This window comes from Primulina tabacum, chromosome 1 (genome assembly GCF_025594145.1).
Source record: "Primulina tabacum isolate GXHZ01 chromosome 1, ASM2559414v2, whole genome shotgun sequence".
Lineage (NCBI taxonomy): Eukaryota > Viridiplantae > Streptophyta > Magnoliopsida > Lamiales > Gesneriaceae > Primulina > Primulina tabacum.
In genome coordinates this window covers 56424553-56495139 of record NC_134550.1, presented here as the reverse complement: position 1 = coordinate 56495139, position 70587 = coordinate 56424553, and the positions used below count along the sequence as shown (strand labels likewise).

At 34.8% G+C, this 70587-nt stretch overlaps 7 protein-coding genes and 2 pseudogenes across 12 annotated transcripts; 5 read left to right on the top strand and 4 right to left on the bottom strand.

The window, feature by feature from the left end:
* The window catches only part of LOC142513873 (gibberellin 20 oxidase 1-D-like), a 2290-nt pseudogene extending 978 nt beyond the window's left edge, over nt 1–1312 (top strand).
* A 2808-nt stretch (nt 1313–4120) lies between these two features.
* Nucleotides 4121–5984, bottom strand: LOC142552677 (glyoxylate/hydroxypyruvate reductase HPR3-like). The gene is made up of 3 exons (XM_075662442.1): nt 5452–5984; nt 4687–5231; nt 4121–4448 (listed from the first exon to the last, which is right to left on the bottom strand). Exons 1-2 carry the CDS (start codon nt 5908–5910, stop codon nt 4710–4712), a joined length of 981 nt encoding a protein of 326 aa, XP_075518557.1. The 5' UTR covers nt 5911–5984; the 3' UTR covers nt 4121–4448; nt 4687–4709.
* A 1496-nt stretch (nt 5985–7480) lies between these two features.
* Nucleotides 7481–9096, bottom strand: LOC142552668 (putative carboxylesterase 8). Its single transcript, XM_075662431.1, has one exon. The coding sequence runs from the start codon at nt 8556–8558 to the stop codon at nt 7572–7574; it is 987 nt and encodes a 328-aa protein (XP_075518546.1). The 5' UTR covers nt 8559–9096; the 3' UTR covers nt 7481–7571.
* Nucleotides 9097–18604: 9508 nt separating this feature from the next.
* LOC142552659 (cytochrome P450 76T24-like) lies at nt 18605–20781 on the bottom strand. The gene is made up of 2 exons (XM_075662420.1): nt 19845–20781; nt 18605–19427 (listed from the first exon to the last, which is right to left on the bottom strand). The coding sequence occupies exons 1-2, from the start codon at nt 20778–20780 to the stop codon at nt 18813–18815; spliced, it is 1551 nt and encodes a 516-aa protein (XP_075518535.1). The 5' UTR covers nt 20781; the 3' UTR covers nt 18605–18812.
* A 2216-nt stretch (nt 20782–22997) lies between these two features.
* LOC142552647 (BEACH domain-containing protein C2-like) lies at nt 22998–47070 on the top strand. Of its 2 annotated transcripts, none has more exons than XM_075662399.1 (32): nt 22998–23138; nt 23847–25926; nt 26420–27207; nt 28529–29215; nt 30108–30242; nt 30653–30757; nt 30858–30971; nt 31799–31875; nt 32198–32279; nt 33197–33520; nt 33968–34581; nt 35072–35156; nt 35741–35935; nt 36954–37499; nt 37584–37727; nt 37809–38267; nt 39050–39195; nt 40210–40279; nt 40365–40448; nt 40720–40776; nt 40880–40948; nt 41038–41124; nt 41199–41315; nt 42001–42150; nt 42311–42395; nt 42485–42605; nt 42704–42800; nt 42889–43002; nt 43765–44134; nt 45037–45812; nt 45985–46107; nt 46585–47070. In XM_075662399.1, exons 2-32 carry the CDS (start codon nt 23913–23915, stop codon nt 46657–46659), a joined length of 8910 nt encoding a protein of 2969 aa, XP_075518514.1. In that variant the 5' UTR covers nt 22998–23138; nt 23847–23912; the 3' UTR covers nt 46660–47070. The 2 variants fall into 2 exon arrangements, with proteins under 2 accessions (XP_075518514.1, XP_075518522.1); XM_075662407.1 differs by having other exon boundaries at nt 22999–23138; nt 23907–25926.
* Nucleotides 47071–47632: 562 nt separating this feature from the next.
* LOC142552639 (uncharacterized) lies at nt 47633–54623 on the top strand. Of its 2 annotated transcripts, XM_075662373.1 has the most exons (14): nt 47633–48095; nt 49965–50056; nt 50184–50203; nt 50530–50586; nt 50623–50770; nt 50858–50953; nt 51040–51155; nt 51280–51360; nt 51749–51872; nt 52391–52440; nt 52986–53076; nt 53194–53229; nt 53356–53453; nt 54437–54623. In XM_075662373.1, exons 1-14 carry the CDS (start codon nt 47791–47793, stop codon nt 54551–54553), a joined length of 1431 nt encoding a protein of 476 aa, XP_075518488.1. In that variant the 5' UTR covers nt 47633–47790; the 3' UTR covers nt 54554–54623. The 2 variants fall into 2 exon arrangements, with proteins under 2 accessions (XP_075518488.1, XP_075518477.1); XM_075662362.1 differs by having other exon boundaries at nt 50530–50770.
* Nucleotides 54624–54679: 56 nt separating this feature from the next.
* On the top strand, nt 54680–57952 carry LOC142552642 (peptidyl-prolyl cis-trans isomerase CYP18-1-like; annotated as a pseudogene).
* Nucleotides 57953–59167: 1215 nt separating this feature from the next.
* LOC142552615 (uncharacterized) lies at nt 59168–65352 on the top strand. Of its 4 annotated transcripts, none has more exons than XM_075662327.1 (13): nt 59168–59505; nt 60332–60513; nt 60591–60694; nt 60915–60992; nt 61190–61293; nt 61416–61502; nt 62195–62397; nt 62652–62853; nt 62926–62976; nt 63050–63148; nt 63250–63309; nt 63456–63580; nt 63871–65352. In XM_075662327.1, exons 1-13 carry the CDS (start codon nt 59269–59271, stop codon nt 65075–65077), a joined length of 2739 nt encoding a protein of 912 aa, XP_075518442.1. In that variant the 5' UTR covers nt 59168–59268; the 3' UTR covers nt 65078–65352. The 4 variants fall into 4 exon arrangements, with proteins under 4 accessions (XP_075518442.1, XP_075518458.1, XP_075518451.1 ...); XM_075662336.1 differs by having other exon boundaries at nt 59169–59505; nt 63459–63580; XM_075662350.1 differs by having other exon boundaries at nt 59404–59505; nt 60263–60513.
* A 1549-nt stretch (nt 65353–66901) lies between these two features.
* Nucleotides 66902–69298, bottom strand: LOC142552605 (AT-hook motif nuclear-localized protein 22-like). The gene has a single exon (XM_075662315.1). The coding sequence runs from the start codon at nt 68879–68881 to the stop codon at nt 67970–67972; it is 912 nt and encodes a 303-aa protein (XP_075518430.1). The 5' UTR covers nt 68882–69298; the 3' UTR covers nt 66902–67969.
* Between the last annotated feature and the right edge of the window lie 1289 nt (nt 69299–70587).

Below are 70587 nucleotides of genomic sequence, written 5' to 3'. Positions count from 1 at the left end.
TTGACGTGCCGCCCATAGATTTGGGAGGATTTCTGTCCGGTGATCCAGAGGCTGTATCTAATGCTGCTAGACTAGTCGATCAAGCCTGCCGAAAGCATGGCTTCTTTCTTGTCATAAATCATGGCATTGATTTGAAGCTCATAGAAGAAGCTCATAAAGGCATAGATTTCTTTTTTGGAAACCCTCTAGAGGAGAAACAAAAAGCTCTGAGAAAACCAGCTGGGGACCATTGTGGCTATGCTAGTAGCTTCGCCAACAGATTCTCATCCAAACTTCCATGGAAAGAGACGCTATCTTTTCATTGTAGTGTGGATTCTCATCTCCCCAACATCGTTCAAAGCTATTTCTTGAAGTTGATGGGTGAAGATTACATGACATTTGGGTACTCATCCAACCAATATAAATATATAACAGCTTCTGTAGTTTGTTGTGTGTAAAATATATATTGATGCATGTTTGATTATTGTTTCTGAGGAGGGTGAGCCAAAGGTATTGTGAAGCCATGAGTAATCTTACTCTAGATGTTATGGAGCTTCTTGGAACGAGCCTTGGAGTTGGACGAACTTATTTTCGAGAATTCTTTGAAGGAAATGATTAGATATTGAGAATGGACTATTATCCTCCTTGTCAACAACCTGATCTTGCACTCGGGACAGGGGCCCCATTGAGATCCTACTTCTCTCACTATTCTTCATCAGGATGAAGTTGGTGGACTTGAAGTGTTTGTTGACGAAATATGGCATTCCATACCTCGAAATCCACAAGCTTTTTTCGTCAACATTGGAGACACATTCATAGTGAGTTAAAAAATTCATTACATGTTCGAAAAACTTTCTTCGTTTAATCATTGTGATGGACTCCATGTTGATAACATAAGAAGGCGGGTTGAAACATTTTATATCTTCGATTTTGATCAAACTCTTTTTTAATAGTTCGATGCGATTTAAACATGAGGAGTATATTTTATGGTTTTGTTGGGAAAAAAAATACATTAAACCAACGAATGAAATCTTGCAGGCTATCTCAAATGGGATCTACAAAAGCTGCTTGCAGTAGAGCTGTGGTAAACAGTAGAAATCCAAGAAAATCTCTCGCATTCTTCCTCTGCCCAAGAATGAACAAAATCGTGAGCCCTCCAGACCAACTGGTGGGTGAAGAAATCCCAAGAAACTATCCAGATTTCACATGGCAACTTCTCCTCGAATTTACTCAGAAATATTACCGAGCTGACATGAAAACTCTCCAAGCTTTTGTGAAATGGTTAAGCATTAATATAATATATATATATATATATATATATATATATTTTTGAACAAAAAAGTTGTTTTGGTAGATAATAATGTGAAATGCGTAGACACTGTAACTAAAATTGAAAAGTTTTAAAAATATTTTTTTATGATAATTTTTGTATGTTACGAGTTATATGATAATATAAAATCCAAAAATATAGATAGAAATAAGAATTTTTTTTTATTTGTAGTAGTTATGGTTAAACTACGTGTTTGATAAATTATGTTTTTATGATATTTTAAATTCTAATTAAATTAAGATTAAGTATTTTCGTAATGTTCTAGGAGTATTTTTTTGCTTATAAAAAGCACATTATAATCCTGAAAACAGTTAATATAGGCTCCTCGTGTCATATAATATATTTGAATTTAAAAACAATACTTCCTTTCTCAATTGGGCATGGAACTAACTATATGATAAGTAAATAATATAAAGTGTGTATTTTTAAATTTTATTTTTTTGTATACTTATGAATTATGTGAATGAACATTTAAATATTAATAAATTTTTTAAAAAATTAAATCCATCAATTAAAGAAAATTCAGGAAGTTAGAGATTACGACAATCACTTTTCTTCGTTAAAGATTTGACAGCGAACCCTTGCTTAATTTTACAAAAAAAAAAAAGATGTCAAGATGACAGAATATATATATATATATATACACTTTAATCTTGTAATTGAAGTATAAAGTGTTTGATAAAATTGAGAATTTTCGAAAAGTGGGCATCTAATTAGCGACAGATTGATGCTAATTTTCATCCTAGATATTTTAGATTAGTAAGAAATACGCCGCAATTAGTTGCATATTTGGATGTTTTAGGATGGGCTAATTGAAAAGGGAATATCATTTTGAGCTTGAACTTTTTTGGGGAGAGCAGTTCAAGTTAGCGTAAAATTAAATGTTAGGTCCAATGATAAACGTTCGTTTAAATGAAATCAATGTAAACTAATCCTAATTAAATAATGATTAGTATATTTAATGATGGATTTTTTGAAGATTTCATCGTGAAATGCGAACAAGATGCCAATCAAATCAAGCTGTATCAAAAATTAAACAAGAATCAGCTAGCTTTGTTGAGAAATAATTGAGATGTTTTTATAAACAGTATGTCTATTGTGAAACGGTCTTACGAATCTTTATTTGTGAGACGGGTCAACCCTATTGATATTCACAATAAAAAGTAATACTCTTAGCATAAAAAGTAATATTTTTTCATGGATGACTCAAATAAGAGATCTGTCTCACAAAATACGACACGTAAGACCATCTCACACAAGTTTTTGTCTTTTATAAATTTCCATATCACAATATATATATGTTGATTTTGATACAATTAAAATTTTAAAAAATGTAGGTTTCACACAATTTTTATTTGGTAATTATTCTTAAATTAGAATAGGACATAATTAAAACCGGGGGTAGGCCTTATTGATTTTTTTTAATGATAATGAAACTCACAACCGTTCATTTTCGATCTGTATTGCGTAAAACAATGTTCTAAAAAAAGGTACGATGTAGGCGGATGACCACCCACCTCCAACTTCCTAGGTGCTTAGATAGCCGCTTAGACGATTTTTTTTACTTAAATATCTAATATATCTTCAATAATTTTTCTATGTCATATTCAAACTCAAAATCAATTACATATTTTTCTTCTTTATATAATATAAATTGATTTAAAAATATGTTTAAAAAACATTAAGTGGCTTCTAAAAATTAAGACAGTGAGTGACCGCCCAACGCCTAAGAAGACGTCTTTTAGAACACTGACATAACGTATTAGTCTGCAAATAATACTGGATAAACTATAATATGCAAACCCTATGTAGAAACTCATCCGAAAAATATCGATAATGGAAATAAAAGTATCTTTTTCGAAAAAGAGGTATCATTTACTCAGAACTTACATCGTACAGCCATCGGGTCGGGCTTCTAATGAATACTTCATAGGGCCAGTAAAGATGGGTTCGCTAAATCTGGGCTCACTTTTTTTCCCAGATTGTTGTTTTGGACTTTGGACCAATTCCAAAATTATGAATCTACTACATTCATTTTCTTTCTCGACTGGTTTTAAACTTTTAAATTATAATTGCATTCTAAATTTAAAAAAATTGGTTGACTTTCAATATAAAAAAATTAATGGGTCACCGAAAAATTCAAAGCTACCAACTTATTAGCCAAGAATATCCTATTATAATAATAAACCAGAAAATAAATATTTGGTGAGATGTTCTCATGGATCTTTACTTGTGAGACATATCAATTCTACCGATATTCACAATAAAAAATATTACTGTTAGCATAAAAAATAATAGTTTTTCATGAATTATCTAAATAAGATATCTAGTCTCACAAAATACGACGTGCGAGACCGTTTCATACAAGTTTTTGCATAAACAAGAATTGCACCAAATCAGTTGGAATGTATTAGATACACCGGTATTTTTTAAGGCGTTATGAATACTTTTCTTTCATTATACTTCGCTTAAAACTAAACCCACAATTACTTCAAATCCTACAAATACGTGCCCGCTCTTGTTTAATTATAGTAGTCATTTGTTTCAAGACAGGTTACTAGTCAAGTTCTTGCAAAAAAATCATGTTTTTTTTTAATATACGATTAAATTTATATATTATGAAGAAATGAAAAACAATTAAAGTATTTGAAATAAAAGTGAAAAACCGAAAATCAGTAGCGAGTGGTGTTTGATAAATAAGTTAATTCTAATATTTATTTTTTATCGGAACCACTTTTGTAAAAACATGATCAACATGCAACGACAGTTTTTGGATTTCAATTAAATTAAGCTGAAGCTAATGCAGAATCTAGATCACAAATTGATTTTTTCAAGCCAAAATACAATAATAATTTTTATTATTGATTACAAACACTTCCGTACAAACATGCTTATTTTTTTCAATGTGGAAACGAAGTTTTATACGCCAAACTCGACAATATAGTTACAATAGGAAGCAGAAAGAATTATGCAGCACAGAGCAAGAATAAGTTCAAACTTACCGAGTGAAGCAGAAAGTATTATGCTACTCCAACGAAACCAGAGAACACAAAGGTTTATTCGAGAAGAAGGCCTCTAGATTCCAAGACATGAGTTCGTACAGATCTTTAAAAGACTCCTTTGTCAACATTGGATGCACCTAAATCGAGTCGAAATCATATAGATGGATTTGATATAGGATAAAAAAAATTGTCTTTAATCTCAGAAAACCAAGGTCTATAAAACCACCAATAATCCCAAGTTCCAAATTCGATAGATCTATCGGGAATTTGGGATCATGGGTTTTACTAAAGAAAAAACTCACACACACATTCGGTTGAAGTCAAGAACAAAGCGAAAAGAATAGTAAAACGATCAAGAACATATCTCAAACATACCACTAGTAGACATGATAGCTCTACTAGAATGTAGCCGGAGAAAGCAACGGTTTATTGGAGAAGAATGCCTCCAAATTCCCAGTAACGAGTTCATATGAATCTCGAAAAGATTCCTCAGTGAACACGGCAAAATGTGGGGACAATACAACATTGTCGAGTTCAAAAAGCTCTGTAGGAACACGAGGTTCGTTTTCAAATACGTCCAGCCCTGCACCAGCAATTTCCCTTTGCTGCAAACATCGCACCAATTCTTTTTCATCTATCACAGAACCACGAGCAATGTTAATAATCAACCCTTCCTTTCCTAATGCCAACAAAACATCCCGGTTGATCATATGACGTGTCTGCTCAGTTAATGGACAACATATGACCAGAACATCAGATGCAGCTGCCAATTCCAGGATATTAGAATGAAATATATACGAAACTGACGAGTTTTTCTTCCTCGAGTGGTACAATAGTGAACACCCAAATGCTTCAAGCCTCTTAGCTACCTCTAAGCCAATGCTCCCGAGTCCCACAATCCCAACTTTCTTGCCTCCCAACTACAACAAGACACCAATATTAAATCAGTGACTCGGCAAGGAAAAAACTACAGGCCCTTGTCGGGATAACGCAGTGTAGATCGTGCAGATAACACAGTGTAGATCGTGCCATGGATACTAACCCGTGTTAAATCTATGCCAGGTTCCTACAATTGGATCCTAAATAGGACATAGCAAACATGCACTGGAGTAAATATTTTAGTGCTAAAATTTGGTGTACCTTGAATCCAAGGGGGTAAATTCCTTGTTCACGCCAAAGCCCATTTCTCACATATCGATTCCCAGCGCTGATTTTCCTCGAGACATCGATGAGTAACCCGACAGCAAGGTCCGCAACGTCGACAGAGAATACAGTTGCCCCGTTTACGACAGCGATACCGCGGCGGCGGCATTCCATAAGATCGATGTGGTTCATCCCAGCGCTGGTGCTTACTACAAGGCTGAGAGATGGGAGTTGGGCGATGACGGTGGCTGGAAGCGGACAAATACCCGAGCATAAGGCGACTCGCGTGTTCTGGGCGTGCTCAGCCAGGTACTGGGGCAGCGGCAACGGCGATTCCCAGGGCTTCAGCATCTTGAATTTCGAGGAGAATTGGAGGGAGTAAATTTTGAAGACGGAAGGGGGGCCGAAGACGATGACTTCCGGGAGGTGGAGGTTCTTTTGATCTACTTCCGCCATGGAATCACTGGGGAGAAAATGCTAATTTCTATGTGATAGGTGAGAAGTTTTAATGTTTGATAAATCACACGAACTTTAGTTTCGTCGAATAATCAAAAATAATATTTTTAACATGAAAATTAATATATTTTTTCGATTACTTCAAATAAGATATATATCTCACAAAATACGTTCAATGAGACCGTCTCATACAAGTTTTTGTCATTCTTGTTTCCGATTCATTTTAATCTCGATGAAATCATATTTTTGAACAATTTGGTCTTTTTCATTTTATTTTTTCAAAATAATCATAAAAAAACGAAAACCAAATTAAACAATGATTGGAATTTAATAATTTATATTTGCAAATTCGTTGGTAAAAAAAAAATCTTTTTTTTCCACTGTATCCTGAACAACGAGCACGTGATATCTGGCCGACAAGATGTGTCTACGTTGCTCTCCCCATTATCATATATGATTCCTTTATATTTTACATGAAATTCACACCACATTTAAAGAAGTTCGGGTGAGTTTCGTGTATACAAAAATCCTTTGTTATGATCCATCTAGCTCTTTGACATTTTTAGCTATTGGATCAACAAAATAAAGAGTGGCTTTTATAAAGTATTAGTGTCATTTGACACGTAATGTGTGCATGTATGTATATTATTTTTTTGATTTTATTTGTTTTTTTTTTCGAAAATTTTAATAATGTATTAAAATTTATAAACTTTAAAATGATTTTTATATTATTTTTTATGTTAGAAATTATTAATATGATAAAAGTATAGATAAAAATAGACAACCACCTAATGTGAGGTTCCTTCATACGGAGGCCCTATGTGGTCCATGTTTGATTGCTACCTTAAACCGTTACCTTCACCAATTCGCACACGGGATTGAAGGAACACACATGTGTTTTTCGTTTTTTTTTTATTTTTTTATTTTTTTTTGTTTTCATCTAATGATTACATTACAGTAGCATTCTAGGGCACCTGTTATTTACATTTAAATTTTATTTTAATTTGTTAAATTTACATGTAAATATATATAAATAGTTCTGTATAATATTCTGATTTTAACCAATAAAATCTAATTTTAGTCAAAATAAAACATACGAACATTGCTTTCAAAACTGAACAAAGAGGGAATAAGATAGCATTTGACTAAATTTGTTCAAAACAATAAATAGAAAGAAATAATAATAAAAAGAATATTGTTCGCAAAAGCCGTATTACGGTATCAGTAAATTTCTTAATATATTTGTATATCGTTTTTACGTCCAAATAGTTCAAACAATTTCTACAACAATTATAGATAAGTAATACATAAAATTGGTAACGTAACTTTAAAACATGACAAAATAATTTCTTATTCTAAAAAATATATATCAAAATAATTAAAAAAAACTAAATAAAACACAATACATATTGCAGTCAATCTAAAATAACATAAAAGAAACATAAACCCATTAAATTTTGGCATTTAGCTGAAAGGCAAAAATTTGTGTGAGACGATTTCACGAGTCGTATTTCGTGAGGCAGATCTCTTATTTAGATTATCCATGAAAAAGTAATATATTTTCAAATGATGCACCAAAACACCCTCGGCTTGATAACCTTTATTGGTTGACCATACAAAATGTCTAATACATGTATAATCAGCAGTGCATTCGAAACAGTCTAAGAGAGGGAGCAGATAAAAGCTTTGATATCATCGTAAAGGGCTTGAGCAAATTTGGGATCAAACACCTCCACGCCATGGTGCCCTCCATCAATCCACTGACCTATCACGTGCACGCCGCGTGACTCCAGCATCTTCGCAAATTCCTTCTGTTTATCGATCAATGGGTCTCCTCCGTACCCCCTCACCACACTCACCGGCAGCCGTCCGATATCACTGTCGTGGCACCCTTTCACTGTCGGATCGCAGTACTCGTGCCCTCGATCTGCATTCTCCGGCAATGCCAGTGACCATAAGAGATCCGATGCGTGCAGAGGAATGACGTGATTGTCCTTGAATTTGAGCTCTGATTCAGTCCTCAGCACCGCACCGAAGAAGGGTTGATTCATGATCAGACCCAAGATTTTGATCGTTGGCTGCAGATCGAGGTCCAGTGAGCGGAGACACGCGTGGTACATCATGTTCCCCCCTGCGCTGCTGCCCATCAGGAAAACCCGAGAAAAATCTGCGTACTCTTTCATCCAAGGGTCGCAAGGATTGCTCTGGACAGTTAGTGCTTGGTTTTTAACCCACATGATGGCTTCAACGGCGTCGTCGTACGCCGCGGGGAGGCGGTGTTCCGGCGCGATACGGTACTCAACGGAGGCGATCAGGGCAGGGATCTGAGCCGCCATTTTAGCACACGAATCGTGAAAGATGGTGGATGTGGCGCTGAAGAACACAAACCCGCCTCCATGATAGTAGATGACTATGGGTATTTTTGATGTTGGAGGAAGGTCCGAGGGGCGAAAGAGTCGTATAAAGGTGTTGTTGGTTGGGTTGAGAGGAATGTCTTTGTAGAGGGCCTGATCCGGAGATGGAGGGACGGTGGGGATTGGCTTGAGCCTGGTGAGTGAGCCGTCGGGATTCTGGACGAGATTGAGGAATTCGTATGCGTTTTCCATGGATGGAATCGGTGAATTGCTACTATGTTGCTCGGCGGACATCGTGATTTACCGATTATTGGGAGCACCAAGAGAATCTGTGAAGATTTTTTGTGCGCCGTGGGGTGTCGACTGATGAGAATTTAATCAGTGGATCAAGTTGACTGACGTTCATCCATCTGCTGTTCGTGCATTTACTGCCTAACTAATTATACCATTTGACTTCGTCGTCCAGTTTTCTTCCACATAATCCAACGATATACACAACCATATCAAATAAGAGGGCCTCCCCTCCCAATTCCCATAAATAAGTTAGTTGATGGCCGTGCATAATAGCATTGAAGGGCGAGAGCGGGAAAATAAATGCACTCCCACTCACTTTCCAAAGTCCTAACCACTCTGTGACCGACACTAGGTTATCAAGTCGATGCTTATTTTTTCAGAACGTCCGGAGATTTCATTCAATTCACAGAGAAGTTACACCTCGCAAAACCTGATGTTGCCGAAGCTCTTGTCCAAGTGCTGAACTTTTCTCAGTACACTTTGATACGTGTGCCACGTCCATCCAGAGTCACCCACAAACAGCACGTATTTCAGGGTGAGGCCACATATTTAATCGATTATAAATATTTTAAGAATATCAAGTGTACATTGTCATATACATATCCAAATGTATGTCTTTGTAGAGTGTCTGGTCCGGAAATGGAGGGACGCCTGGGATATTGGCAGTTTTGGACTAGATTGAGAAATTTGTTGGCGTCTTCCATGAATGGCAGTGGCGGCGCACTCTGTTGCTCAGAGGACATTGTTGTTTGCTTGAAATTTGGAGTCAAAGGAGACAGATTGAAGGGGGAAATTTGTTGCAATGGTAAGACTTGGTACGTGTGGTCATCATCATCATATAGAGAAGCGACTAGTCCCAGCGAGGTGATTGGCAGCAATCGGCCCAATTTTTTCATTACACATTTATATCTAGTTATTATAAGACAGAATATATAATATATTAAAGCATAGTTTGGTACATGATAAGATAAATATATGATGTATAACATAAAGATAAGTTAATGATAAATAAGATGTAAGATATTATATTTAATGTTTGGTATGATTTTAACAAGAGTGATTAAATTTATATATTAAATTGTAATGACAAAATTAACTTTATCGTAATAAATTTTATAATTTCAAATTTGTTGCTTGAGTTATATTTTTTATCTATTCATGCGCCGAGAGTGCTTGCATGATTTATTTATTTTTACCTAATTTTATATATTATATAATATGATAATTGAGCCCTTAATTTTGTGAGTCAAGTCAAATATAAATTTTTAAGGTTGATCGAGTGATACTAATAATTTTATGGAGTCGAGTTCATTTATATAATTATGATATTATATAATATATAAAAATAAATAAAAATATTTATTTGATTTTAATTTTTACCTACAAGTAAAATGCGAGAACAATAGGATTTATGATTTTTATATATCGAGGGCAATTAAATCATTTGTTGTGTTTTTTATCATTATATTAAAATTATCACATCTCATAAAAGAGATATTTTATCCATATATAAAATTATTTATCACGGGTTCATGATATTATCATGGGCTTTCTAAAAAGATAACAAACGTTGGATAAGAGAAGATTATTTATCAATCACTCTTTTGTCTCATGTACCAAACTATAGCTGAGTATATTAAATAAACAATACTCAGATACAGTGATATCTAATAAAATTTTAAACAAATTACATCAAGAATGTGAAAAGCGGCTAGTTATTGTTGATCTCACTAGAAGTCGGAAATTAATGTACAAAGAAGGGAACTTTGAAACGTATTGTTTTGGTTGTACTATAGATTTCGGAGAATGTTAAGGAAAAAAGTCAACGATATTTTATCTTTACGATGATATTGATATTCCGAAGTTAGGTTGCTAAGGTAGATTGAAATAAACTTCTCTCCTTTTGTTTGAAAAAAGAGGAGGAGAGAATTGGGTAACGTTTCTGAATAAAGCACATAGAGTAGTTAAAAAAACAAAATTGATAAATTTCTCATTGAAGAATTTGATAATCGGATGAAAATTTATATAGCGAAAAATGAACTAATGAACGAGCATATGCTTTTCATCACATCCTAGAAAAGCAAATAAGAATTGTGAAACTAATCAGAACGAGTTTCATGCAGAGATTGCAAACTAATGACAGATTAAATCCGTAAACCTTACTTGATTCACGAACATAATCAAGTCTGTAGAGGCTTTGCACCTCCATTTTCTTGGATAGAGTTTACTGGCGTGGTGGATCCACTTCTCTTAGACCCGTCAATAGTCCGGCCCATGCATTTTCCAGCTTTGGTAAAGCCGCTACCAACGGCACGGAATCCACTTCCAACAATACCAGCTCCAGCACCCAAACCACTTCCCACGAGTCCCAGTCCGGTACCAATACCTGTTCCGACCAAACCAACTCCAGAACCGACTATAGAGGCCGCGTCATCCATGTTCAGTGAGCTGAGTAGTATAATATCAGCTGCCTGTCCACATAGACCCAAAAAAAAAATCTCAAATACAGTCAATACATCATTGCACCAGATTCGCTCTCCGCTGAACAAATCACATATATTGTAAAAAAATCAAGTCCGATCAACAAAAAACAATGCATTCTGCTCATGGATTGGGAAAAGAAGCATGAAAACGAAAGCATTGCGAAGCTCCAAAACATTCTATTATCATTCACTTAGAAAGAATTATATCGCAACTCGAACAGATGGAAGAACCTTCGCAAAACGCTTTCTGCCACGGTAGCTAATGATTTCCCGCCAACCAGCCATCAACGCGATCCCCATAAACATCCCCGATATCAAACCCATTGATCTTTCGCTGTTCAAAGACCCAATCCCTGTTTCCCAATCCTCCCTGGAAAAACACAAGCTAAGCGGATTCACACACACTCGAACGTAACAACACACTCGGCAATGATATTACCGCTATCTATCGTGATACGACCAATGCAGCAAAAACTGTCAATCGGTTTCATGCATCGAGATCAAAATCTCTGACATGATCAGACAGATTTGGTTTACTCGAGTAAAGGAACGATGAAGATGGCGTGAATGGGAAATAAATGTAAAAAACGAGGTGCATTACAGTATGACAATTTCGTACGCTTCGCTTCCATGCGTGTGTTTTGGCCTTTGATTGCTTTTTTTTTTTTTTAATTCTAAATTTGTTAATTTTTTTTAGATTACTTGATGTTTCACTGACGATATCTTTTCATATATATTGAGTAAACTCGTATTAATAAAATAATTTACAAATCATATTAATCAAATAAATTATATGGTACGTACAAGTTATATCCTACATATTCATCCAAGAAAATATTAGTTTGAGAAATCAAATTCTTTAATAATAATCAATCCATCACCTACTTCATTAGACACCCAAACATATTTACTTTTTTTAATCTATAATAAAGTTTTTTTTATTGTATTTTGAAGTTCTTTTTACTAGTAAAACCTTTCATATTTACTGGAGTGCAAGGTTACCCAAAATTTAAAAGCCATGCCAGAACTCGGCTCGGTAAAAAGTTCATTCGATATCGTTCGTTAAATTTATCGAACTCGAGCTTGACAATTTATCAAGTCGACCAAAATTGAAATATGGAAAACTGAGATTAGAAATTGATAGTATATAATATAAAAATCATGAAAAGTAAACATGAGTCTAAAATTTCAACTTTGGATGTATTTTTCCCAAATTTGTTTTCAAAAAATTACATTGTTAAATAAAATATATATTCGGTTATAATGTTTGAGATAAAATAAAATTTATTTTAGCGGTCGAATCGTTTAGTTTTTGTCAAGTGATTGATTTTTAATAATTTATCGGATACATATTTATTTATTTTAAAATGTATCATATTTTGTTAAAAAAATCTAACAGTATAACTTTTTATGAAACTATATGTCTGTGTGTGATTAATCACATTAATTTTAGCGTGAAAAAAGTAGATGCAAGCCGTGGAATAAACCCTTGTTTTTTATGTATAATTTTTTTGTTATGGATCGTAACGTATAAAATATATAATATATATTTTTTATCCAGATGATTAGATCAAATATAATTAGAAAATGTTTTTTTATTAAATTATCTTTTACATGTCTATTGTAGGCTGTAGCCACCATTTTTATTGCTGGCAGATCCATATATATATATATATATATATATATATATATATACACACACACTAGAATATATGCATGTGCGTTGCAAGCGTGAAATATACAAAGATGATATGAGGAGAAAAATTCTCACAATATCTTTTATTTTTTAACAATTAATTAAATCTACGATACATCGATAAAGTTCAGTATTTATTTTTGCCTGAGTTCTTGAATATTAATATAATTGAGTTGTTTTAAGTTTGATATACATATAATTATATAATGTTGCAATATTATGTCTAAATATAAAAATATTTATTAATGTGATCCATAATCAGAACCATAATCGACATGAGTATTCAAAATAATAAGAACCACAATTTCTAAATTTCTCATCATATATTTTGAAGTTATAAAGTTCTATACATAAATAATGTCATAAAAAAAAGTTACAAGTTCTACAAGTATTCATCGATGAAAATTTGACAGGACATAAAACATGAAGATAATTGTATTATTTTTAAAAAATTATTTTTCGATAATTTTTTTTTAAAAAAACATAAGAAAATTTTAAAAATCTTATAAATATTTTAAGTAATTGTAGATGTAAAGTAATTTGTTTTACATAAAAACAATTTGAATTCGTTTTTATTTATCTTTTTTTATCCATTTGATGTATATAAGAGTAATTATTACACATAAAATTAATTTAAACTCATTTTGATTCTTTTGAAGTGTTTTCTTATGGTACCAAACAATTATTTGTATTTGTCATGCATAGGATTTTACGATTTGGCAAATTGACAGCCACGTCAATGCAATCCTCATTATGTTCACTATTAGCTTAGTATAGGGTTTGCACGATAAATCACAATTATAAGAAATAAATATTGTGTCGTGGGTAACAAATATAACTTTTGACATAAAGATTAAGAAAAATTCGAACTAAAAGATAAATATTTCACTATCATTCAGTTTTGTTGGGTTAAGCGTGGAAGAGTGAGGGTAGTACTGAGATGAGTAAACTCCTGGGAATTTTCGTGAGTTAAGGTGCTGACATTGTGTCGCTTATTTTAAATTTCATTAAAGATATATATATTTTTTGAAAAAAGCTATAAATTTAATTCCAAAAATAAATTTTCATTTTTCTCCAATTATTATAAAATTCATTAATACCTGAAAACGAAAAAAAAAACATGTATTTATTAATATTATTTAACGAAAATAAGGAAATATATGTAAATTCACACAATTTTATAAGAGTTTTTAAACTTATTAGTCGTGTAGTATTTACATTATTGATGGATGTTAATTTACTCAAGTTACAAATTAAAATTGCATAAAAACTCCTACGAGACTGTTTCACGGGTCAATTTTATGAAACATGTTTCCTATCATACTCTAATCATGAAAAATCATAGTTTTTCACTCTGAAAATTGATCGGTTGGCCCATTTGAAGGATATATCCATGAGACCGGCTCACAGAAGACCAATTCAAAAATTGGAGAACTATAAAATTTTGAACAAGGGTGTATGTATACTTAATTTTCATTCGATTTATTTTAAATGCATTAATTAATGTAAAAATAAAGCAAATAAAGGGAAAAAAATAAATAAAGATAGAGTTCACAAATAAAAAAAAAGAGAAGTGAAGCAAAAAGAATTATTTTTAAAATAAGGATATAATTCATTCTGTGAAAATATATTGTAAATTTTATTATTCTTCTATTCATTTAAATTCTATTAAAGATATATTATTTAAAACAAATAAAATATAAATTTCATTTAAAAAAAAAAGTGGCTAAATTTCATTTTTCAATTTTATTTATAATTAATTAATAGTTGGGAAAAAACAAAAAATAGAACATGTATTTATTATTATTACTATTATTATTTTAAATTTTATTAAAGATATAATTATTTTTTAAAAAAATGATGTGTAAATTTCATTCCAAAAAATGAAGACTTAGTTTAAATTTCATTCTAAAAATTGGTGGCTAAATTTTATTTTTCTTCAATTTATTTTAAAATATATTAAATAATAGATGAAAAAACAAACAAGCGAAGAGAAATATATTAATTATTATTATTTACATTATTCATATATGTTAATTTATTTAAGTTAAAAATAAAATTGACACAGAAACTCCTATGAGATTGTTTCACGAGTGAATTTTGTGAAACATGTCTCATATCCGACTTGAATCATTAAAAAATTTATTTTTCACTCCGGAAACGGGAAATGACTGGGTCAGCCCTCTCAGGACTATATAACAATGAAACTGTTTCACATAAAACCTACTAAAAATTGGAGAACTATAAAATTTTGAACAATAATGTAAACTTCATTTTTATTCGATATAATTTATAAAAAAAAAATGATGTGTAAATTTCATTCCAAAAAATGAAGTCTTAATTTAAATTTCATTCTAAAAACTGGTGGCTAAATTTTATTTTTCTTCAATTTATTTTAAAATATATTAAATAATAGATGGAAAAAAACAAACAAGCTAAGAGAAATATATTAATTATTATTATTTACGTTATTCATATATGTTAATTTATTTAAGTTAAAATAAAATTGACACATAAATTCTTATGAGATTGTTTCATTCACTCCAGAAATGATTGGATCAGCCCTCTCAAGACTATATAACAATGAAATTGTTTCACATAAAACCTACCTAAAAATTGGAGAACTATAAAATTTTGAACAATAGTATAAACTTTATTTTTATTCGATATATTTTAAATTAATTAATTAATAAAAAAATAAATCAAACAAAAATGCAAATTTCATTATTCTTTTATTTAATTTAAATTTCATTAAAGATATATGTATTTTTTTAAAAAAATAGAGTGTAAATTTCATTACAAAAAATGATGACTAAATTATATTTTCTTCAATTTATTTTATAATACATTAATCGCTGATAGCAAACAAATAAAAAACATGTATATTTTAATAAACTCCAATTTTTAGTAGGTTTTAAATTCTATAGATTAATAGATGAAAAGCAAACAGTAGGTTTTAAATTCTATAGATTAATAGATGAAAAGCAAACAAAAAATAAACATGTATATTTTAAATTCCATTAATTAATAGATGAAAAGCAAACAAAAAAATAAAAATGTATTAATGATTATTATTAAATGAATAGATGAAAAACAATTATTAAATGAATAGATGAAAAACAAATAAAAAATAAACATTTATTAATGATTATTATTGAATGAAAAAAAGGACATTTATATAAATTACAATTCAAATCAATATATTTATATTAGTATAGAGTTGATAGAGTTGATAGATAGATAGATAGATAAAAAGTCATAATTAATAAAGGTGTCAAAGTAAATTCACAATTGAAGTGACATATTTATTGAGGTGATATAGTGACATATTTATATATAATAAAATCATAATTAACTAAGGGTGTCAAAGTAAATTCACAATTGAAGTGAAATATATATATATATATATATATATATATATATATATATATATATTATATATATATAATTGTATCACGACGATTGCGATGATCAGAGATGTCATACATATGGGCTTCGCAAGATCAGATATTATTTGAAATTTTATATATCAGCTATATATCTATTATAAATTTAAGAGAAATTTGTATTTTTAATCCTGTAATTTCGTTATTTTTAGATTTAATAACATACGTTGTCAAATTTCAGTAATCCATTCTTAGTGTCATAGTAGGAAAAAGAATAAAATTATAAAAAAGCAAATATATTAGATAAATTAAACTAAAATTTGATAAGATAAATGATCAAAATAGAGAAAAAAACAAATATAATGAAAAAACAATTTTCCTTGATGTTACTAATCAAATTAACTGAAGTTATTTTATATTCGTTTGGTTGGAATCATTGGACTTTTAAAATCGATCATACTGGACCAAAAATAAATAGATCGTGACAATTGCAAGCGGGGAATGATGGCAAATTGTCATCTATAATCTAATATGATTATTTATTCTTTTAAGATTATAATCTAATTATTAATATGTAATAAAGTTGGTGAAAAAGAAAGATTTTGGTTGGAATGCAGTCATTGTCCCGATTATAATTAAAAGTTTAGATTGTACCAATAACTAATCGAATAAAATTTTCGGCTTCATAGCCTGAAAAACAAGTTAATTAGATGATTATATTTAGTAAGTTTTGTGTAATAGAATCATTCGATAAAATATTAGTAGAAAAAATTAAATATAAGCTCATATATTTAATCATATATTATATGGTTACTTTTGGTAGATGGGCTATTATTATTTCTCTTTTGTTATATACTTTTTTTAGCCATTACATTTATTTTAATATTTATGACATTCTCATATTAGGAAAGACATAATCCTAAACGTGAGATCATAAAAAATGTCGAGGCCATTCAAACACATAGACTTTAAACAATCGAGCGAGATATAAAATCTCAAATGTGAGATTTCTAAAAATTGTAGATATCATATAAACATGTAGTCTTAGCAATCCTCGTCCTGATAAAAATTATAAGTATTTTTTTCTCTCGATCTCGTTTAGTGTTGGGATCCCGTAGGCCGTAACATAAGGAGATGATGTATATCTCAATAAAAAAAATTAATCCACCAACCTCTCTAAGTATAGATTGAATCTGTATAAGACACACCAAATTTTCAATGCAAAAATCTAATTTTTAAAAAATTTAGGTGACTCAGTGATTCATAAATCACGAATCAGCTTAAACAAAAGTTAACATATCAAGCAAATTCAAGCAATTGTCTTGATTAATCCAAGTCAAGAATTAGTTAGGAACATAAATTCAAAAATTTATTGGTACGTTACAAATTAGTATATGAGTTCAATTTTAGTTAAAATCAAGAAATTTAACAAGAGCTTTCCTCTCATAATGATGAATTAAGAGTTTAAAATTGTGAAGTGTCAATACTCAGAAATATGAAACTCTCAAATTTTCAATTGATATTAAGTGTAATAAATGAGGATTTAGGGTACGAAAATATAAAATATGCGAAATGGAAGAAGAGATTATATAATCAAAATAAATAGAGTAGGTATATGGTCTCACGAATCTTTATCTGTGAGACGGGTCAACCCTACCGATATTCACAATAAAAAGTAATACTCTTAGCATAAAGAGTAATACTTTTTCATGGATGACTCAAATAAGATATATGTCTAACAAAATAAGACTCGTGAGATCGTCTCACACAAGTTTTTGTCAAAGAACTAATATAATATATTGATAATCCGGGTCGAGAATCTCACAAAGGGGATGACAGATCTGTTTTCGCATGTTACAAAACTTCTACAAATTTGTGAATCAATTGATGCTCGTGATGATATTGAGAAGATCCTAAATGTTGGGATTTGTGTTATACGTGGATCAAAGAAAACTAGTGCCCACAAATCGTTATACAATGTTGAGAAGGTCATGTTATATATGTCCGATTCTTCTCTAGACATTGGTTAAGACGAAAAATCCCCACAACTCGGTTGAGAAAACGGTGGAATGGGATATTTTTGAGGTGAAAATGAGATGAGATTCGACACAATCCCATATTTTGGAGATTTTGCCATCCCTAATTTTATCTCAATCGATAAATACTGAAAAATTAACAATATTTTCGACTACGATAACATGATTAAATTAATTATATTGACAAAATTATATTTTCACAAAAGAACCAATAATTTGGTTTATTGGGAAATATTGAATTATGTTTAAGAAAATGAATCCAAATTGTATTAGTAACTTTCAAGAAATGATTTAAATGTAAATTAAAAGGAAAAAATAGTATTATTTTTCATAATTCATTAACACAATATCGTACGTGGCACATCAAATCGCTTACAATATCAAATATATATTTTAAATATTCGAGCAAACCAATTTATTTATTACCGTGTGAGTGATCATTCCATTATCGCAATATTTATCACACTGATATATCAGATGAATTACATGTTTAGCATACAATTTATATTATATTCAAAGAAAGATACGTCTAAAAATCCACAATGTTTGGTCTTTTTGAGATCAAATAAATCATTTAGACAAAACATAATTATATAGCCATGAAAATGATTACTCGTACAACATCGAAAAAAGCTGCTCGACAATAAGAACTACTAAAATGGCTGCGATACAACTGGGACAGCCTTGAGAGATATGGTCTTTTGCAGACTGAGCCCAAAACTTTCATTCATGTCCAGTTCTTCGGGCTTTAGTCCTCCATCAAGCTCCCAATCAAAGTTATGTACCAAAGTAGCAACCATTAGGTGCACCATACGATTCGCTAGCGGCATGCCGGGGCAAATTCTTCGACCAGCACCGAATGGAACGAGCTCAAAATGCAGGCCCTTGAAGTCCGTTTCGCTTTCTAAAAACCTTTCAGGGGTAAATAACTCAGGATCCGACCATGTACTAGAATCTCTCCCGATTGCCCATACATTAATGATGATTTGTGTGTTTTTAGGGATGGTATAGCCATTGATTTCTGTATCTTGTATAGACTTGTGAGGTACCGACAAAGGGCCAGCGGGATGAAGCCTAAAAGTTTCCTTCACGACAGCTCTCAAATATGGAAGTCTTGAAATGTCTGATTCTGTAACTTGTTCGTTATTTCCGATTACTTCCCTCAACTCAGTTTTAACTTTTAGCATTTTATCTGGATGTCTGAGTAACTCTGACATAGCCCATTCCACTGTGCTTGATGTTGTATCTGTACCTGCCACAAACAAATCCTAGCACCACGCCCGAAAGTTAGAAACAATAGACAAATTTAACATACCATATACCTGAAAAATGTCACGAGTCAGCCTATTTATACTTCAATCGTATTCGAACAGCCGAATTGGCCTCGCAAGTAAATGGAAAATTGAACTATAAAAATCAAAATGATCGATGACGTTTGAAGATCAACTTGATGCGGAAGCAACTCAGCAAGAATATATTAGCACATGCTAAGTAGAATAACCGAACCGGTCACCTCATGAATTTGTTACTCTTTCTCCCCATCAGAAATGAAGTAAAAGAAAACCAAATCAAAATAAGTGGAACGTTCATTCAAAACGGATCATCATAGTAACACCATTAATCACATGACAATTCAAATTTGTTTCCCAAATTTCCAACACGAGAATCAGTACTGATTTACTCACCAGAAGTAGATGCTTAATATCAAGAATGCTCAGTTCAGACTCATTTCTCTGATTAATGTCCAGTAGAGATTCTAACATGTCACTTTTCCTAGTACCATCCGCCGATATTCTTCCCCTCATTTCCAGCCGTTTTCCAATTATTTCCTCAAATATATCGAAACATCTCTTCAAGTAAACCGTGCTCTTCCTCGAAATCCCTTGCGGGTCCAACGCTCTAAACAAGGGAAAATAATCCGTAAGATTCGGCTTCCCAATAATCTCCATTATTCCCCACACCAGTTCTTTGAGTTCTTCAACCGAATCCGAATCAAAAGCAGCGAATTCCTCGGAGAAAAGGGTCGCCGACATCAGATTAAGCGACGTCGTAAATGCAGCTCTCCCGATATCAACAGCCTTGCCGTTGATACAGCAACCGTGCACATACTCGCACAGTTTCTGCAACCTATCCCTCCTCAAACCCTGGCTAAAATCAAGACTCGACACCGAGAACATCTGCTCTTTACATATTTTGCGCAACTTCCGCCACTGATTCTCGACCGGAAGCCACACCATTGAAAACTTGTGGTGATCCAGCGCGTGTACTGCCCCGGGGGCATTCCGGCTGGAGAAAACTTGATCGTGCTTTTGCAGAAAGATTTTGGCGATTCCAGGAGAGGATACAACTACGGTTGTTAATCTCCCGAGTTTCAGATGAATCAAGGGGCCGTAGACTTGGGAGAGTCTTGCGAGAGATTGGTGAGGTTTGTCTCCGAGTTCAAGAATGTTTCCTATTATTGGATATGGGTTTGGTCCTGGAGGGAGTTTGCAAGGTTTCCTGGATTTTGATTTTAGAATTTGAAGAAACCATGCCCAGACTGCGATAGAAAGGAGGAGGATACTTGAGAATATTATATCCATGTTTCTGCCTTGGAGAACTCTTGAAACCTTATTGATCATATATACAAATATGCAATCAGTGAATTCAATACATCAATCGTGTGAAAGTAAAAAAAAAAAAAAAAAAAAAAACGACACGTAATCGGCTTCTCGCTAACGTTAGTTTTATATACCAAATATTTATTATATATTATATTATATTTTTGGACCCCATGGTGACTTTGGGTTGTGTGATACTCAATCCAACAATAAAAGATATTTTAATAGTGAACCGATGTATGTGTTGATACAATATTTTTTTTATAATTCTTAAATAATAATAATAATATAATTGTAAAAAATAAGGAAGGAATGTACTGCAATTTTGATTTATAAATTTAAAAAATAAATAAAAAAAGAAAAGAATTAAAAAAGATTTAATTAAGAATTGAACCTACAACTTGATGGCTTAAAATCAAATACTTTATCCGCTAAATTATACGTGGCTTGCATTGAAAATTTAACATTTTATTAATGTATATAATTATTAAAACAGACTATAATCTTATAAATTAATTATTTTAAGTGTTTTAAATTTAATAATATCGTAAATATAGATATTATATACAGTATTGATGTGGTTTGTGTTACCAATATGAGCGACCCTAACGACCAAGTTATGTATCATGATTCAACGGTCGGAACTTAGAGCCCCACAATGTTGAATAATATTTTATATTTCAAATCTAATACCAATCTTTCCAAATAGTTTCATTCTTATTTATTATTAGTATTATATATCAATTTCTTGGATCTTGAAGGCGAACACGGAATATTTCACCCTACATGTGGGGTAGTGTCCTCATGTGTAGATTCAGGGTCCAGATTTAGCCACAAGTACATAGGGTCCACTATTTTTTTTTAAAATCACAAATGTGGTTAAATCTGGACCATCTAAATCATACGAAGGCAGTGCCCTCACGGATAGGATCAAACGATCCGACGAACACCAAATTCCAAGAGGATAAAATTTTACATAGCTCCGCGAATTCTAGTATAATATAAAATTTTATATACAGTTTTAAAAATATAAGTTACGTAGACCAAAACACAGACGAAATCAATTTGTATGTGGCCACCTCCATGTTGCTAAGAACGAAGCAGCTAAAATTGGAAGGACAAAGAAAAAGTAAGTTGGACTTTGGCTCCAAAAAAAGGTATAAATGATTCGAAGCCCCTGTCTCTACATACGTCATCTCAAAAGTGTACAATTTCTCTTCCATTAAAGTTCGCCTGAATAATATAGTAACAAAAAATTCATCAAAGTCGGCCAACATCACCTCAGACTTCCACAAGACAAATTTTGCTTTTATCACTTCCTTTATCTATCTGTGGGTAGCTTGATGGATTTGTTTCCTATATTAGTATTGGTTAATTAGATAGCTTGATGGATTTGTTTCCTATATTAGTATTGGTTAATTAATGTTTATTTGAGTAAAAATATTTATTTTTGGCTACATGTATAAGTCGTTTTGAATTGTCTCAAGAATTTAGATATGTGATATAGTTGCATATGAGACTCTAATAATTATAAATGTCACGACGAGACAAAACTAAATTAATGGATCCGAGATGAGAATTCGAGGTTGGTTCGCAATCTATTGATTCACTCTTAACACTCTTGATTTGATTGATAGCTAAAAAATCACCTAACGGATGTGTAAATAAGTCGTGAGAATTACTACAAGAGCTGGGTTTCGACTGGACCTTTCCAAGAAAAGCCCGAGACTTGTTTCTCATGAAGATAGTATTCCACACCGGGAAAAGGAATAAGAGCTTTTGATATTTGGTAGTACACAGCATTTTTTGGTCGATATGGTTGGAGAGGAACAATAGAATATTCACAGATTCAACGGAGCCTTTGGACGACATATGTGTGAAGATCAAATTTAGGGTTGTGACTTTGACCACGGAATTGCCGGAATTTAACCACTTATTTATTTCTGATTTGGTTAGGAACTGAAAGTTGGTATGTCGTTGATATTAGTTTAGAACTGTTTTTTTAAATATGTAAACATGATTTGTGGATTACTCTCCTTTATAATCCGACCTACTTTTTTAATAAAATTTAGTTTCATATAAAAAAAAAGTTGTGAGGGATATTATATGCGTGGGAAAAAAAGTTGAAAATAACAAAGAAATAATATTACTGCACATTAAGCTGGGCCTTCACAGTCCATTAAAAGGCCGTTTGGGCCAAAAATATTTCAACCGTGATTGGTTAATTGGCTACCCCGGCCTTTTCCTCTCGCGCTCTACTGGCTTCGTATTTCGATTTTCGGTCCCCTCTCTCTTTCAATTTTCTCCGATCATTACCATTTTTCAATTTATTACTCTACTCAACCACACCAATCGCTGAATCAGATCTTCTCTTGCAAGGTAAGATTCAATCAATTACGTTCTTTTATCCGGTTGTAATCATGCCCATGTTCGCATCTTTTGCGGATTTTTAAAATCAATTTCAAATCTTTTGATCCACACTGCGGCAGAAGATGATCTATATTTAAATTTTTTTTGAACCAGCAATGCGGTGTATAAGGTGTTGTTAGATCTGTGACGAAGTATCTGTAAACTTTAGTATTGGCTTCTGCCATTTATGACATCTGTCAGTTTTTGTTCGTTTTCAGTGCTGATTTTGACCGTTAATGATGTTGTTTCGCGTCTTACTTCATGAAAATGTGAGGAGAATCTTTTTGCTTCCCCAAGATGACTGCATTTGGTTTTGGTTGGATAAATTATTTGAAATTTGAGCTTGAACTTGCCATAATTGAACCCAACTATTAAATTGCTGGACCCGTGAAAGGCATAGCATTTTAGTTAGTGAGACGTGTTTGCTGCAGATCCTTGTTTTTATTGCCAATCATTAGTTCTCCTAGTTGATTTTTTGATATGCTCACACTTCCTATATCTTATTTATATACTTACTTGCTAACTTAGAATGATTGGGAACTTCCTTTTTTATCCTGCATCTTTCCCTTTCTTTATATTATTTCCTTTCTAGTGCTATATCATGTATTAATTGTCAGTGACTTCCCTTTTCTTTTCTTTCTTGTATGATTAACTGTATGTTTTTAATTATACATTCAGGTAAAATTACTTTGTAAAAATTTCAAATGAAGAGTTAGTAAGATATAAATATTGTTGTAGTTTGAAATGGAGGAAGAAGCTAGATTCAATGAAGAAATTGACGAGAACAACTACAAAACGCAAAAAGAAGGCACTGATTGGGGTAATAATATTGGAATTTCTCATGCTGCAGACACAGAAACATGTAGTGATAAAGCGGATGATGTGAACAGTGATATAGTCTTAGAAGAAGCTGATGTGGTAGATGATTATTTTTTTGAGCATGTTTCGCTAAAAGATTCTGTTAAAAATGAAGAGGATGTAAATCAGTCTTTGAGTCCTAATAAGTTGAGACATTCGTCTGCTGAAAGCGATAATGTATTTGATTTTTCTTTTGCACATGCTCGATCAACCGGAATTGATTCACCTCAAGGTGCAGAGGTTCGTAATAATAATTATTTTTCTAGCACTAGGCCAGACAGAGATTCAGATTTTGACATGGAGGCATCACCTTCTGCTAGTGTTGATTCTGCGGTGCATTTGCATGGGGATTTTGGATACTCTCCAGTGGAATCACCTCAAAAGCCGAAGACTAAACATGTTATACCTAACGTGTCTCCAGAGCTTTTGCATTTAGTAGATTCAGCTATAATGGGGAAACCAGAAAGCTTGGAAAAGCTGAAGAATGTTGTGAGTGGTGTTGAGAGTTTTGGAGGTGATGATGAGGCTGTCGCTATTTCTTACTTGGTTGTTGATTCACTTCTAGCCACAATGGGAGGTGTCGAGTCTTTTGAAGAGGATGAAGATGATAATCCACCCAGTGTGATGCTTAACTCTAGGGCTGCGATTGTGGCTGGTGGGCTAATTCCTTGGCTCCCTGACATTGGGGATTTCCAGGGTCTCATGTCTCCCAGGACTCGGATGGTGAGAGGACTACTTGCTATTTTGCGTGCTTGCACTAGGAACAGAGCGATGTGCTCTGTTGCTGGATTATTGGGAGTCCTACTTCATTCAGCTGAGAGGATTTTTGTGCAGGATGTTGGTTCGACGGAGAAAATGAAATGGGATGGAACTCCTCTCTGCTACTGCATTCAATACTTAGCTGGGCATTCTCTTAGCCCAAGTGATCTGCATAAGTGGCTACATGTCATTACAAGAACGCTCACCACAGCGTGGGCTGTTTGCTTGTTGCGTTCTCTAGAGAAGGCCATGGGTGGAAAAGAGGTCAGAGGTCCAACAAGCACTTTTGAGTTTGATGGTGAAAGCTCTGGCTTGCTTGGTCCAGGAGAGAGTAGATGGCCTTTTACAAATGGATATGCTTTTGCCACTTGGATCTATATTGAGTCATTTGCGGACAATATAAGCACAGCAACTACTGCTGCAGCAATTGCAATGGCTGCAGCTGCCACTTCAGGGAAATCCTCTCCTATGTCAGCTGCTGCAGCTGCCAGTGCATTAGCTGGAGAAGGAACAGCTCACATGCCTCGGTTGTTCAGTTTCTTATCCACTGATAATCAAGGGATGGAAGCATATTTTCATGCACAATTTCTGGTCGTTGAATGTGGAAGTGGGAAAGGGAGGAAAGCGTCTCTGCATTTTACTCATGCATTCAAGCCACAGTGTTGGTACTTTGTTGGCCTGGAACATACTTGCAAGCAGGGGCTCCTTGGAAAGTCTGAAAGTGAAATGAGATTGTACATAGATGGCTCCTTATATGAAAGTCGCCCTTTTGATTTCCCAAGAATTTCTAAACCACTTTCATTTTGCTGCATTGGGACTAATCCTCCACCAACTATGGCTGGTCTACAACGTCGTCGACGCCAATGCCCTTTGTTTGCTGAAATGGGGCCTGTATATATCTTCAAGGAACCCATTGGGCCAGAAAAGATGGCACGGCTGGCTTATAGAGGAGGGGATGTGCTGCCTTCTTTTGGAAGTGCTGCTGGATCTCCATGGCTGGCAACAAATGACCATGTAACAAATGTGGCTCGGGACAGTGCACTTCTTGACGCTGAAATTGCTGGCTCCGTTCATCTTCTGTATCATCCTAATTTGCTTAATGGGCGTTACTGTCCAGATGCTTCTCCTAATGGTGCTGCAGGTACCAAGAACTCCCATTTTTGAGTAACTATAATATAATGTGATAAAATAACTATTTGTGGTTGATTATTGTCCCTGTATTTCTAACGGAGGAGTTTTATTTTTTCCTCTGATTTGTGGAATATATGAAATCAGCGTAAGTAAAATAATTCTAGAATGTTCACTTCCCCACTCTTCTGGGGGCACGGACTTGTTTCTATTTAGTGTATTTAACATATTTCTTTCCTTGGTTAACTCTTACCCTGCTCTCAAATCATTTAAACTTTGACCGCAATGATTGCTATTCTTCTAGTCATTTTAACTCTCTCTGGAATGCTATAGAGTTTGTGGTGGATTAACATTCTTTGTTAACATATTATATTTGATTTATGCATGCACTAAATAAACTGCACAATCTAGCTTTGTTGGATACACCCTTTCTTATTTTTTCCGCATTAAGTGAAGACCGCGGTAAGGATCCTCTCTTTGATAAGTAGTGGTTTGATGCATTTCAGGCATGCTTCGAAGGCCAGCAGAGGTTCTTGGTCAAGTGCATGTTGCTACAAGAATGCGTCCTATTGAATCTCTGTGGGCCTTGGCTCATGGAGGTCCCATATCCTTGCTTCCAATTGCGGTGAGTAGTGTGCATGAGAATAGCCTTGAACCACAGCGAAGTGACCTTTCTCTGTCATTAGCAACAACTTCTCTTGCTGCTCCTATATTCCGAATAATGTCTTTGGCGATCAGGCACCCAGGAAACAATGAAGAGTTGTGTCTCCGAAGAGGACCTGAAATATTGTCCAGAATCTTACATTATCTGTTGCAAACTTTATCTTCTATCGATGTTGCCAAGCATGATGGAGTTAGTGATGAGGAACTCGTTGCCGCTATTGTCTCTTTTTGTCAATCTCAGAAGTTCAACCAAATGCTTAAAGTCCAGCTTTTCAGTAACCTGCTACTTGATCTGAAAATTTGGAGTCTATGCAGCTATGGACTGCAAAAGAAGCTTTTGTCTTCACTTGCAGATATGGTTTTTACTGAGGCTTCTGTGATGCGAGATGCTAATGCTATTCAGATGCTCCTAGATGGTTGCAGGCAATGCTATTGGACTGTTCGCGAATGCGATTCTGTTAACACATTTTCTATGAACGAGGATACTCAGCTTGTTGGTGAAGTGAATGCTTTAGTTGATGAACTTCTAGTGGTTGTTGAACTTTTAGTCGTGGCTGCTACTCCATCCTTGGCTGCAGAAGATATCCGTTGTTTACTCGGTTTCATTGTTGACTGTCCACAACCAAATCAGGTAAATCTCATTAGTAATTGAATATTTCTTTCCTTGATTGATTGAGTGGCTTGGGGGTCTTATATAATTATTTTGCATAATAATTTCTTAACTGTCATATGACCTATATTGATCACAAGTTCAACTGGCTTTATTTTTGTTATCATTTAGAACAAAAAAAACCCCAGATTTGAGTAAATTTCTGTTGAATACTTACGGGGTTCTTGTATACTAAAAGTATACCTATGTTTGCTTCTTGTGCTCAAATTAAACTTGAAGGAATCTTGGATGAATTTTATTCCTGTTGCTTGCTTTCATAATCCGAACTCAATATCAGCATGCCTCACAGTGTGTGAAGGAGAACAAATGTATTCCCTTGCTCACCGGAGAAAAACATATCTGAATTATAATTTATTTTTCATCAACTATCACCCCAACCATGTTTACCCTCAGCTATCAATGGATACTGTCAAGGAACCTAAGAGTTTAACCATTTGAGGTGGCAAGTTAATTTGAGTTGTTGACTTCTAATTTTATCCTTCAGAAGGCCATACTTTGTTAGGAAATTAAAGCTTCATTTTTTGGGTTGTCACTCATAGTTTTCTCTTACTCGACTCTTTTTAGGAAATAAAAAATTGTTTAAATGTTAGTTGATATCAGTTGCTTGTTATTTCTTAAGATTATTCAACAAGCATATTCTGAATTGTGATTACAATTTTATATAGTTTTGGAGAAACTTGACGTATTAGGAGATACCAGTGCTTTCATGCCCGAGCATAAATGCATATATCAGAGAGCTGCCTTCTCTTTTGACAATTCTTTGTTGCTATTGTTTTCTCGGACTTGATAGTGTTTTGCAGCGTTGCAAAAATCAATGTAAGCTGTTGTACCTTGGAAAGTCGTGAGTTTTAAACTGGACACCGTTGGGAAAATGCTTGATACATGATGGTGTGACTATCTCCTCCGTGTTTCTATTTCTCACTTATATTTTCAGAAACTTGTGTATATCATATGAAATTGAGAGAAAAATATGGTGAATTAATTCATTGAAATCAGACATATTTTAGCATGTTCACCATATTCTACACATCTCTTTGTCTTCTTTTGGAGATTAGGGGAGGGGGATTTCTCGAACCTGAGACCTATCCCAATTTTTGGACAAAGGTGCCACTTGGCCTTGAGGCCCGTGGCACTTCTAAACATTCCAAGTTTTGAATAATTGAGTTCTGTCATCATCTACATACCCAATAATGATTCAGTGTTTAGTTTTCTCACTCTAAAGTGCTGAAAGCATGTCTGATTATCTCATGTGACATAATCTGCCATTGTTCCCTCCTTCCAGGTTGCCAGGGTGCTACATCTGATGTACAGGTTGGTAGTTCAGCCAAATACATCCAGGGCTCAAAGTTTTGCTGAGGCCTTTACATCATTTGGTGGCATTGAAACACTTCTTGTCCTGCTGCAGCGTGAAGCAAAAGCTGGAGACCATGCTGCTGCAGAGTATTCAAACAAGCAGGGCGAGTCATTGTCATCCTCCAAAACAGATACAGATATAACGGAGGGTATTTCTGAAAATGGTGAGCATGGTTATGCAGGATACATGGAGCAAAAAGATTCAACTTTACATGAGAATGATTCTGAACTCGAGTGTTTTAGTGGTCCTACTGTATCTAATATTGAAAGGATGTCATCTATCTCCGAAAATCCTTTCACCAGAAACTTGGGTGGTATAAGTTTTTCAATAAGCGCTGAAAATGCGAGGAATAATGTGTATAATGATGACAAAAGTGATGGTATAGTTTTAGGAATAATCAACCTCATAGGAGCTTTGGTGATAGCAGGACATTTGAAATTTGATGCACCCGCTCCCCCAAATGTGTCTAAAAACATTGTTGGCTTGCTTGAGGGAGGAGGTACCATGTTTAATGATAAGGTTTCTCTCCTTCTTTTTGGTCTACAAAAGGCTTTCCAAGCGGCTCCACACCGACTTATGACTAACAGTGCGTACACAGCATTATTGGCTGCTTCGGTATGCCATTTTAATATCCAACTTGCTGCTGCAATGCCATTTTTGTATGTGAAAAGAATTGACTGCTTATCTTTTGAACACATGGTGGACAACTGTGGGCCTTGGTCAAATCTGTTTGTCTTTCCACTTTGGTCTGGGTAGGATGGACGGTATTTGTTTACCGCAACACTGTCCTTTTCTCTGTGTGTTCTGTATCTGTATAAGTAGTGGAAACCTGCCTCTGTTAACTCATTTTTGCTTTTACTTCTATGTATGCTACGAATGTGGTTTCTGACATAAGATTTGCCTTGCAAAATTTGAGATGTGGTCCCTGCAGGATTGAGATGGTGCAGCAGTTTATTGTAGGTCAAATTCAGAATCAGAAGATTCTTGCAGTATTTTTTGTCCATATTTTCGTTAGCTTTCCATCTCTTCTAGAAATGGGCCTCTATCAGAATAAAGTGCTCTTTGATCAATTCCATTTACTGGTATTACTATGATGATCCATTAATTAGTTGGTGCAACCATTGGTCAATGAGTGTGTACCTTTTTGAGGTGCATTATCGTGATGGACAATGTCATCGCAAATAAAAGTAATGGGAATAGCTTATTATGATCACATATATAAGAACCTAGTTTTTCTCATTTTTTATGCATCACTCTGTAATGACCAGCGTGCTTAAAAATTTCTTCTTTCAAGTTCCAAGGGCCTCTAGTCTATTTTGCATTGTGATTTGCTAGTTTAAAACGTTACATTGATCTGAATTATTCTCAGTGAATTGTATATGGACCTATCAAAGAGGGTATTGAATTCCTCAAACTGAAAGATGTCCTACTTTTGGGAAAAGCTTGTACATTCAAGTCGTTGCTTAATTTGAGTTCCTGAGATGCCTATTTTTTTTAATAATTTCAGATAAACGTATCTTCAAACGATGATGGACTAAACTTCCATGATATAGGTCACCGCTTTGAGCACTTTCAGCTTTTGCTGGTTCTTCTTCGTTCTCTTCCATATGCATCAACAGCATTTCAAAGTCGAGCACTACAGGTATTTAGTTTGTGGCACACAAATTGTATTATATTAATTCCATGCGTTTAATTGTTCTTTACTATTTTACTTATATGGTGTTGGTCTTTCAGTGTGCTCTTGATGTTTGGATTGTAATTTGGTTAATCACGTACATGTAGCATGGTCAAATGCCTGCTTGATTGCATTCAGCTTTGTCACTAATTTTAATTTGTGTAACAAAAGAGTAAGCATGTTACTGGTCTAATGTTCTCATATATTCTCCCACTGTTTGTAATAGTTAATTTTCACTTGACTTTCCAATCTTTGAGGAAGTTTGCTTACTTATTTTTCTATGTTCATGATGGAATCACAATGTTCCAGTATATCTTGTCTAAGCAATATATTGCAAATATCTTCTTTGAGTTTTTATACTTTTTATTTGATTTTAGGATCTATTGATATTGTCTTGCGGTCATCCAGAAAACAGAAGTAACCTGACAAAAATGGATGAATGGCCTGAGTGGATTTTGGAGATTCTCATATCCAATCATGAGGTGTAATCATCAAGCCTTGTAGTGCTTCACATGATTATTTTATCGAGACATCTTTGTCAATTTTATAATTTCCTCGCACTTTTCACCTCCTATTGTGCAGCAAGGCTCAAGTAAAAATACAAATACATCTGAGTTGAAAGATGTAGAAGACTTTATCCACAACTTCTTGATTATTATGTTGGAGCACTCAATGCGCCAGAAGGATGGATGGAAGGTTTATGTTCTTTCGCCTTTTCTTTTTATTTTATATTTATTGTCTCCCTTGCTGCCAACTTTTGTTAGATATTCAAAAAGACTGAAGAATTTTCTTTAATAGAATGTTGAGCAATAGAGAGTAAAATGAATTGGTATTGAACTGGAAGGAAATGTTTTTATAATATGCTTTAATAGAATGTTGAGCAATAGAGAGTAAACTGAATTGGTATTGAACTGGAAGGAAATGTTTTTATAATTTATTATTTGACATAATTTTTTCACCAATTCTATTACTTTATTTCGAGTGCATTCTTTTTCTTCAATTACTTAATCATCCCCATCCACACCTATCAACCCCTTGTGGTGCTTTGTCACAAGCAATTGCAGCAAGGATTCTCCATTTGCAGATGCCCCTGCTTGTGGTGGAATTTCTGTCGGGCTCTTATGGGTGTGGCCGTGGTGTAAGGCGATGTGGAAGGTAAGTGAAGAAGAAGAAGAAAAAAAGAAAATAAAGGTAAAAATTAAAATGAAAAGAGAAAATGAAATGAAATGGGAGGAGTGTGTTGGTGAGTGGATAATATATTTGAGACTGTTTGAATTCGTATACTGTGAAATTATGCTGTAGATATGAATATATGGAATGAAAAAGAGAACTTGGTGACAAAAATTGTTATTAAGAATTGAAAAGAAATCCCGCCTTTTGGATTTTCTGACCCAAACTCTATGCAGTTGGCCTGTCTATAACAATTTCTACTCTTTGTTTCTGTTTTGGTTGAAATTTTAGTTTTTTTCTCCTCCGTCCTAAACTTCCAAGTGTCGTTATCTGTTTTGTCATTGTTGTGACAGGATATTGAAGCTACAATTCATTGTGCAGAATGGCTGTCTATGGTGGGTGGTTGTAGTACTGGTGATCTAAGGATTAGGTATTGCAACTTAAGACTTGACATTTGGACTCAAGTTTTATAGGATAAGAGATAAATAGTGGGGTTGCTGTATTTTATGATTGAATATTTCAGCACTAACTTGAATCATGTTTAGCTTTTCTTGAAAAATCACAGTAATTGAGGAATGTATTAACAAGTTGGTTCAAATACTTGTTCTTCAAATATGCCGAATAAAATTGGATCAGATATGCTTTACTTGTGCATTTCACAGAGAACTTTGACGCTCTGATAGGCCATGCTTCTCTCTCTCTCGGTTTCTTTTCCAATATTATTCCAGCTTATAGTAACACGTGTTTGTTAGACGGGAGGAATCATTGCCAATTTTCAAAAGGAGGCTTTTGGGTAGCTTGCTAGACTTTGCTGCTAGGGAATTGCAGGATCAGGTGATCTGTAAATCTTTTTTATTGAATGTTTTTTTTTTCTATTTATTTATGTACAATTAATATTAATTTATTTCTCCTTTTTCACTCACTGGAGTTTAGTTGTGACACTATGATAATAAAATGTATTTCTTTCCCTCCCAGTGATGGCAACATCCAACCTTACCATTTTAAATAGATGTAACTTTCCTACCCTTATATTATTATAGATCATGGTGATGGAATTTCACTTTACTGAGTGAATCCAGGCTTTCGTAGCAATGTATCGAATAATTTATGCGTACTCTTTAAAAAATGTGCTGTCAACTGTCTACAGGTGGAGACGATTTTAAAATTGACTCGTGCATTTCTAAAAATTTGGAATTTACGTGCCCAACTCCTCAGTACCCTATTAAACTACATTTTTAAGTATCAGTGATATATTTTTGTACATGAATAGCTGTCTTCTTATGTCAAAACTCTTGAATGAACTTTGCAACGTGACCTTATGGGTGATGACCTAACTGGTTATATTTACCCCTCAAGAGTGGCATCTTCCATGTCTATGCCTCTTCTTCCCTTCTTGAACAAAGAGCTTCACTATCTCTCCCTCCCTTGCCAGTAAGATAGGATGTAATTCTCAGCATTTACTGAAGCTGGTATTCATATGCCTCGTAGAACCAAAGAAGCAATCTCTTTTTTTACTTGGATGCAGAGGTTTTTTATTTATGACTTTTTGTTGAATATTGTACATTATTGTCTGTTTCTGTTCACCATCGACACAATGCCTTTGATCTCTGTTCTTAACCATGCTCTTCTTTTTATTATTCATGTTCCTTACTTGGTTGGGAGGGAGGGATTTTCTTTTATGGTTTTTAAAATATTAATATTTTTCGTCTTATTCTACTATAATGTCAATGTCGTCCCATTTGTTGCTGCAGACTCAAGTTATTGCTGCTGCAGCTGCTGGAGTGGCAGCTGAGGGGTTGTCGCCTAGAAATGCTAAGATGGAAGCAGAGAATGCTGCTCAACTTTCTGTGGCTTTGGTTGAGAATGCAATTGTGATTTTGATGCTTGTTGAAGATCATTTACGGCTACAAAGCAAACTTTATTGTGCTTCATGTTTTCCAACTACTTATGCGTCCCCACTTTCAAATGTTAATCCTGTGGGCAACCAGGCTTCAAGTACAGCAAATGGAGACACTCTAGATCCTGTATCTAATCGTAATTCTTCATCTAATGATGCAGGGGGCCTCTCTCTTGATGTATGTTTGCTGCTATATGATCATGACACAATATACATATCTGACCCACAATGAAATAACTGAAGCATATGCACTTGCTGCTGGCTTTTTATTTCCTTGTTACTTTATGTCTGTTTTTTTTTTCTTTGAGCATATTTCATATATTCTTGTTTCTTATCATCTGATGTCAGCCTGAAGTGAAAATATTACTATATCAAATGTTATACCCAAGTTTGATGGATGTTTTTCACCATGCATATTGTTTGCGCATGAGATCTTATATCATTTTCCATTGCAGTGTGTCTGCTGTTCCTTTTGATAACCGTGTATCCTGTATGCGTTTTATGTCATCTGCCACTGTATTGGTCCTAGAAGATCTTAATTTGTATGGCATAAAGTTGTCTCCTCAATTCATTTTGACACACCGCTGTCTTAACCTGAAAACTGAATTTATCTTGGTTTGAGTAGGTTCTTGCTTCAATGGCTGATGCTAATGGACAAATTTCTACAACAGTTATGGAACGACTTGCTGCTGCAGCGGCTGCAGAACCTTATGAATCAGTTTCCTGTGCATTTGTGTCATATGGAAGTTGTTTTATGGATTTGGCAGAAGGATGGAAATATAGAAGTCAATTATGGTATGGTGTTGGTCTTCCTTTGAAGACCTCAGGGTGTGGTGGAGGTGGCAGTGGATGGGAATCTTGGAAAACTGCTTTAGAGAAGGACAGTGATGGAAACTGGATTGAACTTCCATTGATAAACAAGTCAGTTACCATGCTTCAAGCTTTGCTATTGGATGATTCTGGACTCGGTGGTGGTCTTGGTATTGGTGGAGGATCTGGTACTGGGATGGGAGGAATGTCAGTGCTTTATCAGCTTTTAGACAGTGACCAACCATTCCTATGTATGTTGCGGATGGTGCTTGTCTCACTGAGGGAGGGTGATACTGGTGAAGACAATTTGCTCATGAGGCATTTAGACAGGTCACCAAAGGGTGTTGGTCGTCAAACTAGCAGTGCTACATCTTTTGATGCGACTTCTAGATTATCAACTAGAAAACCACGATCTTCTCTGCTTTGGAGGTATTATCTGTATTACCCATTCCAATCAATTCGAATATATTATTTTTCTTCCCATTTCTTAACCATCGATACATTCATTGTGGGAGGTGTATTATTTGTGCCAATACAAACCCAGCCGTGGCAATGAATTTTCTTCATATTTTTTTATCCACTGATGGTTATACTTGTTTCTTCACAAAAATCTTAGCTTCATATCCATGGGACCTGCCAAACATTTTGATGTTCACTTCCCATCTGATCTCACATAAGGAACTTTTGTTGATTTGACAGCATGTTTTCAGATTCCATGTCAATAATCTTCTTCATAGCCTTCTGAATCATCGTTTCATACTTTCATACATTTCATCTTTCCTGGACTAAAGCTTTATGAGAAGGATGGTAACTGTCCCATGAGTAACAAACGTAATAGTGCTCCACTCAACTGGGAAAATTGTTTGAAGCTTTTCTTTGTATATTTGAACTAAGAAACTAACACGGGTTCAATGTACAGCGTATTGTCCCCTGTCCTGAACACGCCAATTTCTGAGTCAAAGAGGCAGCGAGTCTTGGTTGCATCATGTGTTTTATATTCTGAGGTCAGATTTGTACTATCGTTAGGTTACTTCTGTTGCCATTAACAGAATTATATATTCCTTGCACTGTATCGGTCCTGAATTATGAATTCGAGTGTAAATATATCGAGCTTGAGTTTGAACTCGACTCTGAAAAAACTGAGCTTGAGCTCAAAATGGAAGAGCTTGAGCTCAACTTATGATTTTAAATTGTATTTACAAAATTGATTAATGAACATGTTTGCGAGCCAAGATAACAAGTTTGACGTGTGAGATTGAGATTGAGCTTATAACTGTTCACGAGCTCCTGATTAAAATTGGTGCTACTATGTGTATTCAGTAATAATATTATGTAAAACATTTAAAATATTCATTTTTCTTTTAGACATTAAAATATATTTTAAAGTTTGTTTTGCGCTTGCGAGCTCGTGAATAAATCGAGTTTGTCCTCGAACAATGTTATACTCGATTGAGATTGAATCACTCCTGCTCAACGGGCTTGTTAATTGGCTCTTCTCACCTTACTCTCCTATTATGCATGAACCTATATAAGTTTCATGAACAACCACTATTATAACTACTTATGCTCTGTTTTATTGATGTTGCAGGTGTGGCATGCTATTGGAAAGGACAGAAATCCTCTGCGAAAGCATTACTTGGAGGCCATTTTACCTCCATTTGTTGCTGTTCTCAGAAGGTGGCGGCCACTTTTGGCTGGAATTCATGAACTTGCGACTGCAGATGGTATAAATCCCCTTGTTGTTGATGATCGTGCCTTGGCTGCAGATGCTTTGCCTGTTGAGGTTACTGATCCAGTTTCCTTTGAACAAAGTTCTTTTGTCCATATTTTATTGCGTAGCAGTTTATCTCAAGAGATGAAGTTAGCTTCTTCTGTCCAAACAAATAAAACTGAATGATCCCAAATGAACCACCATGTTCCATGACATTTTCACCGTACTTAGCCAAATATTTTAGGTCACATTGAATAGATTACACTTCAATCATTTGGTTGAGAACATTTTGGCTCCACCATTAAGTTCGGTCATTTATTTATATTACGAGCTTGGTATTTCTACACCTTATCATCTGCAACTCAAAATAGATTTTTTACGCACTTATCTGGATGGCTACAATAAATATACTTTAGCTTAGCTATAGCAAGGGTCTCGGTTGAAGCTAAGCCACTTGAGTCCAAATCCTTTATAAACCTGTCTTTTCTAATCACAGACGCATGCCCACAAGCCATTAGAGATTTAGAATATCGAAGTTTTGACCCAACTCTTTTTACCCTAGCATGAACCTATGGTTTCAAAAGATAATACTATGTTGGAGGCAAATTTTGTGTCCATATGGTTTAAATTAATATGTTATTTAGTCAGGTGATTGTTCATTGCACATTTTGGTCCACATGGTTGGAAAGAAACAAAAGAATATTTGAAGACAAGACGGAGCCGCCGGACGAAGTATGGGAAACAATCAAATTCAGGGTTGCAAGTTGGTTGGTTGTAATGCCTGAGTATAAACATTATTGTCTCTCGGATTTAGTCAGGGATTGGAAATATGTTTGGTCCTGATAATGGCGGTGTAATAGTGTACTCTATTTAATTAGATGCGGATTGCTTATCCGCTGTTGTAAACCTTGATATCATTATAATATAATATTGTTTCGACTCAAAAAAAATAAAAAATTAATATTTTATTTCAAGAATCAATCATACTACATGCTCTAGTTCCTTTGTATTTTTTTTCTTTTTTATGCTCTGATTAATATTGCGTTCTTCTTACTGTGGTATAAATAAGACTTGACTTGATATTTCTTAGGCTGCACTTGCTATGATATCTTCTACCTGGGCTGCATCTTTTGCGTCACCTCCTGCTGCTATGGCATTAGCCATAATTGCTGCTGGTGCTGCTGGAAGTGAAAACAATGCTCCTCCAACTACCTCACAGCTTCGACGCGACTCATCATTGCTTGAGCGAAAGACGACAAGATTGCATACATTTTCAAGCTTTCAAAAGCCTCTGGAGGCACCAAACAAATTTTCAGTTGTTCCGAAGGACAAGACTGCCGCAAAAGCAGCTGCATTGGCAGCTGCAAGAGACCTTGAGCGTAATGCAAAGATTGGTTCAGGACGAGGTCTTAGTGCCGTGGCAATGGCCACATCAGCACAACGACGGTCTAGAACTGATATGGACCGTGTAAAGAGATGGAGTGTTTCAGAAGCAATGGGAACTGCCTGGGCAGAATGTTTGCAATCAGTTGATTCAAAATCTGTATATGCGAAGGATTTAAATGCCCTTTCCTATAAATATATTGCTGTCCTTGTGGGAAGTTTAGCTTTGGCTAGAAACATGCAAAGATCCGAGGTATTGCATTCTTTTATTGAAGGCCTATCAGTATCTTAAAGTCACAGACAACAAACACTTCAAACCTTTATTTGTGGTTTTCAGGTGGACAGGAGGTCAACTGTTGATATGATTGCTCACCATCGCACATACACCGGCATACGTGAATGGCGCAAGCTGATTCACTGTTTGATAGAGACTAAATGTCTTTTTGGGCCTTTCAGTGACGATTTGTGCAGTCCCCAGCGTGTGGGTTTCTTATTACTAGAATTTATGTCTATCTCGGTTTCTGAGTCAACTATTTCTAACTGTTAGCCTGGGTGATATTAGGTATTCTGGAAGCTAGATTCCATGGAAAGTTCTTCAAGGATGAGGAGGATTTTACGAAGGAACTACCAGGGATCAGATCATTCTGGTGCTGCTGCAAATTATGAAGACCATATTGATCAGAGGCACGAAACACATAAAGTTGTAAGTCCATCTGAAGCCTCTATCTTAGCTGCAGAAGCCATCTCAACCGAGGTAAAAAATGAGGAGGATGAGCATGATGCTTTCTATATGGATGGTAGTGAAAATGGTGAATTTCCGAAGATGTCTGGATCGGGTGAGCAGCCGCTGACAATGTTTACAGAGTCTAGAGACCCACCAGTGACTAATGATCTAGACTCGGCACCAGTCTCATCAGCTGTTGCTTCTGGTTATGTTCCTAGTGAGCATGATGAAAGAATTGTTCTCGAGCTTCCGTCTTCAATGATCCGCCCTCTAAAGGTCCTAACAGGAACTTTTCAAGTAAGTTCTACATACCTTAATTTTGAATCCATCATTTATATTGCATTAAAATCCCAACCCATTTCCCTGATACGAGAATGGCATATTAAATTTTTTTGGGGCGAAAGACTTGGGACTGATGTCTTGGCACTGCTGCAATATGTTGTTGGAACCTGGAACAGTTTTGTCGCCTAAGGTTGTGTTTGGTTCGATGAATTTGAATTTAATGAAGGGATTCCAAATGCTTTTAATTGTGGAGATTAAAATCCATTACATTATTATGACACACACTTAAAATGGTAATGAAGGAATTTGAAATCCATAAAATTCCATGGGTTTTCGGACAAGCATAATGAATTTAAATAATATGTTTGAAGTTTGAAATGGATTTAAATAATATGTTTGAAGTTCTTTCATTTCAAACCAATCAATCCAAACACATTTAGAATGTTGAGAAAAGGGCACCTGGACGCAAGATAAAAAAATAGTAGGTACATTTTGTTTTTAACCCATTCATCTTTGGGTCACGAGTCCTATTTTTCTTTTGGTATGGGCATTGATTTTTTGGTTCCAAAATTTGCGATTTGATTGTTAGTCATGGATATGTAGGAATTCCAAGTTTTTCATCTATCGGTTGTTCATTGCATTAGGTCAAGGATTTGTGTTGAACCTGAGTTTCCCCTTTTAACTGTTTGTTCCCACACTGAAGATTCTGGTTTTTATCGACTAATAAGTTCCGAACAGCTGTGATAACTTTTATGTCAAGGTAATGATAAATTTGTGAAACTGATGTATTTTGACAGATAACAAGTAGAAGAATTAACTTTTTGGTTGATCACATGGATAACGGTGCTGTGGATGACTCGTTGAACTGCAAAGGTTTGAATGAAGTTCAAGAAAAAGACCGAAGCTGGTTAATATCGTCACTTCACCAAATATATAGCAGAAGGTTATATCCTTGACACGCCACTTTGACCTCCAAGCCTTTTCTCACTTTTTATTTAGCATTAAAATATAAAGTAGAATGGGATCTGTTACTAACCGCACCAGTGGTCCTATTTTTGTGATCTATGTAATTTTTTCTCTCTTACTCTTTTGCCCTTGTAACCTTTTCCCCCTTTTTAGGCTCAAGTATGTTTGGGTTCTATGAAGAAAGAGGATACTCGTTGTCCTGATTGAAGATTACCATTTCTTCTGCTCATTCTGTTGGCTAGCTTATAACTTTTCTCAAACCTGACAGTCTCTTTGTTTTCTTGCTTGTGCTCACGTTACTTACTGCAGATGTTTCATAATGTTATAATTCTGTGAAATAAAATGCAAATGAAAATGCTTAAACACTAAAAGAATGGGCAATTTCTAACCTAATATATGCCTTGTCGAGTTTTTTATTCTCCACCAAAACACCTATTGATGTCCATGAACATAAGAGCATAGTATCACAAGCAAGGGATTTTTATTTAAAAGTCTTCTCAAAGCTGTGTAATGTTTTCTCATCCCAAGTTAAGTGTGAGAATATCTCTACAATGCTTTGGAATAAGCATTAGTAATAAAAAAAAAATTACTTAAATAAGACCCCATCCCAAAGCTAACATCATACAGAATCAATTTAGACATCATCTAATAGGCTAAGCCCCCCCCCTTAACATCTTGTTGATCAAGTGCTGAACTAGTTTCTAAATCTCCGGTTATACCTGTCAATGATATTACTTTCATCATAGAATGTTTGCCTATGAAAAGATGAACTATGAGAAAAGTCCTGGCCTATAGTTGCAGCTTGTTTAAGAGCGGAAATATTCTCTTGGAAAATTTACTTCTCTCCAAGCATATCCTTGTCCAATCGATTGTTTTCTTATGTATTCTCCTATTCACGAGTATGTTGGTTTGGCTCCCAATTGCGTAAGATGGTGCACATAAGCATATTTTTTCACCATTATATGTGAATTTTGAATTTCGATTTCTGCAGGTATCTTTTGAGAAGAAGTGCTTTGGAGTTATTCATGGTTGACCAGTCAAACTACTTTTTTGATTTTGGTGTAAGCACTTTCAAATTTTCTTTGATTGCAAATATTTTCGAATTTTATGTCTAATAATCTTAGTCTGTTGGGTTTTCATTTGAAGAGCACTGAGGGCCGACGAAATGCATATCGAGCTATTGTTCAAGCCCGTCCTCCTCATTTGAACAATATTTACCTTGCAACTCAGGTATTGACCTTGTTATGCCTTGCTTTGCCTCTTTTATAACAGAAGTTACTGCGCTCCTCTGAGCAGGAACCCTCTTCTTTTGGATTTTCACAAACTGCTGTGTTCTTTACTGCGATTATACATACATATTTTTTATATTTGGTTGCAATGGAACAGACTCTTCCCACAAACATGGCATTGAAAGAACACCTGGTTGTGAATGTTTTGATCTTTGATTTTAGTAATGTCTTGTAGTATTTCTATACTAATATTCTTTTCTCCTATGCTCAAGAGACCTGAACAACTTCTAAAGCGAACTCAACTTATGGAACGTTGGGCTAGGTGGGAGGTCTGTTATAAATTAAGTCGTTCAGAATTTATTTGGTCTATTTCTTTGATTTTAACTTCGTGATTTACTTTAATAAGAGGCTGAATGGTTTGTTTGTTTGCAGCTCAGCAACTTTGAATATCTAATGCAGCTCAATACGTTGGCAGGGCGTAGTTATAATGACATTACACAGGTTTAGTGTCTGCTAGGAAATGCAGTTCTTTTATTTAATGGAGATCTTCTTATATAAATTTTAATGCTTAATTCCATATGTTTGTGCAGTATCCTGTATTCCCCTGGGTCCTTTCTGATTATAGCTCACCTAGTTTTGATCTTTCAAATCCTTCTTCTTATCGAGATCTCTCAAAGGTGATCTATAGTAGAATTTCCTTCAATTACTCATGTTTCTTTTTGTCATCTAATTCTTTTGTATATATTTACAGCCCGTTGGTGCCCTGAATGAGGAGAGACTACAGAAATTCCAAGAGAGATACTCTAGTTTTGATGATCCTCTCATTCCAAAATTCCACTATGGATCACACTACTCCACAGCTGGAACAGTAAGTTCTCTCATTATAATTACTGCATAAGCCCCTTTTACCATTAACCGCTCCAATTTGTTGTAGAAATCTATGGTTCTTCTGTAGCTTCTACCCATTATGGTGTATTTTCCGAAGGTCTTGGTTTAGTCCCATCCATCGCCTTTTTTTCGTCTTGATTAATAAAATTATTCTACTTAGAAATTGTATCTATAGTTTGTTGCATCTGTATGTTTCACCTTCGCTTAAATAACCTGGTTTGCAAGCTTATACCCAATTTCTATGTAGCTAATTGCAATTTTCTATGTCTATTTTCTCGAGCAGTTTTTTAATGACTGCAACACTTATTTTGGTTTTACCCATTCAGAATTCTGTCATGATATGACCCAGACAAAAAAGACATTTGTAACTCACTTATGAGAGTAAAGCCACTATCCTACTCTATGTGGAATAGTGTGATCTAGCCTACAGAACTAATTTATTATTGCTATCATGTGTTGACTTTATCGGAAAATAATTAAACCATATATTTGGTCACGTTGGTATGATTGCTTGAGGTTGTCACAAAGAAGAGCACTCAAATTATGGCATTTGAAGTTGCTACCCATTCACATCAATCTTATCTCTGTATACCTTGGTGATTTAAGTGCAACTTCATGAGTATGAATGCGCATTGATTTGCTACCCTATCTGTTGTATGTTGCAGGTGCTATATTACCTCACGAGAGTAGAACCTTTTACTACTCTATCTATTCAACTTCAAGGTGGCAAGTTTGATCATGCTGATAGAATGTTTTCAGACATAAATGCAACTTGGGATGGAGTTCTGGAAGACATGAGTGATGTAAAGGAACTGGTATGATTTATTTTCGTTTTCTCTTTATTTTTCCTTACTACTGAAGTATTTGAATGTTCTACTTCTTTCTTTGATGTCCTCTGCTTCACATCTTGCAGAATGCATGTGCGCATATGGCTCTTCAAATTTAATATTGAGTTATTTATTTTCCTGGGTTTAGGTTCCCGAACTATTCTATCTTCCAGAAATCCTAAGCAATGAAAACTCAATCGACTTTGGTACGACACAGCTAGGAGAAAAGCTTGGTATGCATTTAAATTGCTTGCTTGCAATACAGAAGTGGAGCTATATCTATAGGTCTTTGATAGTTCTACTTTGCCTCCTCACATTTAAGGTCCGGTTCGGCTTCCTCAGTGGGCAGAAAACCCAGTTGATTTTATCCATAAACATCGGATGGCACTTGAGAGTGAGCATGTCTCAGCTCATTTGCATGAGTGGATCGATCTTATATTTGGGTGAGATATTTTTGAAATGTAGATTTATGTATGTGTTCCTTCTAGTGTAAATAGATGAATATTAATGTGTACAATTTCTGACAATTCTAAATATTTAGGTATAAGCAACGTGGAAAAGAAGCTATCCAGGCTAATAATGTCTTCTTCTATATCACATATGAAGGAGCTGTAGATATTGATAAAATATCTGATCCAGTAAGTATGCTTTATGTTTACTTTTGTTGCTTTAGTTTTAATTATGCATGTCATCTGGATTGCATTTATATATATTTCAAATTTTAAGGTACAACAGCGTTCCACCCAAGATCAGATTGCTTACTTTGGTCAAACCCCATCACAGCTTCTAACTGTACCTCATGTGAAAAGGATGGCACTGGCAGATGCCCTTCACATGCAGGTATTCCTAGTTTTTATGTTTTACTTTTTTTTTGTATATGTAGTCTTTAGTTTTCTTTTTTAAATTAAACGTCCGGTATTGAAAACCACAAAATGCACGGGGGAATGGAGCTAAATTAAGACCTCCCACTCCCTCTCCTGCAGCCATATATTGCTAGACTGTTTTGTCCTACATTATTTATGTGGTGCCGTGATTTGGATTCAATTGCTATGGCGATGCGAATAAAATTGTCAGAAATATGGCGATGCGAATAAAATTGTCAGAAATATGAATTAAGGTTGTTGAATTGTGTACCACCAATTCAACATCTAGGCATCTTTTATTAGTTTGATGATACTTCCTCTAGTGGATCAACTAAGATGTGTTCGGATACCCGAACATCAATATCCATTGTTTTTCTTGAGAAATAGAAGGGTTTCATATTCAATACTCCCATTCTTATCATTGTTGTCAGAGTCACGTTCTTCTGAATCAGCACCTTTATGCAAATACATTTAATTTTCCTTTAGAGAACTTACAGTTAGAGTAGGATGCCAGACTTTCAATGCCTATAAAACTTTATTATGTTTACAACATGATAATAAGAATTATTGACACGTAGGTTTAACTTCAACAACATTAAAGTCATTTACGGCTTATAAAAATTATATATGATTTTAGAAAGTATAGTAATGTGAGTGGTAACTGTTTTTGATCCATGTATAGAATTGGATTTTTTTGAAACATACCACAAAGGCATTATGATATCTGCTTGTGTTACAGACCATTTTCCGGAATCCTAGAGACGTTAAGCCATATGTTGTTCCCTATTCCGAACGCTGCAATCTGCCTGCTTCAGCCATTCGTGCTTCGTCCGACTCTCTTATAATTGTTGATACGAATGTACCAGCTGCACATATAGCACACCATAAGTGGCAGCCGAATGCACCTGATGGCCAGGGGACACCTTTCCTTTTTCACCATGGAAGGCCTGGTGGGGTTGCTGGTGGTGGAGCTTTTATGCGAATGTTCAAAGGTCCAACAGCATCTGGATCAGAAGAGTTCCATTTCCCGCAAGCACTGGCATTTCCAACTTCTGGGATCCAAAGCTCTGAGATAGTTTCAATCACCTGTGATGGAGAAATTATCACTGGTGAGGATATATGCTTTCCGATATAATTTTACTTTTTACAAGTTCAAGTCATATGAGTTGTGTAATAAACAAAGTTATTCTCTGTATCCAATGTATCGGAAGTAAACAGATGCTAGCTTGTTTAACCTACTATGTCATGTATGATATATCTTTCAGGTGGCTTTTAACTTGTGATATGGAATTTCAGAGATGGCTACTCTCCTTCCATTATCTATTATTTTGGGCAGAAACTAAGTGTTGTTGATGGGCTGATTCAGATAGGTGGTGGAGATACCGATATAACTAGAAGATTCAATAGTCTGTGCTCGAGAGTGACTCACTCAGGAATGAGAGATTAAAAGATTCCATGTAGTTCAGTTATTAGTGGAATGCATATAAGATGGCATGCCTTCTTCACAATCATCCCATCAACAATTATACTAGGATCATAATAATAAGATTTAATCCATGTTTCAAACTGTAAGCTATATTTGAATCTCCCATTTTCTCATCCTCTTAAACGGGTTGAATAATTGACCGCCTTTCGCTTAAACAGGTTGAATAAGTGACCACCTTTAGCTGGTGTGAAAGTTTTATATGTTTGGATGTCAAATACTTTTCTTTTTACACAAAAAACAAAAAATCACAATTGACCTGTTGCTGAAAAAATTAATCTTTCTTGGTTATTTCCGTGAATGTTCATACTTCTGGTACAATGATCATTGGTGTCTGGACCCTGGAAAAATATGCTTTGTGTCATAAGAAGTTGCTTTGCACAGTATATGACTTTTGTTTGTTGTCTTCTTTATATATGAATTTTTATGTAAACTTCTCACTGCTACTTTAGATTCTAACTTATTGGAAATGATGGTTGATTTGTCATTAGTTTGTAATGACTTTACAATGTTGACCTCTTATTTTAGGGGGGCATGTAGATAACAGTGTGAGGCTGATATCAGCTGATGGAGCAAAAACTATTGAAATAGCCAGAGGGCATTGCGCTCCTGTGACTTGCCTAGATTTATCTTCTGATAGCAACTATCTTGTCACTGGATCTCGAGATGCAACAGTTCTACTCTGGAGAATACATCGAGCATTCAGTTCCCGTTCCAGTACATCACAAGAGCCTTCCACTAATCCAGGCACACCCAAATCCCCTGGCGTTCGTGCGGCTGCCAACAAGTTAGCAGAAAATAGTAGGGGGCACCGTATTCAGGGTCCCATCCATGTCCTCAGGGGTCATCTAGGGGAAATAACATCTTGCAGTGTCAGTTCTGACCTTGGAATTGTAGCTTCATGCTCCAAATCAACGGATCTCTTGATTCATTCGATAAGACGAGGTCAGTTGGTTAGAAGACTAGTTGGTGTGGAAGCACATTCTGTATGCATATCATCCGATGGAGTCATAATTGCTTGGAATAGATATCGTTGTACTCTCAGAACTTTTACTCCTAATGGAAGTCTGATTGCTAAAAAGCAACTTCCGCTCCTGTCAAGCGTTAGTTGTATAGAGGTTTCTGTTGATGGACGCAGTGCTTTGGTTGGAATAAACCCATCTTTGGAAAATGATCAAGGCACTGATTACAGCCAGCTTATGACATCGAAAGAATCAAGTGGTGTAGATAATGAATTAAATAAAGGCGACAGACTTGATGTGCCATTTCCTTCTATTTGCTTCTTCGATCTCTACACTCTAAAGGTGGGGTAAAATAAGTGTGAATTTATAAAATAAATACTGTTGTCATTTGTATTTATGTTCGCTTCAAGCACGTACACTGTTTTGAGAACCATTTGGCTTTCAACTCACCAAATTTTCTGTCTTATTCATTTTTTGTTATTGTTTCTTACAATTAGAAATCCTCTTCCCGCAGGTCTTTCATGTATTGAAACTAGCAGAAGGACAATGTATTACTACCTTTGCTTTGAACAAGGATAACACAAACCTTTTGGTGTCAACAGCTGATAAACAGTTGATAATATATACAGATCCTGCTGTAAGTTACATCTGTTATATATTGTTTAATTATTTATGAATTTAAATTTGATCATGGATTCACATTTTCTCTACTATGAAAATACCTGAATTTATTGTACTAGCCTCTTTTTGCTTTTTTGTGTTAGGAAAGAAAGGAAGTGCATTCCATTGGGTCTTTTTTATGCCAGCAAAAATAATTACATTGCAAATCAATATCCATGTCGATCTTTTGGTTCAGTTCATCTATCCAGAAAATACCTGGGAAGAAAGCAAGAAACTGGATTCTCACGATTTTTCGAATGTGTCAAAACGTGAAAGAAAAAAATATCAGTTACTTTAAAGCTTTATCTTTGCTTTATTTTGAGGGCAAAAATTATTGAGCATGGGGTTTTTAATGCATTGAAAGTTCGGGAATGGTGCCCTACTCTCTGGCTAGTATTTATATTCTGTCTACTATTTTTTAAAAAGAAAAATACGTTGTTTTCGCTGCTTGCAGTTGAGCTTGAAGGTCGTCGATCACATGCTCAAGCTGGGTTGGGAAGGTGATGGACTGAGCCCTCTCATCAACTGAAAGTCCCACGGTAATAGATTTCATCTTCGGGAAGGAGTCGTAGTTCAACACCCAATCGCCACTTGTGGTGCGGCAATTGTATTGCGGGCTATGCGTTCTTAAATAGAGTTCCCTGTTTTACATTCAAAAGTTTCCTGAATAGCTATTTTGAAGGGAGAGCCAAAAATAACACGATTGTATTTACTAGTGTGTACTATTTTTTAAAAAATGGGTTAAGAAAGTTTTGTTTGCATTAGGGCTGACCCCCGAACTGTGTATTCTAATTAACTTTTTCAAGGTGATGTATAATTTTTTTTGATTCGTACGTTAAAGCCAGTCTTTCCAATGAATTTATCAACTTAAACCTTGATTTTGTAACGTTTTCCTGCGGAAATTATTCTATAGTAAATTCCTGAATTTAAACTTCTTTAATTTTCTGACATGTGTTGGTGTTTTTTTCTATTTATATACAGCACATGCACCATTTTGTAATTAAAGACTAAATGATCTCCAAAATTAACACCTTATACGAGGATGCAGGAAAATTGCTCTACTTCGTTATGCGTTACTCTTGTTTGGATATCGTCAACTTTATATTTAATTTCAAATCATTCCATTTCATTATTTATTATTTATTATCATTATTTATTTATTATTTCTACTTTAGCTAAAATAATCCCATTATTGCTCGAAAAAAATAATAAGCAGTCACATTATTTTTAAACTTATGTTCTGTTTCAAAGAATACAAATACAAAGTAATTATTATTATTTAATATTATCTTTTCAATGTATACCTTTTTGTAATATATTTTCTCTGATTTAATTTAGATAGTAACAATATTAAGTAATATTATTTATTATGTACGTTTTTTAGTGAAGTTGTATTTTAAAACGATTTTAAAATAATATTTATTTATTTTGGATAAAATAAATATAATATTTCCACACTCAGTTTAAAGCCCATCCATTTTTATATAAAAAATAAATACATTTACATTTCTTGCAGTACCCGACATGAACGAACCTCAAGCTGGGGCGAGTGTTGTGCGCCACATTTGCGAAGCCTAAAGTCAATTTTTAGGAAGGCGTGTGGTGAAATTTCGATCCCGACTCATTTTCTGCTTATTTACGAACCAATAACTGCCCTGGAATGAGCTATTTGAAAGAAGTAATTGAAAGCATAAGCACGATCTTCTCCAGTCTAGGCGATTCACAGCAAAACGCTAGCAATAGAACCGTTCGCCCCATGGACGGAGAGGGCGGTGTTTCAAATGGGAACGAACGGGCTGCGTACAAATTGAAAGGGTTTTTCGATTTGGCCAAGGAGGAGATCGCCAAGGCCGTTCGAGCTGAAGAGTGGGGTTTAACTGACGACGCCGTGTTGCATTACCATAACGCTCAGAAAATACTCAGTGAAGCTATTTCAACGCCTGTTCCTTATTACATATCGTCTAGGTAATAAAGAAATCGTTTTTAATTGTGCCTAATGCCAATACTATATGAATTTTCACCATTTTTGGGTCTCTGTATTTGTATGTAGTCCGTTTGGTTGTCATATCGATGATCAAGTCTACGGTTGATAACAATAATTTAGAACAATTAAATCTCTTCAAAATGACAGATATTTACCGTAAGTGTACTTGTTGAATTTTAATAATGTATAAAATACGAGGATCATTCTTATATTGATTGATCAGTTATAAATTTAACACAATTATTTTGTTTAAGTAAAAGTAAAACGATAAATAATTAATTTATAAACTAAACCGATATTGAAATAAAATGACGAAACAAATGTAATATTAACACAAAAACAATTGTTAGGATTTCGATTCACCTACTAGAATTTCAATTCATAAATTGTGCTTTTAACGAGATTCTTTAATCTAACTATGTCGAGCTTTGTTAATCTAACTATGTCGAGCTTTGTTAATCTAATTCAACAACATGCGAAAACCAAATGTCATTGTGTTATTTAACAATTGCAATTACATTAATGAACCGTGAAATCCTTTAGCTTTCGACATATTGGACTATGACTATCAAAATGTATCCAACCTCATATGTTTGTGCAAGTTGTAGATCTATGAATTATACCTCACCATGTTACAAAATCTCCTTTCGGTCTGAATTATAACATATATAAAAAACTTCGAAGTAGATGATGCTCCAAAGATGCAATAAACAATAACTTATTCAAATATACTTAGAAACAAAATTCAATCTTAAAACAAAATCAAAACATAATTGTTCGGGAGCAGTATCCCCTTAGTTCCAACAAATAGAAAAGAGAAAACGTTGTGTGAAGCTCTCGTTCTTGGCTTGTTCTCTTGTTCTCCCTCATTTCTTTATCTCCTCCGGTGTGGCTCTCTTCGTCTGCGGCTTTTGCTGAAGCTGGCGGCTGATCTCTTTTTTGTTATGTTTTTTTCCTTTTTATATGGTCTCAAGAGTCATATTTTCTTTCCTTCTTGGCCAAAAAAATCCGCACAGATCTTTTTCATAATCGTGTCGTGCTGGATGGTAATTTTTGACCGCCCTAGCGCTAAAATGACGGCCCAGCGCGAGACGCGCTGTTCTTTTTTTTTTCCTTCAGGTCCCGCTGGGTTTTTACCCGCCCTAGCGCGACATGTTCTATCCCAGTTTAATATTTTCTTTAATTCGTGGTGGGCCATAATTTTTCGCGGCCCTAACACGACATCTGCTGCCTATCTTGCTACCCAGTTTTGCATACACCATCTTGAATTCTTTTTTTTGACACTTTTGCCTATAAAATATCACATTCAATTGAGTAGTGACTCATATACATAAAATATGAAATAAATGAACAAAATACAGACGCGACACAACAAAACCATGCAACAACGGACTCAAAACGACATACTCAGACACGTAAAATTGACATGTATCAACTGTTTAGGTGGAACTTGAATTTTCATTTGTTGATGCAACAATTGATCTATCATAAGTATTTATGTCAATTAGTTCGGCATTTTGCGTGGTGGCATTTGATTCCTTTGTAACTTGAGGAGAGTCATGATATATATCAGGTGTAACATCCTTTTTATGTGGCAGTAATTGATGTTCTAAAGTTCATTGGTATTGGAATTTGCCAATTTGACATGACATGATAGTGTTCTGAGTCAACCTATAGAATGACATTCACTGCTTTTGAATATGATTGGGGATAATGTCATATCCGGGACTACTTGTCAGATGACTTGAATACTTCATTGTTGATTCTTTAACATGTCGGTAGTTTTGGATGTATTATGGACAATGCGGTGCATGTTTGCCTTTTGCTGTCAATTTCTAAATTTTCAACAGTGAACTGGAGAAGGTTAAATCTTATCGTCAAAAGGTGTCAAAATGGCAGGGCCAAGTAGCAGAGCGATTACGAACTTTATCTCGGAGAACAGGTCTGTCCCCTCTTGCATCTTTTTTCCCCAAAAGAACTTCTACCATGGATTTTAAAGAAATGTGATTAAAGAGAAACACAGTCTTTTTCTTTGTTAATTCTCCTCTTTTTCCTCTCACTTATATCAGGTGGATCTTCAGAAAACAAGGTATGGACTGCTCTATGCAAAGTGTAAGTTTAGTCTTTGTTTGGTTATTGTTATGCCCTTCAAGCTCTTAAATTTGGCACATCTTCTGTTGACGTCACTTGTTGTGGCTTATGGCCATTATAGTTGACTTTTGTATTCCAATAATCTTCCTAGAGTAGGAAACCGTGAAACTTTGGATTAATTGAGTAAATTCGACCTGCAAATAAGGTTGAGCTATGAAGAGGTGATTTATATAACCATTTTCTAAAAATGTTAACAAAAATAATAAGCAATCATCCAAGCACGTGACTTAATTTATTTCTTATTTCTGACCTATATTTTCTTAGGGTACCTTGCCTAAAGCCCAATCTGTGGCAGTCACTTCTACTAGTTCACATCTTAAAAAAGGGGAAGTACAAAAATCTTCAGGCAATAGCAGAGGCAGTTCTGCTGTTAGGAGTCACAGTGGTAAGGTAACAACTTCAAGACTTGTCCAGGAATCTGGCAATGGCTATGATGATAAGCTTGTGGAAATGATTAATTCGGTGATTGTTGAGCAAGGCCCGTCAGTTAAATGGGAAGATATTGGTTAGCTGGTCATTTCTTCCTGATTATATAATTGTTTATTTGAATGGACAAAATTATGTTATTTTTCTTTATGATACTCTGCTGCAGCTGGGCTTGAAATGGCAAAACAAGCACTATTGGAAATGGTTATTCTACCAACTAAAAGAAGAGATCTATTTACTGGACTTCGGAAACCTGCCAAGGGTAATATATGGGAAATGAACTTCCTTTCCCATTTGTACGACTATAGAAGTTTGATGAAAAGGTGAAAGACTCCATTATTTTGACAGGTTTGCTTCTCTTTGGACCACCTGGAACTGGGAAGACTTTGCTTGCCAAAGCAGTTGCTTCAGAGTCAGAAGCGACATTTTTCAATGTTTCTGCTTCCTCCCTTACATCGAAGTGGGTATGTGTACTGCACCTGCCATTCCTGCCCCACTCTGTATCTTCTCTGCAAACTGTCGTAGAGGTGGATGTATCCTCTTGACTTCTCACAGTTGAAATTATTGCATATTTGCTTGAAATGTCAGGTGGGAGAAGGTGAAAAGCTTGTTCGAACACTTTTTTTGGTTGCCATATCCAGACAGCCATCAGTGATTTTTATTGACGAGGTATTGTACCACGGTGAAAGAATTGTCAAATTCTCAGCATATTTACTCACTTTCGGCTCCAACCTTTGCACTGAATGTATAATTGTATATGTTACCGTTTATTAAAAAAGAGAGTAAACCCCAGAGAAAAAAGGTAGGAAATGTCATAAGTAAAATTTAAGTTATATAATGATCTGGACAGATAATTGCTAGTAGTATGTCTAATAGTCAAGTGTCACCTTCATTTAAAAGAAAACAAACTAAAAATGAAACAAATTATTGTAGCATGAATCTTCCTAATATTCTCTTTCTATGTAATACTATTTGACGGTGGTATTCTTCCACCATTTTTGTTTAGCAGCCACTGATATGTTCTTTATACAACACTGGCACACCTTCTGTGGTACAGATAGATAGTATCATGTCAAGTAGGACCGCTAATGAGAATGAAGCAAGTAGAAGATTGAAGTCAGAGTTTTTGATTCAGTTCGACGGAGTGACATCAAGTTCTGATGATTTAGTTACTGTCATTGGTAAGATTTATTTTCAACACAATCACTAGATCATCTAGAAGTGTTTATGTTTAATTAGGAAAGAAAATCACATACCAGACTAGCTGCATACTGTTTTCTTTGAAGGGTTTGGGATAAACTCTAGTATAACGTTGGAAGTCCAAAATATTCACAAAATAAACAACTCTTATACCCACTTTCTTATATCAGGGAAATCAGCTAGTGTAGGAAAAGTAAATACTAAGGTATGCTAGTTAAATTGCCAATTCTAAAATCCGGACATGGGCTTCAATTTCTCACAAAATTCTAGCACTGAAACTATGCAGTTTGTGTTAAATAGGCTGAAATTGGTGTTCAAATTGTGCAAAGTTCTGATATAGATAATGTATTATAGAACAAAACAGGTATTTGGGATGAGTATTTGTTGAATTTCCAAATCAATAATAAGCTGATGAATTCACAATCTCTCTGAAACAAGGCAGATTATAAATTGCATTGCATTGCATTTCTTTTCTAGAATACATTCTTTATCATTGCAGGTGCAACCAATAAACCCCAAGAGTTGGATGACGCAGTTCTTAGAAGACTGGTTAGTATGTTGCCATGGGCATAATCCTCATGACACATATATATATATATATATATATATATATATATATAAGTTAGAATATTCTTAAAACTGATTTCCCTATTCCCAGTTCATTCGACATAGATTCTTGTAACTCTATATAATAAAAAGAATTCTGAGTCTACTTATGTATTCAAGCTGTAATGCAGCATTTTCTCGGGCCAAAATTTTCAGAAATATTATCGTATTAGCTTCCTGTTATTCTGAAAGGAATGAGGAAAGGCCTAATCATGTCGGGCACGTTTGCAATTCAAATAGGTCATATACTTGTATTTTGGGCCCTTAATCTGGGGGCTAACTAAACTTCCACGAGGCTCGTGAACAAACTTGGATTTCCTGTCGATCCCCCCTCTGAGGTGGACATCAATTGATTTCTGTTTTATCTATGTATTTATTGTTATAAAGCATCTGAGAAGGGTATGGAACGTTTTATTCCAAGATAAATTTATATAGCTAGCAGGACTTTGATAGAACAATTTTTTTTTATTGTCATGACCTTGCCACAGGTGAAGCGGATATACATTCCTTTGCCAAATGAAACTGCTAGAAGAGTTCTTTTGAAACACAAGCTCAAGGGCAATGCATTTTCTATGCCAGGTTAGAATCATGAGCTCACCTAGTTGGATTTGTTTTACTTCATTTGTGTACCCTTTGCAACTAGTATAACAGAAATTTTTACTGCATTTAACACTGTTACATGTCCTTTGGCTACAGAGAGAGATTTAGAGAGACTTGTGACAGATACAGACGGTGAGATATTTTTTTTCTTTTTGTGACTATTCTTACATTCATGAATCTTGGTTTGGATCCAGAATCCCAGATGTGATCCATTTCCATGTAGTCTGATTTAAAACTTATGATTAGCTCTATTTACAGGGTATTCTGGAAGCGACCTACAAGCTTTGTGTGAGGAAGCTGCGATGATGCCAATCAGAGAACTTGGTTCAGACATTCTTAGGGTTCAGGCGTATCAGGTAGGCCGTCTGTGTTGTAGTCTTTTTTTATGTTCTGAACCTTCCCACTAGTTCTAATTAACCTAGAATAAGAGTTTACATGTTATCCAATAAAAAAGATGTATATTCCTTCCATATAGAAATGACATCTCTTATTTTACTATTTTGAAAAGATAAATTTTGTTAAAATAATCTTACAGTTGAAACAATTTATTTGAGCATTTGTTTCTTTCAACGTCTAATATTAACTTATGTCTGATCATTAAAATATGTCAATTATCAAACTAATTTTGTCAACGATTTTATTATTTATACAGCTTTAAAAGTACATATATCTTATAATTGACCATGGACAAAGTAAATATCTTATTGGTAAAATGGGTACGCTGAAATTTTTTTAGTAATAATTATTAACGTTTTTTTTTTTTATGAAAAGGTTTTTAGATTTCAAATTTTACTTTCCAAAGAAATTTAATGTTTTACTAAAAATAGCTACTTTTTAGATATTGTGTATACATTCAATCATAGTTTAATGTAAAATAAACTGCAGATTATGTTAATTGTATCGTGTAAATAATTCTTTCAGAATTCTGAATCCTAAATATATTTGATAGTTTTAGGGGTGCAACTGAGAAATTAATGAGCTGGATGAAGTAAATTATTATTAATTTATAAATAAATATTACATATATTAATTTTTATATGAGGGTAAAAATGATTTGATTTGGTTTAATAAGACACATTCGAAAATTCACTGGATTAGAATTTTTTTGCCCTTTCTGAAATGAGCTGATAGATTTATGGTGCTGAACTTTGTCTTCCCTCCTTTTATGTGCATCATTGCTTGTTATGCTCTCTAGAAACCACGGACCTCAAACATTGGAGTTTTGATATACAGTAAATATGCAAAAGTAGTGTAGCCAGATGATATAGCTGCTAGTGTTGAGAGGAATATCGAATATGGATTAACACGAAACCGGGATCCGTGTGTATGCGATGTGCAGGTAAGGCGATTGAGATATGGAGATTTTCAAAAGGCAATGAGCATAATTAGACCTAGCTTACAGAAAAAGAAGTGGGAAGAGCTTGAGCAGTGGAATCGAGAGTTTGGCTCCAACTAAATCAAACAAGTGACTGTATTTTCCATAAATTAAGGTTCTTACACAGTTAATAATAGTATTATCTTGCGTTTGATAAAGTGTATATATATTCAGTCCATGTCTAGAAAACGTACAATCTCATGACTTTGTCCCAAACGACTTTGTCCGATACAAAATATGATTGCAATCCAAAACATGCAAGACTTGTTTGATATTTGTAGAACATGGTGTACTGCTGTATTCAGGTAATGTTTGCAAATGATTAAAAAAAATAAAAAAAGTAATTATGATCTTTTTTTTATATATAAAATTTGTGAAAGAAACGACGGTAATAATTTTTTAAGCATTTGTAAACATTACATTACTACGCTATGTCATATTTGATTTCAATCTAGGAAAACAAAATTCTCTTTATTTTTTTATATTCCTAGCTATTATTAATTTATTTCATATTAATTATTTATACTTTTCATATTATCAATACTATCATTTCTGTTTTCCTTATTAATTAATATGATCACCATGTAATTGATTTAATTGTTATGTGTATAAATTAATAATTATTTTTTTAAAAAATAAAGTTTCATATATTGTATTAACGATTTTAAAAATACGATATATGGGAAGTTTTGAAAGAAAAAAAAAGGAGGGATGTCACGTTAAAGATTTTCTGGAGCCAAGGATCCAGACCGGCCGGCTCCTCAGCAAAAGCAGTCCAGACCCCGGTTTATCGTGGTCACAATTTTATTTATTTTAGTAAAAGAAAAAGCAAACAATAATAATAACTAGCTATTTTGTAAACGCGGTGCGTATATGTAAAATTTTATTGATAATTATTGAGAGATTAAAGGAAAATTTGATAAATTATCGAGGGACTAAAGTGTTATTTTAATTGTTATAATTAAAAAAAGAAACACAAAAGTGTTTGTTGAAATTAAAAATAAATAAAAATCAAAGTATAATATTGATATCAAGAAAAACCAAATTAAAAGATTCAAAAACAAACCAGAACATTATTTTGTCTAAAAGAGATTCTTAGTAATAATAGAAATAGAAATAACAGATAAATTACTATTTAGTGAGCTGAAGGAATCAGTCGAACCTGTGTGTCGGTTTCCGTTGGAGGAGGATTTTTTGGTTTGGTTTTCGAAGATATATTTTCAAATGGCGCGTATCGTTCTCCTTTTCCTTTTATCATGTGTTATTAAGATTTTCCAGTGAAGTTTTTTTTTTTTATCAAACAGCTTCGGCTCCATTTCCAGTTTGTCGTATTTCTGATTTTGTTTTGAATTACCTGTTGATTTCTAGTCGGTGACGCTTCACACGAATTTGGGCGACATCAAGTGTGAGATCTTCTGCGACGAGGTCCCAAAAACTGCTGAAGTACGTTTGATTCTATCTTTTGAATTGATATACACTCGTGATTACAGTAGTAATTTGTGCTTTCACTAACATTTGGACGACTGTCATGCTTCATTGTCGTCCTGACCCTTTCAAGTTTCAATCATCGTATTACCCTGTGTTTTTCAGTTCACCGACTATGCATTTTCGTGTAATTTGTATTTTGGGTTAAAACTCTGTTGCAGAATTTCTTGGCCCTCTGCGCAAGTGGCTATTATGATACAACAACTTTTCATAGAAATATTAAGGGTTTCATGATCCAAGGTGGTGATCCAACAAATACCGGCAAGGGTGGGACAAGTATATGGGGTAAAAAGTTCAATGATGAGATAAGAGAGTCTCTCAAGGTATGAGTTGTGATTTCTTGCTCCGCCAGTTTATTATATGATGGTGATTTAGTTATATTAATATCTCAATATCCATGCCATGTCTCAGCTATTATGGACATTCATCTCATCCCATTAAGAAATGTTCCCCTTGATTCAGGATATGGACATCAAGTGTTGGAGATACGTCTAGTTCAGTTCAGGTTGGGCAATTGCCCCACCTGATTTTAAAACTCTTCTTAAATTTCTAAAGACCTTCCAAATCCTTTGCATTATATTTATACCCCATCGCAAAAATTATAAAATCAAGTAGAAATTTTTTCCCCTGCGTGCCTTTTTTTTTCGTACGTGATATCTTAGCTGAATGAGGAACTGAAGTCACCAAAAGTACCAAGATTCTTTGATTTAGACTATTATTTCTTGATTACTTATTATATTGGACGTTCAAAATCCTCTCCTCATGGAGCTGATCTTGCTCATTTGAGAGTCATTAACTTTAAGTGGTCTGAACTCTGAAGCGCACATGACACAACTGAATAAACAGAACCCCGTCCCATGTATTTGTTGTTTTGCTGTTGGAATTTAAATTTGACTCTAATGTTAACACTTACTTGATCCAGAGAACTTATATGTTCAGACTCTGGACTGTTTGTGTTATGTATATGGACCTATTTCCTCTCTATTAAGGTCAGTCGGTGCATGTAAACTAATGGGATGAGATTGTGTGTCTTTTTCGGTTAATGAGATCATATCTATGTGGGCACTACATTCACTTCATTTCATCGGGTAAAATCTTGCCACACACAATTTCAAAAAAAAAAAAATGAGTCCTATATATGCATGGACAAATCTTGGCCATTCATTCTATCATGGGGGCAATGCCCACATGGGTAGGATGAAATAAACCGTCTTTTTCTTCATATGATTTATCAGTTCCTTTAATTTGGGAATTTTAATTGGATTTAGAAGATATAGGGGGTAGTTTCTTAGTGTAATTGCCCGCGCATGAGTAATTTGACATAAGTAATCTATTAACTCAATTCCAGTAGGTTGATCTTTCCTAGTCAATTTTTGCCATTCATAAATCATTATTGTGTGCTGATGTAATTAATGACATGAGTAACCTATTAACCCAATTCCAGTAGGTCGATCTTTCCTAATCCATTTTTGCAATTCATAAATCATTCTCTGTGTGCTGATATAATTTGAAGAGCATAAAGTTGATTTTGTTACATGCCCACGGACCTTGATTCTCTTGTTCTTTTGGTTTTCATCCAGCACAATGCTAGAGGTATTTTATCCATGGCTAATAGTGGCCCTAATACAAATGGAAGCCAGTTTTTCATTACATACGCCAAGCAACCTCATCTTAATTGACTATACACCATCTTCGGCAAAGTGATTCATGGTTTTGAAGTTCTTGACATAATGGAAAAGGTATGTTAAAAGGTTTTGACCCCTGTTATGTTGTCTTGTTGACCAATCATATTCAGGGATAATTTAAAATGTAATTCTAAAATATCATTTTTTATTGTTGTGTTATTAAGTTACCATTTTTCCCGGAGCCGTATTTTAATATATAACGAAACATTGTTTTCTTTTTTCCCAGGCTCCAACGGGACCTGGGGATCGACCTCTTATGGAGATCAGGCTTAATCGTGTGACAATACATGCTAATCCACTTGCTGGCTAAGTAAACTGTTCAAATACTATGTGGTCACGGAGGTTGATCTGTTTGGAAATTCACCATATTGGCATTGATTCTCTAGAGTTTGAAGCTGTTAATGGGAACTAAGGAAAACTTAGATCCTTTAAATATTTTTAAGGTTAAATCAATGGAACTTGTGTATTTTTGCCCACGGTTTCATTTTAAAATCCTGAACCGTCACTATATTTCACTTGATAATATATTTTGTGACGATATGTCACTACTAATATACGTCATCTCATATTTAATTACTACTATGATATATTATCGTTTGAATTTTTAACTATACACAACCCCAGCTTATTTCCTCACTAAGTTCCCGAAAACTTAATATATTTCTTTATGTTTATTATAAATTTCATATATATGATATAAGACTTCGAATAAAATGAAAATTTTGACTTATCAAGATCATGACTTTTTCTGTTGAATTTATATATTTGTTATATTTTGTAAAACCGAATATTGTACATGTTTCTGTTACTGTAAATTAAAGTGATAATGTTATGATTCGGATGCCCACATTAGTAATATTAGAATTTATTTAATTTATTGTTTTTGTTTTAAGAACATGTATAATTATAATTGATATTTTTAATATAATAAGATGTTATATCAAATTATTGATAACACACTTCGAAAAGTAATTTATTTGAAATTTATTAATTAAGATTTATTAAAAAAATTTAATTTTTTAATTTATACTTTGTTTCGAGGTTAGAACTTGAAGGTTAGAACTTTGGTTATGTTGTTACGGAACACTGAATCATTTTTTTGGAATATGCAATGGAACTAAGTTGATTTTGACAAGACTTGGAAATCATGTTTTGGAAATAAAGATTTTAATTGGAACTAATGCGGGTCATAAAGTTATTATTCCAAGATTATCATTGACTCATTTTGATATAAGACTTGCTTTCAAATTTAATTTTTTTTTATTGTATCATATGCAATGACGATCAACAAAAGTCAGGAGCAATCTTATCTCATGTATGATTTTTTTTAAAAAACAAGTTTTTAGTCATGGTCATATTGCTGTAACAAGAGTTATAAATCTTAAAAATCTAAGAAATTTGATATGTAATAGTGATAATAACAAAAAAAAAAATTATTGTTGTAACCAGAATTATAAATCTTAAAAATCTAAGAAATTTGATATGTAACAGTGATAATAACAAAAAAAAATTGAACTACAAATGTTGTATTAAATTGGTCGGACCGATTGGGTCGCTATTTAGACATGTCGGTTTGATAGTCATGAAATAAAGGCGTTGGAGCTAGCTAGGTTTTGCTGTCACTGAATGGCCGAGGACAAGAGGTTATCGACTGCCGAGGCCTCTAAGCCGAATTCGACTCCAAATGGTCCAGACCGGCTTGCCAATAGCAGTAACCCTACACAGTACAGAAATCTGAAAACTGCTAAGGAGTTTATATCATCAGTGGCCGCGAGAATCGCCGATCAGCCGCTGCAATGCTTCGCCCCCGAAGTTTGGGGTGTGCTCACTGCCATATCAGAAAAGGCACGCCAGCGCTGCCAGGTTTGCCACTGCTCTTAAAGAATTGGTTTTTGTTGGTTCCTACTTCTTTGGTGGCATTGCAGTTTGCGACTCACTATGTCATGGATACTTGTGAGTTTTCACGCATTTTTGGTCTTGGGTTCTTTTTCGGAATGTGTTATTGTAGAATTATGCAAAGGGCTGTAACTTTGCCTTGCTTACATGGTTGAATGTAGTTAATGAGTTCTTGTTTATGGTTTATTATTGGGGAAAGGAAAAAAACGATATTTGTAGACGACGCCACGGCTTGCTTTTAGCGACGTTATGTAGAAAAGGTGTCAAATTTCCACTCTAGTTGACAGTTTAGTTTAGAAACACGTCATACATATATTAGAACAAAGGAGCTTGATGCTGGGTAAAGGCTGTGAGATTTGGTGAATGTTTCTTTCTTTTTACCACTTTTTTGTTATGCTTTTATTTCCGTTTTGCTAGAACACAGTCTCCATTTGGCTGTTCACCTCAACTGGATAGGCTGTTTTAAAATTCGATGAAGCAGATATTAGAGGAGCTATGTGCTCCTTTCAGGTTTGTGGCATTTTTCAAGATGTTTTTGGGTGAGGCAAACAGTTCTAGAGTTATGACATCGTCTTTGCTTGATGTAGAGAGAAATAAAATATACCATCTCTATGACATAGATGGTATGTTTAGATTATGTGGCTTTAGTTTGTTTTATTACTGCTTCTTATATTGATTGCGGCGATATGCTTGCGTTAGCACCACACTCTTCGTACTTTTGTAGAACTTCTTGCCTCTTGGCTTGCCGATAATTGCATTTTATGATATTGGCTGATGCAAGTATTGGTAACAGGGTCTAAATATGCCTCTGACTTGCGATGAACACTGTATCGGTCGGTTAGTGGATGACACACATTTTCGGATCACTGCACCTGCTGTAAGTGCTAATCATTGCAAGATTTATCGGAAGAAGGTTTCTGCTGCAGATACGAAATTTCCATCGGACAACTGTTTTGTGTTCTTGAAAGATTCTAGGTTATTCTTTCTTTAGCAAAGGGCCATTCGTAGGTTTTGGTGTAGCAAATCTTTTGATATTTTAAATTCTTACACAGCATGAATGGTACATATTTAAATTGGGAGAAATTGAATAAAAGTGGTTCTCAAATGAAGCTGTGCCACGGAGACATAATCTCAATAGCGGTTGCTCCACATCATGGTGCGTGGTGCGATTAGTTCAATTTATTAAATTATGTTATTTTGTTAGATCTTCTCTTGCCTCTTTTTGTTTCGCTTCTAAGCATGGTGGAGTTTAGGTTTTATTTGGTGACTTCTCTATGTTAAATATCTAGTATCTACAATTTGAGATCAAACAATTATATCATTTGGGAACTTCCATTAAATTTACTTACGAACTCTGTTTTCTTGATTTTATGCAGAACATGCTTTTGCATTTGTATTTCGGGAAGTTCAGAAATCCTCTGTTGTAAATGATGGACTACTGAAGAGAAAAGCTGGTAAATTGCTTGAGAATTTCAAGCTGACTTTTTTTAAAAAAAATCCGGGATTATAATTGCAGCCTAAAGATAAGTGCACTATTTGGGGCTTGTGTGCAAGTATACTGGAATCTCTTTCTTTAATTTCTAGTGTGCATGGGCGTGGTGGTATGGAGTTTTTATCTGTATATTGCTTATAGCCTAGTCATTTCTTGAAGAGGAACTTGGTACTGAGAACAAAAGGCTGAAAGGGATTGGCATAGGAGCTTTAGATGGTCCAATATTGCTTGACGATTTTCGGAGCCTTGAAAATTCGAACAAGGTAAATATAGACTTTTAACTTTTCATTACCGTAGTATTACTACATGAACTCCGATGTTTTCATCTTTTCTTTCACCTGTGGCAGCCTTTTTATACTTTTTAAGAGTTGGGTATACATTGTAGGAACTTAGGAAACTTCTGGAAGATGAAGTTGCTTTAAATGGAGCTTTGCGAAGTGAAAACCGTGCATCTACTGAGAAGCATGAATCTGTATGTCTTGCTTTGCTCATTTGTTCTATTCTTTTAAAAAACTTTTTATGATCATATGCCTATATTCTTTAGTTTATGGAATGTAGCCTCGTCATTTAGAATTTATCTATTACTTATCTCTTTGTGAATCATGGTTTCGCGGCTTCAGAATTTATGGTTGAAATTCATTGGAATCTTATTATCTACTTTCATGCCAAGGATTTATGGTGTATAAAGCATGTGAGAATAATTCCTAAAATTATTATTCTGGGATTTAATTGCTATAATTATCGTCATTGGACGTGCAGTTTCCATTGCTGTTGTAATGTTTTTTGATGCATTTGATTGAAAACATGTTGCCTTGATGTTAAGTCAGGTTAAGATTCTTCTTTTCTGTTTCGGCGCATAAATGTTTGTGGCATACCCTGTTAACGTTAAGGCTAAGCTGCTGCTTTACCACTTTTGTGGCATACTCTGTACAGACTTTTCTGTTTCGGCGCATAAATGTTTGTGGCATACCCTGTTAACGTTAAGGCTAAGCTGCTGCTTTACCTCTTTTGTGGCATACTCTGTAGTCTGTACCTCAGCCAACATGATGAATTTGACATTATCAATGAAAATTGTTCCGCATGAACTGATTTATTTTACGTGCTGTGTGTAGTATTTTGATGGTGTTTGCTTGTGATAAGGATCAAACATGCTTTGTTTTTCAGGAAATGAGAGGGTTGCAAGAATCAATATCAAAATCTAATCGGTCTGAATTCAATATGCTGAACCAGCATTTAGAGGCTAAAAAGAAGGAACTGGCAGAACTGAATAGAACATTTGCTGAACAGAGACATGAGATGGAAAACTTTAACAAAAGACTTATTGCATCTAAGCAATCATGTGTTGAAGCCAATGAAATAATTGATAGGTGAGAAATGAAATACAAGTATTCAGGTTCAGGGTTGATGGAAGATACAAACCATTCACAATCATTGTTCTTTAAACTGGTTGCAGCACTTTTCCTCTGGCTTTTAGCTTATGATTTCTGTAAAGTTTTACTTCAATAATAAATTTCTAAGCTTTCTACAGCATCTTATATTATTATTTGCATGAAGCTCAGATGGAGTCAGATTTTCTTGAGATATGGAGGAAACAAAATTTATATGTGTTTGCTTGGTTCAGCCAGAAGGCATCTATGTCAGAACTGAAAACTTTATTAGACGAAGAGCGTGATCAAAGAAGAAGAGAGCGGGAGAAAGCTACTGCAGATTTAAAATTGTCAATCCAAAGAATTCGAGCCGAGACTGCAGAGGAAATAAAAAGAGTGTCAGATGGTGCTCTAATGAGGGAGAAAGAGCAACTGGAAAGGATAAACAAACTTCAGGTAAAGAATGTGGATTTTAATTTAGCTTTAGTTTTCTTTCTAGAAGGGCAGTTAATCATGACTTTTATTCAGGATGCAGAGAAGGAAAGGTGTTCATTGGTAGAGACTTTGAGGTCCAAATTGGTACGTTTACATCTTTCTTCCTGATTTCAGAGTTGTCTTTGCATATAATGTTGATGTGCTCTGTTACTTGCAGGAAGATACACGGCAAAAGCTGGTAGACTCTGATAATAAAGTTCGCCAGTTGGAGGGTCAAATTCATGAGGAGCTGCTTGCTTCTGCCCGGAGCACAAAAGTATAGTGGCTTAATTCTATCTGCCGAGATATGCTGCTACCATTTTAAAAATTCCTATATGTTCCATATTCTTGCTTATGCTTTTGGTTTTGAGTTAACAGAGGGTTGAAGAAATTGAACATGACAGAAAAAGGCTAATTAAAGAACTTGATCGCGAAAAGGTAGGATATGCAGTACATTTTCTTTACTGTTTATTAACATTAACAATATGAAGTAAATGCCTGCAATGAAGTTAAGTCATCATTAATCACATTTTAGGTCAAACCGAAGTTTCATGTGTCGAACTGAGATCCTTTCGTGCTTATAGCAGGCAGCTCGGGAAGAAGCTTGGGCAAAGGTGTCTGCACTTGAACTTGAGATTAGTGTTGCTTTACGAGATCTTGATTTTGAAAGGCGCAGACTAAAAGGGGCTAGGGAAAGGATTATGCTCCGGTGAGATAGCAACTACATGAGATGATTAATGAAGGATTCGTTTAAGTTTTAAAAAACTTCAGAACATTAATTGCATGTATAGCTATAAATTTCTTGCATATCTGGCGACAAAATTTAACTGTTTTTAACAGATTTGGGCAGTGGGCATTTTTTCTTTTGCTTAGATGGTTGTTAAATAAATATGGCATGGTTTTTTTGCTTACTGGTATTGACATTTATTGCCGAGTGATCGGCACTTCTTTTTCCATTGAGCACGTTGCTGGTCGTTCATATCAAATAACTTTTTGCAGTGAAACTCAGCTTCGCTCTTTCTATTCTACTACAGAGGAGATATCGGTGTTGTTTGTAAAGCAGCAGGAACAACTCAAGGCAATGCAAAGAACACTCGAAGACGAAGAGAATTACAAGACCACATCTGTTGGTGCTGACCTCAATCCAGAATATATCCATGTGAATCGATCTCTGGCCCAAGACAAGGAGACCTACGAACATAAGATTGTAGCTAAGGTAGGATTAGGTGCATGCCATGTCCATGGCAGAGATCAACTTGAGTCATCAAGTGATGAAGCAAGTACGACAGAAAAGCATGACTGCAATGTCAAAAGCCGTGGTGGTGGTCAGGATACAGAGGAGGTGGAAATCACTAGTGATGAACATAACGTTGGGGGTGGTTTGGGTTCTGATATCAATGGCAATGGCAGAACGCCCGTTTTGGTAGGTGATGCTATTGGAACTGAACAATTCCCTGAAACCGAGGCCGTTGGTACATCACCAATTCTGGAAGGAGATGTTGCTGAAACTGAACAAGTTGTGGAAACTGAAAGCCAATCTCTTCACAGAAGTCTGAAATCCGATTTAAATAAATTTAGCACCTCGGATGATGATGAAATGCTGATAGATGATGAAACAAACTCAGAAGCTCTGAATCAGGCCCAAAACAGAAGGCCTGATCCTTCTCCTCTCTGTCAATCCAACAGTCCTTTGGCCGTACAGAACCCAATGGAAGACACTGAAGGTGGAGGAAGTATCAAAACAGGTGACCTTTTGGCCTCAGAAGTGCTTGGGAGTTGGGCATGCAGCACCGCTCCTTCTGCCCATGGAGAGAACGATTCTCCAAGGAGCAGATACGATGATGGTACTGCGTTGCCTGTGAAGGACTCCAACAGTCTTGTAGCTGAGAGTCAACACATACCATCCTCAAAATCTGATGCTAATGCTTCTGACACTCAAAATCTAATACTATTGTGTGATATGATAGCTATCATTTCTCCCAATTCAAAGGAACAATTTAGCAGCACTGTTATAAGAGATAATCAAGTTGGATGTGATGGAATAGTAAGTTCTTCCGAAACTGAAGATTGTTGTGATAAAGACGAAGATGTGAACGAAGCTGTTGCTGGAGGTGTATCAGATACTGAGACAGTTGGCAGAGACGGAGTAGTGGCGAATGATGAAATGGAAGATGTTAATGACACACAAGAAGATTATGTTGGATAATGAGCATCTCTAGAATCTAGATTAGTTTATATATATTCTCTTTTTGTGCAAATTAGTAGTTTTTTTAACTTTTATTATTTTGTTTTATAGCCGAGGCAAGTAGTCATTGTCGATAATGTGCATATGTTGAAGAAGTTGTTCTATTCTAAGTTGGCATTTTAGAGCAGTTGGGGTTCTGAGTCTGATTTTGTAGGAGGAAGACACGACTTTGAAAATGTTGCATTATCAAACTTCTGGATAATGTTGAGACAAAATAGAAATGCCCTTCTGATATATGTCCATTCGTTTTCTGGAAACAATGATAATATATGATGAAGAATGCTAAGAAAGTTACTGTTATCGACATTTAAAGTTGTTTTTATCACTAGAGGGAGGAAATTCGCTCTTAGATGGTGAAAGAATGAAGAGAGAAGTAAAATTCAAAATGACTTTTTTTTAAATCAAAAAATTAGATGATTTCAATAAATCCACTTAAAGATTGCAATGTCTGAGTTTGAAAACCAAGATAAGTCATGTTTCTTGGAGAAGAGGAAGAATTTCACTTTTTCTTGATTTGGGTTTTGCATCTTTTATGTGATCAAGTTGTCTTGATGTCGAGAACTTGCCAGTCTCTGTATCATTGATCTATCACTCTTTTGGCGCTAGAAGGTACCAGATTGTCAGAACAATGGAGAAAACTTGTTAATTGTTTGGATTTTCCAATAAATAAAACCTTTAAAATATTTATCTGTAATATGTTTTTTTTTTGAAGAGGACTGTTCAAATGACATGATTGATAGAGCAGCCTTTTGGGGGCTTGTTTGTGTTTCACTGATTGTTCCTCAGGACATTAATTAAATCTCTTGCTCCGTATAAAAATTATGTAGATTTTATATTTTCGAAAAAAAAACGTTTTCTTAAATTATGATAAACCTCAAAATTTGATTTAAACTGAGATATAATATATATTTCAATTTTCATATTTAGTATTCTTTTTCTATTCGTTTATCAATTTATATATATATCATAAAATGCATTAACTACTTCTAATAAATTTTCTATCATATTAAAAAACTCATTAAATAAAGATAAAGTGAAAAATTTATTAGTAAAATTTATTTTTTCAATAATTTTCTTAATCTATATTAAGACATACATAAACTTATATATAATAATATACGAGACGGAGAGAATATTTCATATATATATGAGAAATTATGTCAAACTCTTTTGTCAGCCTAATAAATATTTGAGCAAAAATTTATGTGAGACGGTCTCACGAGTTGTATTTTGTGAAACGGATCTCTTATTTGGGTCATCCATGAAAAATTATTATTTTTTATGCTAAAAATATTACTTTTTATTGTGAATATCAGTAGGGTTGACCCGTCTCAGAGATAAAAATTTGTGATATCGTCTCACAAGAGACATACTCAAATATCTGTACGCAGAATGCACCTAAACTATAACACAATGCAGGAATCTTGACGAAATTAAGGAATTTAAGCACGATCTATGATCTCTAAGCCTCATCAACAGATCATTAAAAAAATAAGAAGTTTAAACACAACACATCTTAAAAAATCAATCCATATATTTACACATATCCCCAAGAGAACAGAAAAACCTGGGGGATGTTGAGCAAATATCTCCATACAAACATCATCATTTAGCTGTATGTCTTTCCAAACAAATATCAGGATCGAGATTAATAGTATAACCTTAACACTCTCATTGAGAAAAAAAAAACTAAAATTATTAAAAACGGAAAGATACAAAATAAAAACTCAATTTTGACAATTTACAGTATTATGATGGCAAAGAAACCATACAACATGAAAAATATGATTTAATTAACATTATTAAAATGTTATATAGATGACGTGGGATTGGGAGTAGTAATTACGAAGAATTGTAGATTGGCTGTTAGTTGGAGGTGGCATGGGTTTCGGATGTGGTGGAAGAGGGAGTTAGTTTTGCCTCGAAAAAGAGCCAAGTTCAGAGCAGTGCACGTGTAGTCCAGTACCCAATATTCATGTCTCTGCGCCTCAGTCAACATACAAGAAATCAAGGCATCATGTTAAGCCCACACATCTCTGTCCATTTTTCATTATTACTCTTAACAAACCAACCTCATTTTCATGCACTGCTACTCAAAACATCTTGCCTAGCTACTGCCCACCAAATGCGTACCTTGAAACTTCATATTTCAGAATTTTCATTACGCAGTCAAGAATGATTCACACACACGCACGCACAAAAAAGACTAATTTATAAATATAAACCAATGATTTTTATATATGTATCGAACTTTTTGCTGGATTATTTTATGTCATAAGTGCTGCATATTTAATTATCTCTATCTGTTTAATCTAAAAGATTTGGATGTCATAATTATCCCGAAAGGAGAAGACATGTTTAAGTAGGTTAGTTTTATGAGATGGTTCAATTCTGGATATCGTAGTACTAAAAGGAGAAACTTTAAATAACCAAAAACCAACGAAAAGGAAGAAAAAAAGGAAGACCTTATTGCTTCCGCAGAAAGTGATCGATGAATATGATTGTCAGACAAGTTACCAGAATTCAGTAGGTACTGCAAACAAGAAAATGTGGACAAAGCAATGAAATTCTTGACGAAAACTTTTAGATTTCATGTCTTCCAATATTTCTACTCCCAGCTTGTAATTTGTAAGAATTCACGACTTTGTACATCCCTAGTTCTTCTCAAAAGGCACAAGGGCATGATAATTTTAACCGGTGCATGAAACCAAGACTCGAGAAAAGTACTAATTCTTTAAAAATATCACGAAGACGAGGAGGAACTAATGCGAATTAGATAATTTTCCACAACTAGAGAAATCAAGTCCATAAATTTTAAGAAAATTAACCAGGTTGTTTGATTTCTTGATTGATTTAAAACGGAGGGCGACCTGTTCCCCAGTAAGCTGCTTCGGATGGTAATTGACATGAATTTAAGAAATTTTGAGGCATCCCTTGAAACATAGTTGTGTTGGGATCATTCATCATCTGCTGAGCCACAAGCCCCGGAGATCCCAGTTGCCCGCTTCCCTGCCCTCCCACCGCCGCCTCTTCTTCTTCCAGAGGCAGCCTCTCGTAAGCTGCATTACCAAATGATGCTGCCATTATCACCACCGGCCCGGAAGCCAGAAGTGGCCCAACAACCGTTCCCCCCATGACCTGTCCTTGCCCGCCGGCCAAATATATAGTCAGACCAGATGCGGCGGGCGGAGCTGGAGGTGGGAGAAACGAACCCGAAAGAGAGAGAATTTCGAACCTGCCTTGTAAAGTCACAACCGCACCCGGCGCAGAAGGCTGTCGGAGTGTGACATTCGTAACCGTGCCGTTGCCGCTCAATATACAAACACCTCTCTGCCGCCTTGTGGCGAAGATTGATATACTCTCCTGAATATCAGAGCCGTTGGAAACTTCCATAACATGGGATCTGAGTGCATTTGCACTATCTCTAGTGATTATGATGGGGGGTTTAGGCTTGTTCTTGGAGCCGGAGGGGCGGCCCCGAGGTCTTCTAGTGACCTCGCTTTGATCGCCAGCGAGCTGCGCAACCTCTTTGCCTTCAGAAGTCGGCGTGGTGGTAGCCATGTTGATGGAAGAATTAGTGGTCGGAAAACCATGATTCTCTTCACGGTCTCGCTTCACCATACGGTTTGGGTTCCTGTTTCCGTTTTGTTCATCTTCTGGATCATTCTGGTGATGCTGCTGCTGATATTGGCGGTGATGGTGGAGCTGAAGATCTCTGGCGAGGAACGGCGGTGGTAAAGGGCGGCCTTGAGCTAGCCGATCCATCAGTAGTACCAATTCTCACAAACCTCACAATATCTATAAATTTTCCTTCTTTTTATTTCAAATACACAAAATCTTGACAAAAGTTGGAGGAAATCGACAAAGGGTTAGCTTTTTCTTGGGAAATTAGACAAGAATGAAACTCTATAACTGAGTAACGTCCTTCAGCTCATGAACATGAGCGTAATTATCACAAGTGACCAAGATTTGAGCTGAAAGATCCATCAATAAATATTCGATCTCGTCGTTGAGTTTGTACGTATGTATCGGAAAAGTAAAATTGGTATTTTATTTCTTGGAGAAGATAAGTGAAGTTTGGTTTAGGGTTTGGTCCAAAAGAAGAGAGAGAGAGAGAGAGACAGCGTGCGCTAGGCCGCATGGGGAATGCTGTGCTGCCATTTTTCTCTATCCTGTCTCTTCCCTTCATTATAGATTTCTCAAGAAATATTTTGCGATTTTTCAAAGTTGCTAGCTATTAATATTGGCTTTGAGTGGCCAAAAAAATTTGAATAAAATGATACATATAATGAAACACATGCGGATTCATATCAGTAATTTGATGTAACCAAAAAGCTATATAATTTTAGAAATCTTGAAACAAAATTTGCGAGTCTAGTTAGGTTGGGATTGCAAGCACTGATTGATCTAGCTTAAACTTTTTTCCCTATTAAGAGTTGAAACGTGAACTCAAATTCGAACCAAACTCCGGATGCTTTGGAGACAGCAATTATTGGAATATAAAGATATCTATAAAAGTATATGCAATATATATGTATATATGTATATATATGTATGTATGTATGTATGTTGTGATAATTTAGGTCAACTATCAATAAACTTAACAAAGGACTCATCAGGCCCTCTATAAACTCAAATTGTCAAACCCCAATTAACAGACATAATAATATATTTTTGGTGAGACGGTTTCGGGAATACTTATTTTTGAGACGAGACAACGTTACCTATATTTGTAATAATTTTGATAAAAAAATAATATTTTTTAATGAGTTGTCCAAATAAGATATTTATCTCACAAAATTTTTGGTGTAAGATTAAATGGAGGCATACGCATTCTTAAATGTCAAAATAAGAATTAATATTTATGTATAATGTTTCAAATTAACTAAAAACAAAGTAATAATTGAGTTTGTGGGGTCGATGTATGATCAAATTCAATATAAGACAAGATGGCACATTTAGTCATCTTGTCGAATTATATGATATAAAACGGTGGCGTTTTGTTGTTTAATGTGGGAAGTGAACCTGTTAACCTGGAGATAAAGACACGATAGAGTGGAAATTCAATTAGCATAGTATATGTGGGCCATTAGATTTTTTTTCCCTCTGATGGCACCCACATTGTTGCATCAATGGGTGATTATTAACACACATTAATATTCATGCACAATGTGGTGCATGAATTATTAATCTTGGCTGCCATGTCAGCCAAGAAATTCATCAGAATGAACGACATTATTTCGCAAATAGCGACGGTTTTTCGTAAACCGTCGCAAATTGAAAAACGTCGCTACTTGCGACGGTTTCTCAAAACCTGTCGCTACTTGCGACGGTTTCTCAAAACCCGTCGCTATGTGCGACGCTTTCTCACAAACTCGTAAAATAATCTGCATTTTAGAGAACATTGAATCTGCATTTTTGTGTTGAATCTGCATTTTTGAGAACATTGAATCTGACGGCTAGTTACATTA

What these genes read in the sequence shown, in the direction of transcription:
- LOC142552677 (XM_075662442.1), bottom strand. Translation starts at nt 5,910, where the DNA reads ATGGCGGAAGTAGATCAAAAGAACCTCCACCTCCCGGAAGTCATCGTC. An exon ending in TTTACCCCCTTGGATTCAAG is followed by an intron (nt 5,232 to 5,451) that starts GTACACCAAATT and finishes GTCTTGTTGTAG; the next exon opens with TTGGGAGGCAAGAAAGTTGG.
- LOC142552668 (XM_075662431.1), bottom strand. Translation starts at nt 8,558, where the DNA reads ATGTCCGCCGAGCAACATAGTAGCAATTCACCGATTCCATCCATGGAA.
- LOC142552659 (XM_075662420.1), bottom strand. Translation starts at nt 20,780, where the DNA reads ATGATCAATAAGGTTTCAAGAGTTCTCCAAGGCAGAAACATGGATATA. An exon ending in ATATTAAGCATCTACTTCTG is followed by an intron (nt 19,428 to 19,844) that starts GTGAGTAAATCA and finishes GCGTGGTGCTAG; the next exon opens with GATTTGTTTGTGGCAGGTAC.
- LOC142552647 (XM_075662399.1), top strand. Translation starts at nt 23,913, where the DNA reads ATGGAGGAAGAAGCTAGATTCAATGAAGAAATTGACGAGAACAACTAC. An exon ending in TTCTCCTAATGGTGCTGCAG is followed by an intron (nt 25,927 to 26,419) that starts GTACCAAGAACT and finishes GATGCATTTCAG; the next exon opens with GCATGCTTCGAAGGCCAGCA. An exon ending in CATGTGTTTTATATTCTGAG is followed by an intron (nt 35,157 to 35,740) that starts GTCAGATTTGTA and finishes TTGATGTTGCAG; the next exon opens with GTGTGGCATGCTATTGGAAA.
- LOC142552639 (XM_075662362.1), top strand. Translation starts at nt 47,791, where the DNA reads ATGAGCTATTTGAAAGAAGTAATTGAAAGCATAAGCACGATCTTCTCC. An exon ending in AGTTAAATGGGAAGATATTG is followed by an intron (nt 50,771 to 50,857) that starts GTTAGCTGGTCA and finishes ACTCTGCTGCAG; the next exon opens with CTGGGCTTGAAATGGCAAAA. An exon ending in CAGTGATTTTTATTGACGAG is followed by an intron (nt 51,361 to 51,748) that starts GTATTGTACCAC and finishes TCTGTGGTACAG; the next exon opens with ATAGATAGTATCATGTCAAG.
- LOC142552615 (XM_075662327.1), top strand. Translation starts at nt 59,269, where the DNA reads ATGGCCGAGGACAAGAGGTTATCGACTGCCGAGGCCTCTAAGCCGAAT. An exon ending in GCCAATGAAATAATTGATAG is followed by an intron (nt 62,398 to 62,651) that starts GTGAGAAATGAA and finishes TGCTTGGTTCAG; the next exon opens with CCAGAAGGCATCTATGTCAG. An exon ending in AAGAACTTGATCGCGAAAAG is followed by an intron (nt 63,310 to 63,455) that starts GTAGGATATGCA and finishes TCGTGCTTATAG; the next exon opens with CAGGCAGCTCGGGAAGAAGC.
- LOC142552605 (XM_075662315.1), bottom strand. Translation starts at nt 68,881, where the DNA reads ATGGATCGGCTAGCTCAAGGCCGCCCTTTACCACCGCCGTTCCTCGCC.